We start from the raw sequence: 72089 nt of genomic DNA on the forward strand, positions 1-72089 counted from the left end.
ATTATGATGGTATTCATTTGGGAAAGCCCATAAATGGTCTTTACCTAAAGAAATATCATGCATAAAATTTTGGTGAAGATCTGCACATTATTTACCATTTTTTCTAGGAATGTGTGATAGTTAATGTTTTTCACATTTTCTACTAATTCTCGTTCTTATCTCATTTTTACACTTTATTTGCAGATATCGATGTTCTCTCAGACTTACATTGGCTTTACTGATGGTGCTAGTCATATTACATGGAATTTATCTTCCGCAACCTGGGCTATCTCTTCACCCAGTGATGAGCTAGTCTCTATTCATGGAATATGTCTTGGTCAAACAACAAACAACATAGAAGGATATAGTGCAATCATTGAGCTATTATCTGATGCCATCGCATTTGGTATCTGGGTTTTGATTTTTACGTTAGATTTGTAGCTCGTGGTATTACATTTAAATGGTGTCTATACATTAAGGCGTCCAACCATGTTAAGAGTATTTTTACTAGTCCATCTTTTGGAAAGGAAAATTGATTATATCGAATATCAACACATTCTGAGATATTTAAATACATTGACATATGCATTAGCGAGTCATGTGTTAAATAGACATTTTCAACATTTATAAATTAAAAGAAATACTCATTCATACATTAATCATGATAAACAATAGGAAAAAGTAGTATATTTTTCATTAAAATAGAGTTTGTATAAAAGTGTGTCTCTAAAAAATATTTCGTCCAAGGCCATAAGGTCCCATGGCATTGATTTTCCGAATATGCTGACACTAAAAGTCAAAATTTAGTCCTAGAAACTACAACAACTAAGCATGATGATGCTCATGATAACAAAATATAGCACGAGAAACTAGATGCAACAAACGTTTGAGGGGCCCTGGAATCCCAACTACATGTATCTGATAGGCACGAGGAATTTCATCAGTCCCAGTCTCTGGGATATTCAAAGTCAACCTCTCAAGGTTGTGTTCTATCTCTTCCAAGATATCCTCTGCCTCTGGGTTTGCTACCGCAATCGCTATAGGCTTCTCACCTCATTTATCCAATCATCTCAGCTCGGCTAATCGGGTTGGGCCTACATCTGCACATGCATTTCGGATAATAGCCTTTGAAGATTAAAAAAAACATAAAAATTTATAAATTTATAAATATGTCAAAATGTAAAAAATTCTCACCTAGATCACTCCACTGAGTTCTGGCAGGAAGTGGGATATCAGGATCACCTCTATAATCCATCACAGCATACAGAAAGGCCTCAATTGGAATAATATGTTGGCCTAACCAGTCAAAGAACTTTGTAGTATACCTCACTATTGTTCCATCACCTCGATGGCATGCAATTAGTGAAACCCACCTCATCATGCATTGATCCTTGGGACCCTCCTCATCTGCTAGAATTTGTTGTGGTTGGAGGATAGGAATCCTCTATAGGGAAAAAGAAACAAGAATGGCACCATAACCAAAATTCTTCAGTTTTTCATTCTGCCACCTAGTCAACTGGCCCTTGATGTTCACCACCACTACCTCGCACCAGTTGTACACCATGGATTCCTAGCATTCCATGGTCATCTGCATCTATGCCTATGTGGCTAAATGAAGGGAAGCATTGCCACACAATTTGCAAATAGTGAAAGTAATGGTCCTTAGGGGTAAGAGCTCGATGGTCTGGATATCAATTCTCCCATCCCTATGTGGTGCACCCTTGCAAAAGCATCATAGATACCCATCAATAGTATCTTCTCTCATCCTCTATTCGAATAGTGAAATATCAACTCCCTGATGAGACAAATCAGTGAAGAAATAGATGTCATTTGCCTCAATGGTAACTCGATGATTGGAAATCACAAAACACTATTCCTGGATATTCCTAGTCATTACTATCCACGTCATTAGATCTACTTGAGCATTCATCCCAAGAATAAACCAGTATTTTAAGAGGCCACATGTCTTGAGAGTTTGTATGGTGGTCAAATCTACCAAAGCTAGAAAATCATTTGCCTCATTCTCTCTTTCCCTCCACTTCATTTTGAGCAATGAAATGACCTGAAATGACCATTTTAGAAGGATTAAAATCATTTTAGAAAGTCATCTCATGTATTTTTTGGCCCGAAACGTATGTAAAAATAAACCCCCAGAGCCTACGTGGCCATTGCTTTACGGACAGGGCGCAACTGCACATATTTTTGTAGTAAAATTTTCTATAGGCCATGATGTTCTATATGGAAAATTTTATCGGCGTGCACGGGCCTGACTCAAAATAACCAGTGCAGTTTGAGGCTGCATTTTTTAACATAGTTTTGCCCCAAAAAAATAATTGAAAGCTTAAAATGAAATTTTAAATGGATGAAAAGCTAAGTGAAGGAGAGATCTTCTACCTGGAAGAAATGATGCACAATTTCATCCACTAGTTAGCTTGAAATCAGTCATGGAAGTCTGTGGTAAAAACTCCTTTCTCTACTGACAAATGGTAAAAATAATTTACCTTTCCCACTTTTATAAGTCTTTTGGAGCAAACAAATATTATTCTTTATTTGTAAAACCTTTTGGGAGGGAAAATGACATTTTTTAGCAATTATGACGAGTTATTGAGTTTAAATGTGTAGGATAGGTTATGAAGTGAAGATGAATCATTTTGAATTTTTTAGCAGACTTTTATCACTTCTCATGCTATTAAAAAATTACAAAAAGCAAAAATCATGGAGTCCTCTTTTAAAGCCCTTTTTAGACTTTTAAAACAGAAATATTGTCGAGTACTTTCTTTTTAGAACTCATAAAAGTAAATGATCAATCGTCCACTCAGGATAAGTTTACCCCTTCTACAGACTGAGTTAGGACTATATACGAAAAAGGTATACGTTGACTGAACATGATCAATAGAGTTATCTCATGTACTATTTTATCCTTTTTTCGACGTGAGTGACTAAAACTGACGAAAAAGAACCTGATGGAGTTCACTTATGTTTTTCTTCTAACTCTCTAAAATCTAAAAAAAACGAGATTTACATTCTTTAGGCTCATTAAAATTTTACGGTAAAATAACTGAATGACTTTCCTTTTTGTGTCCTTTCCAAACTCTTTAAAATAAAAGGACATTGATTTACTCCTTTACTGGACTCGTAAAAAATAAACAGTAGAGGACCTGCTAAGCATAACGGGATCTAATCATTCCTTCTTAGGGTTCATTAAAAATAGTTCGATGGACTCATCTGAAGGGTGAACTTATAGTCCAAGCATATGTTATCCTCCTCAAGCTTGTAAAAAATAAAGAGGTACTTCCCAGTAATGGTGGGGAAAAAATTGGGAAAAGTTGTCAATTTTACATTATCATTTTTAAAAGGTAGTGAGTCGCTCTTAAACATGGCACACTATCACACTCATGTCCGTGTTGGGAAATCAATTTGTCTTACAGTTAATAAAACCTCGTTGAAGGTCTTCATGGTTTTTGGTATTATCGTTAAGTCAAATGTTTCCAAGTCATTGTCGTGCCATTATGTGTTCAAGAGAATTTCAACCTCCATTCAAAACCCCTTTGCAAATTATATGCCTTGAATCATGTCAGCCATCCTTGAGTCATTCCTTGCAAACTATTTTCAAAACTTGACATTATGTTTCATGTCTAAATGGCCTCTAAATTAGACATAAATTAAGGCCCACTCCTCTAAATTAAACATAAATTAAGGCCCATCTGACCATCCTTGAGCACATTACACCTCTCTTTTTGCATTAGATAATGTGTTTTTAACTTTAATATGTTCATTAGGAAGGTTTATGGATACTTTCATATTTGTGCCTAATATTATTTATTTTTGTGGAATATTGTGAGAATATTAGACAAATTATGAAGATTTGGAGGAGAAGATAATTTAGGGACCTACTCCCTACTATAGTAGGATTAATATTAAATAATAAATCAATGTGATATTATGGAATTATGGCACAGATTTTGGAGCTCAAATCATTGAAAAAATCTAGGAATGTGTTCCCTGCCATTTAATGCAGATTCCTAGTATTGGGAACTAAATCCACTAATCAAGGGATTTTGGTTGGAAAAGATTTCTTATTTCAACGGGAATGATTCCTAATCACTTTTTATAAGTACCAAGTCGAATTTTCCTCTAGGGGTTGATTTTTTTTAGTCTTCTAGTGGAGAGAACTCGTATATTTGCAGCTCCATTGTCATTTCTTGCAGGGATTTAATTGTATTGATGGAAATAATGAAGGTTGGTGACATGTTAAAATTTTAAATGCTGGTATCCTTCATAAGACTCTGATTTTCCTTGTGCTTGGACATCCCAAGAACCTTAGAGACCTTTTGTATCATTTACTTTCCTACCTTTCACTTCTTATTCACATGCATCTCTTGTTCTTGTTTTTTTCTATTTTTGCATTTAGTGTTAATGATTTTTTGTTGTAGGTTTGGGTTAAATGGTTGATGTAAGTTATTTTGTAGGATCATAAGCATCATTTCATCTTTGGAACTTATTTTTAAGTTCATACTAATCATTGAACTACTTTGATTAGCTTTCTTATACCCAAATCTAGATTTCTAGAAGTCTTTTGTGGCAAATAACAGTAAACTTATTCTATTTTTTAGAGCATGATAACGAGATTCAATTGAGTTGATTCCACTTGAATTAGATCAAAACAAAAATATAGTTAATAATGAAAATAAACCCAATTCATTTTCACTTGATTAGGTTAGGCATTTGATAGATTTACTAGCTCACTAGTTCTCGAATTTCTAGATTTTAGACTAGTAATTTTCTCCCATTTTTTAGCATGGGTTAATGGAAGTATTTTTTAGTGATTCCACTTGGAATGGAGACCCAACACATCCTAGTTAATAAAAATAAATAAATCCATCGAATTTGGATTTTATCTGGTTTGTCATTCAATGAATTATAACTCCCTATAGCAAATTTGTTGTTTCATGTAGTAGCACTATGGTAAACCCTGTGGTAGCCTTCCAACATACATATACTTGCCCAGATTCTCTCAATAATATTGGTTACTATCCCTTAGGGTTGAATTAAGACCTTTAGGCTCTAAATCAATTATTATGGAATACCAAAGACCATTTAGGAATTGCCTCTTTACCCATGCAAAACATTTCAGCGATTTGGGTTAATAGACAAATTTATCAAATGGGTAATACAATGATGACTTTATTGATTACCACATCCAATGAACTTTGTTAATGGATATAAAGTCTTTGAAATGTAATGGTTGACATTTATTTCATGATATTTACTTTATGAAATTAGAATAGGTTTCTTTCCATGTACTTTCTTTCTTGCAATAGGATGAGGTTTTCATTTCAAGCATTTCATTTTCTACAATTAGTTTAGGATTTGACTTCAGTACATGCCCTCCATTACATCATGATATCAAGGGAAGGACACATTTTATGTTGCACATATAGTTTTGATACCTCTTAAGTTTGTACGAACCTTGGGTTGATAATTAAAGTTGGTAGCCTTAGGAGTTGCAACATTCTTGTTGCAATACTAAGGCTCGTCACATTTTGGCACTGTTGTTGGGGAGGTGTCAAAGTATGCATTTTTTTATTCCCTAGTTGATTCATTTCTTTTAATTTTTGAAAAAACAAAAAAATGCATTAGGCATTTTTCATTTCAAAAACATAAATTTTCATTGCATTAGTCTTTTCATTCAATCATAGAAACAAAACGAAAATTATCCAATGCCAAACCCCCCCATTTAATCACGTGGTGCCGTAAGAGCCACATCACCATTTACTTTTTCAGGTAGAAGAGGAAGAGAAGACAGAGAAGGTAGAAGAAATGGATGGAGATGATGACAATGAAGAATATCTTCTTAGATTCCCCATTCAACATACTAATGTTAGTGTGGATATGAAGAACATCCCTCCATCCTTTCTTCCCAACTTCCATGGTATGAGGTCAGAGGATCCAGAAACCTTTCTCTTTGAGTTTGAAATTGTTTATAGATCTTATGGTTACTTATTAGACATTCAAAAATTGAGATTGTTTCCAACAACATTGAAGGATAGGTCTCTTAAATGGTTCATGATTTTAGGGACTAATTCAATAAGATCATGGAGTGAGATGCAAAAGATATTTCTAGAAAAATATAAAGATCATGATCCTAAAGAAGAAATATTTAGAATGAATCAACAAGAAGATGAGAGTCTAGAGGATCTAATAGATAGGTTCATGTATAATGTTAAGAGGGAAAATTTACATCATTTAAGATTAGACACACTAAAAACCCTCTTACTTATAACAATTAGGGATGAGTGGATTGATATCCTTGATCTCATGAGTAGAGGTGATGTATACCAATTATTGTTTGAAGAAATTTATGAAACATGCAAAAAAACATCAAGATGAAGGGCAAGAGTAAGTAAATCAACATCAAGATTGGTAAATCAAGCTAAAGTTGGAAGTTTGTTTGATGACTTTAAAACATAAATTCTTAACAATCTAACAAAACATGTAGAAATGTTAAGAATGCAAGATGAAGAAAAAAAAGATGTTGATATTTGTGTTGTCCATGTAGAATCACATGATGTTAAATATTTTCCATCATTACCGAGGTTCAAGGAAGTTTACCAAGAGGAAGATGGAGCAAGTCAATTGTCAATGCAGCTATGTTATGTAGCTCCAAGAGGGCCATGGTATCCTATTCAACCTCATATGATGCAAAATCCTAATTCATAATTTCAAGGTTATGCATATCCACCTCAAAGTAATTGGAACACACCCCTTCCTTGGCAACATTGGCCATCTCAACCCCAAAACCAATATTGGAAACAAGGTGGCAAGGAACTTATGGGTGCCATCCATAATATCCTCAATACTTTCCTCAATATCCTCCATACCCAACTCCATGTTATCCATACCATTCACCTCCACCACAACCACAACCCCAACCACATCCATCTCAAATATCTACTCCCACTCAACTACCTGTACCACCATTTTTGAACCCAAATAATGTAGCTCAGCCCACTTACAATTCTAAGGTACACCACTTCCAAACATCTCCTCTTGATCTAAATCATATTCATATTAGCTCAGGAAGAGTATTACAACAAAAAAAGTTCTCTTGATATCATTGAAGGACCACATCCAGAAGAAGAAGATTCAAATGAGAATACCAAAGGATCATGGGTTGCATTTGATGAAGAGTAGACATCAAAATGAGAGATTAAGAAAGATCCCTCATGGTTATCATCAAATCCTCCATGCATTCAAGATAAAAATCAATTAAAAGATGAAGATTTGAATTTCATATAATAAGACGTCCAAGATGATCCAAATCAACAAGTGGACTAGGGGCATCACAACTATATTGAAATATGGTTCCAAACAGTCATTAAGTTTCATCAACACTCTCTTCTTCAATTGTTCCTGATATCATCAAAGTCAAAGTATTTGATCTCTCAAATTCACGTACATGTCAAAGCATACATTTCAAGCCTACACATCAGTTTTTCTATCATCTTGATGTGCACATGGCTCCATTGGAAGTATTCTTATACTTGAAAGTGATTTTGTTTTCCATGTAAGGTAGGGTAGAAAAAATAAAAAATAAAATGAAAAATAAGAGGAAACAATAAAAATCTCAGGTGAAAACCTCCTTTGAGGTGCCTGAGATTGGCTCATTGAATGAAAACCTCCATGAGGTGGTCAATGGGTTGGAAAAAAAAAAGATGCTAGGTGAAAACCTCCTTTGAGGGGCCTAGGCAGACCTACTAGTTGAAAACCTCATTGAGACGACTAGTAGGCCTAGATGAGAAAAAAAAAAAAAAAATATATATATATATATATATATATATATATATATATATATATATATATATATATATATATATATATTTGCTCCATATATCTCTTTGATGAATGTAGGTGCTCTCCAACATCTCCAAGCAACAAAAACAAGTTGGCACCAAAGAAAAGAAAAATTGGTCAAAATTCTAGTCAATGGAAGTCAAACTTGGATTTTCTCCTGCTTTTCTCAGATTCTCAAGAAGGACCAAGGCCATGAAAATCCATCACCCTCATCTATTTCCACCATCCACTCATCATTCCCAAGATTTTACCACTCATTTTCCTTGTTGTCCTAAAATACTACAAGAATGCTCTGTTTTACTACATGAAACAGAAATACATAAAGCACAAATTTATTTGTCATATCTTAAAAACCATGCATCCATTTTCCAAGTTGTTTCAGGTGGATATTCATATGGATGATGGTAACATTCCCAAGCGATTTCAACAAATTCTAGTGCAGAGTTTTCGAAAAATCAGCCTTCATCACCTACAACCATTTTTGCATTCTCTCAGTATTCATGCATCCATTTAAAAATCTATTTCATGGGGAGATGCATATGGATGAAGGTAACCTGTCCAAGCAATTTCAGGAAATTCCAGTGCATGGTTTCCAAGAAATGGGCCTCCATAAACTTTAGCCATATTTTATTTTTCTCGAGATTCATGCATCCATTGGCCAAAATGTTTTTATGGGCAGGTGCACAAGGATGATGGAAACATTCTCAGAAAATTTCAGGTCAATCCATTATACTGTTTGGGAGATATGGACAAAACAAGACACATTTGATGTTTCTTGTAGTACTACTACAAGATGTCCTAGTTCTACTACAGGATGCCTTGTTTTACTATAGGAAATAGGCTAAAATATTAGGAGATGGTAGGAAAGGTAGAATGAAGTGTGGGAAAGGTGTGTAATGGTGGAATAAGGTATAGGGAAGGTGAACATCACCCATGGTCAAGCTCAACACTCCAAGAAGGTCGAATTTGACTAAGATAGCTTGCTCATGGTAACTGAAAGACAAAGGTTTAGAATCACCAAGCTATGAAGATCTGTGCAGAAGAAAACAAAGGAAATTATCACCTCTAGAGGACCATGGATCAATCATCAACTCAATAGCATCATGCATGTCTCTCCAACAACCATTAGGTAGGTACATGTATGAAATATTCTTGACCTCTTCTCTTGAGCATATTATAGTTAGAAATTTGTTGTTAGTGCATGAGATATGAGGTTTTATAAGCTAAGTATGGGTCAGTAGTATTAGCCACCTTCAACTAGTTAATTGCAACTCACTCCTTCACTCATGCAATGTGGAAAAGTCAAATTAGGAAGGGTGGTGATTTCGAGGAATGGGGACAACAATTACAAGAAGAAATTTATGCAAAGGCCAAGCCACCACAACACTCCAAGCCCTTCATCCACTTCATATCCACTATCTATCCATCATTCATCCATTCCATTTCATAAGAAAAAAATTAATATTTTTGAAGAATAAAACCTACACTCTGTCTCACCCTAAAAATTTCTTAAAAAAACAAACAGAACATCCTCTCCATTTTCACAAACCTACACTACTCACTCGAAGCTCTAACATCATCCTCCAACCCCTCTACATAATTTCTCATCACTCCCATACAGTTAGAAGGCCTTGAAGGAAGAAGGAATGACTGCTATAGGAAGGCATAATGGTGCTAAAACCCAAAAATGGCAGTGCCTAAGAGAGACCTAATCAAAACATAGAACTCTAAGGCCATTAGGCAATCATCTAGGCCACAAAAGAGAAGAAGAAGGTATCAAAAGGAAATAAAGCATTCACCATCAAAACAAAACTCAAACTGCAGTGATGAAAAGAGGCTTTCCAAGAGGTCTCTAATCTCTTTCTATCTTTTGTCCAAGGCCTTAAAGATGTTATAGAAATGGGAGAAATGCATGGAAGTCAAGTTGAGGGCCTACCCTAGGCTTAGACTATCATTTTTGCTCAAAACAAGTTTAAACAGGGTTTCTTGTAGTACTATAGGAACTACTACAGGCTTTCTTGTAGTACTATAGGAACTACTATAGGTTTTCCTCTTGTTTTTACATGAATTACTACAGGATGTCCTAGTTCTCATCTAAAGGCATTTTGAAGGTTTCAAAGGTGTCCAAATGGTGGAACAAGGTAGAAGAAGGTTGGAAAAGGATGTGGAATACCTTGATAAACTAAAAAATATTCAAGAACCCATCTTGAATAAGGGGAAGAAGGTAGGCTAATGGTCTCAAGAAACAAAATCATTTTTTCTATGCACAAGCAGTTTTGGAAAAATGAGTGAAAATGGAATGAAGGTTTCAACGAAGAGGATATGAATGAAATGGATCTACAAGCCAACAGAGTTCACTTGCAAAGAGGAAAGTTGTGTTTTTTTCTTGAAAGACTGTTAAACAATCATGGAAAGAACAACTACATTTTTGTGCTTGTCCTTGCAGAACTTACAACCAAGATTCTTAAGAGAAAGGATTAAGGAATTCAGAAGAGAGGCCAGCAAGGCCATGAATGAGGCATAATGAGGTCACTAAGTTTCTTTAAGGATGAGCAACACTTTCTCTAGGGGATATGACGAGCATCTAAATTAGAGATAAACTAAGGCCCATGCCTCTAAATTAAATATAAATTAAGACCCATATAACCATCCTTGAGCACATTAAACCTATATTTTTGCATTAGATAATGTCTTTTTAACTTTAATATGTTCATTAGGAAGGTCTATGGATAATTGCATATTTGTGCCTAATATTATTTTTTTTTGGAGTATTGTGATAATATTGGGCAGATTATCCAGGTTTGGAGGAGGAGATAACTTAGGGACCTTCTTCCTACCAAGGATAATTTTAGGGGCGAATGTTCGCCCTTTGGCGAAATTAAGGGGTTTTAAATTTTTAGTGGGCGAATATTTTGTATCATAGTACACTTTTACAAATCACCTCAAATAGCCCACCTTATTTTAAGGGAGAGGGTAAAAAAGGTAAATTTAGCCCTTGAAATTAGGACTTACAACCTTCCATTCACCCATTTTCAAGAATAGGTTTTATTTAAGTGAATCCATTCGCCCATTTTCAAGAATAGGTTTTATTTAAGTGAATCCTATGGGCCAAATACCATATTTATAAAAGAGGTATGGTAAATTAATAAAAATATAAATAAATGAGAGGTATGGTAAATAAATAAAAGATTTTTTATATTTACTCCATAAGTCACCTTATATACATGTAAGGGTGTAAACAAATAAAAATATAAGTAAAGTGGAGGTATGGTAAATAAATAAAACGTCTTTTTATACTTACTCAAAAGGTATGGTAAATAAATAAAAATATAAATAAATTAGACGTATCGTAAATAAATAAAACATCTTTTTATATTTAGTCCATAACCCTCATTCTATTTATGAAGGCTCAAGAAAGAGGTTTTATTTAAGTGAATCCTATGGGCCAAATACCATATTTGTAAAAGAGGTATGGTAAATTAACAAAAATATAAATAAACGAGAGGCATGGTAAACAAATAAAACATTTTTTTTATATTTACTCCATAAGTCACCTTATATTTACGAACGCTCAAAAAATGGGTTATATTTAGGTGAAACCTATGGCCAAAATACTATGGGACAAATACCATGGACTAGATTGTTATTAATACCATGCAAAAAACCATTATTAACCCTAATATTAGAGTTAATAAAAATAAAAATGGCACATGGTATTGACCCATGGTATTCACCTAGAATGTAGCCTATTTAAATGGGGGAATTAAACCAGCATGTAGCCAATGCTAAGATTCACTAGGACTTTACAAAGTTTTATTATTTAGTGAAAGAATCGCCAAGATTTTACAAGATTTTATAATTGAGTAAAATATTCGCCATGCCTGGTGAGAGATTCGCCAAAAAATTATATATACATATTATATTATTGATAAAATCGCCTTCAATTTTTCTTATATACCATGGAGATTCGCCCATTTATTATATTTATAAATTTAGGGGGGGTTCTTAAAATTTTCCCTGCAGTTCCTACTACGGGAATATTAATATTAAATAATAAATCAACAAGATATTATGGAATTATGACACATATTGTGGAGCTCCAATGATTGAAAAAATCTAGGAATGTGTTCCTTGCCATTTAATGCAGATTCCTAGTATTAGCAACTAAATCCACTAATCAAGGAATTTTGGTGGGGAAATATTCTTTCTTTCATGGGGAATGATTCATAATAATTTTTTATAAGTACCAACTCAAATTTTCCTCTAGGTGTTGATTTTTTTTAGTTTTATTGTGGAGAGGACTCATATTTTTGCAACTTCATTGTCATCTCTTACAGAGATGTAATTGTATTGATGGAAATAATGAAGATTGCTGACATGTTTAGCTTATAAATCTTGGTATCCTTCATAGGGCTCTAACTTTCCTTGGGCTTGGCTATCCCAAGAGCCTAAGAGCCCTTTTGTATCATTTACTTTTCTTCGTTTCACTTCTTATTCACATGCATTTCTTGTTCTTGTTCTTTTCTACTTTTGCATTTAGTGTTAATGATTTATTGGTGTAGGAATGGGTTATATAGTTGAAGTAAGTTCTTTTGTAGGATCAAAAGCATCATTTGGTCCTAGGAACAACTTTGTAATGATCCAGGTGGATATTGGTGGCCACCTGCCAAGTTCGCCTGGACCCCCACCATTGTTTCTCTCAGCATTTTCAGTTTCCTTAATTGTAGCACAACTTACTATTTTTAGCATTTTTCCATGTCCTGAACTTCCGGAGCTGTTTTCCAGCCCTAAATGACGTTTTTTTGGGAAATCTGGGGCAACACGGACCCATATTGCCTCCCAAAGTGGTAGTGCTCGGATAGATATTTCTAACGAGCTATTGTACGCGTCAAACGGAGATCGTATGCCAAAGTTACAACCCTGGGAAGTTGGTGTACCAATTTACCCAAATGGGGCCCACAGTTTGGCGTTTCATCTTCTAGGGTTAGGTTTTGGAATGTTAAGGGTTTTCGATTATTTCTCAACAATAAATAGGCCTTTGAGCCTCATTGTAACACAGTTCAGAGGCATGTAGCCACCACATCTCTTCTCAGAGATAAGCTACCATCACCCTAGCTAGTTTATTTCCATTAATGTTTGTAAGCATATTTTAGTATTCTACATTAATGAAATGAAGTATTATTTCCGTTGCATATCTTTGTTTATGGTTATCTCTATAATTTGTTGCGTTCCTGTTTAAGTCCGGATCAGTGGTATCAGAGCGGTCTACTTTTTCTCTGTTTTTCTTTGCATGTCCCCAACAAGGTCGGGATATAAGGAGTTAGGGCTTGAACTGGTCGAACCTTTGCAAGACCAGCCTCGCAAATCCTGACGGCCTCCCATGGTGGATGAGAAGAAAGACGAGGGGGCAGGAGATCCTATCAAAATCTTGCTCAAAGAAGCCCTCGAGCGACAACCGAACGTGATGATGGACAGCTTTGCCTAGATCCTTCAGCCGCTACCCAGAAGCGACGCATCATCTTCAAACAGCTACTTTGGAAATGCAACACCCTTTAAGGTACAAGTTAAGTTTGAAATCCCCATATTCGAGTGTTAGATAGATGCAGATGCCGTAGATAAATGGTTAAATTTGCTAGAGGGTTATTTTTCTGTTCATGAATTTTTGAGTTAGGAAAAGATTGTTTTCGCTCTTCTCAAAGCAGCCCCGACGTCAAGGACTGGTGGGAAACCTATTGCGAGCAGAGGGATGAAAGTACTGGCTCACTATTTTCAGCCGCGCCCACCTGGAATTCATTCCGGGATGCCATCAAGGAGCAGTACTACCCTATCGGAAGCTATGAGGATGAATACATAAAGTGGACCACGCTGCGGCAGGGAAGGGACCAAGACGTGCCGAAGTTCACCAATCTTTTCCATACCCTTTGCACAAAGTTGGGTATCAAGGATTCGGAGCAGCATTTGATACTCAAATACCGCGACTGTCTGCACAAGTATATCCAGGAAGAAATACAATTCCTGAACATCTCCTCACTTGGCACAGCATACCAATAGGCTTTCAAGGTCGAGCATAAGTTTAAACAAAAGAAGCGAGACTTTGGATCTGCAAATCCAAAGCAGGGGAAAGGTGTCCCTAAACCACAAAACAAAGGACAAAGCCAAGGCGGGGTAGCCGAAGACAACCCGTCGAAGCTGCAAGCAAAGAACAGCATCGCGAAGCCGAAAAAGGACACGAGAAAATGGTGTGAGTTCCATAAGAGCTCCACCCACAACAAAAGTGAGTGTCGGGCCAAGCAATCACAGGTGGCTAAGCTAAAGGTTTCAGAATCAGATGCATGTTCCAACTCTAAGTCAGAACCCGACAAGGGGGATGACAAAGGGAAGAAAATCATTGATGTGGATCCCAACACCACTGTTGCTATCGCCAAGATCCAAAAAAATGAACCCGAAGATCCAGAGGAGGAGGAACATCTCTTCCACTCCCAGATGTGGGTAAAGGGCTCTGCCTTGCAGTTCATTGTTGATAGCGAGAGTCAAAAGAACCTCATTTCGGTAGAGGTCGTGAAGTAGTTGGGCTTTTTGACCACAGCACATCCACAACCGTACACTATCAGCTGGCTTCACCAAGGATGAGATCTTCGTCTGAGCCAACAGTGTCACCTTCCATACAACATCAAGCCCTTCACAGATGAGGTATTGTGTGACATTGCTCCCCATGAAGTTTGTGATGTATTATTAGAGAGCCATACTTGTGGAAGCGACATGCTTTGTATGAATCAAGGCGTCGTGCTGTTATTATTACATTCAGAAATAAGTTGTATAGGATACCAGAGGTAGCACCACCTATCGCCATCTCCAAAACGATGCAGTAAGATCATTTCCAAAATAGGGAAATTTGTTTTCCTGATGATATGCCCTCAAGGAAAGAAGAAGACGGTGGCCGCGGCCTCCAGATAGGGCCCCTCCGCACGGCAACTACAGATGGACAAGGTCATGGAGGAGTACGAGCACATCTTCACCTCCCCCACAGGGGTTCCACTGCACTGTCAGGTCAATCACTCCATCGATCTGACCCCAGGTGCGCCGCTACCCAATGGACCAATTTATCGCCGCTTCGTTTTAGAAAACGATGAAATCAAGAGGTAAATTTAGGAGCTCCTGTAGAAAGGTAACATCCATCCGAGTTCATCGCCTTGTGGGAGCCGAATCGTGTTGGTACATAAGAAGGATGGGACGTGGAGACTCTGTATTGACTATCGGGCGCTGAACAAGATCATTGTTCATAATAGGTACCCGATCCCATGGATTGATGACCTCCTGGACTAACTAAAGGGGAAGAAATATTTCAGCAAGATCGATCTGAAGTTAGGATATCACCAGGTACCAATCGAACCCTCTGATGTGTGGAAGACTGCCTTCAAATCCAAGGAGGGCCTTTTCAAATGGTTGGTTATGCCTTTCGAATTGACGAATGCTCCTGCAACGTTCATGAGGCTAATGGATGACATCTTGCGGCCATTCACCAACTCATTTGTAGTAGTATACTTGGTGTTGGGTTGTATTATATTCTTTCCACATAGTTAATAGGGGGTTTGAAGGGCACCCGTAACCCCACTTTATGGGGTCTGGGGCAGCGGCCCGGAAAATTTTGGCTTTGGACCATATGTTAGGTTGGGCAGACCCACCTATAGTTTTGTGCATGATTTTCGCACATGTTTTTTGGACGCGATGGTTTTCAGTCCATGGTATTGGATGCTTCGGCATGTATAAATATGTATTGTAACATTGAAAGGAACATAATGAAAAATCAAGCTGGTAGTCCCGGTTTTGGGATCCAGGGAAAAATCTTTGTGCATATGTGTTTTATGGGTTATGCTCTCGCATTGTTTATTTTCTTTGTTTAAGAATTCGTATGCAGGTAATTTCTGTACAAGTTTGAAACCTACATTTGGTATCAGAGCTGTTTTGGCTTCAAGGGGACGTCTTTGTTGCTGAGGGGTTTCGCTCGGGCCTGTGGTAGACCCTGTTCAGTGGGAGATCTGCGAGATCGATTCTGGTGGTGAAAGAAGATGCCGAGCAGTGGAAAGATAGAGATTGAGAAGTTCAATGGTCAGAATTTTGAGTTGTGGAAACTCAAGATGGAGGATCTGTTGGTGGATAAAGATCAGTGGATCGCGGTAGATCCGGGTACTAAACCATCGGGAGTGACCGATGAAGAATGGAAGAAGTTGGATCGGAAGGCAAAGAGCACAATACGATTGTGTGTCTCGAATTTAGTATTGCTGAATGTATCAGGGGAAGCTACGACAAAGGCTTTGTGGGTCAAGTTAGGGACTTTGTACCAATCTAAGTCTCTGGTGAATAAACTGTTCCTGCAGAAAAAGCTGTATAACCTAAGGATGAAAGATGGAGACTTAGTGACAGAGCATCTGAATGCGTTTAATACTGTGGTAAGTCAGTTATTATCTGCTGATATTAAAATTTCAAATGAAGATAAGCGCATCAGTCTGTTGTGTTCTCTACCAGATTCGTGGGATAGTCTGGTTGTTGCAATAGGTAGCAATGCAACTGCTTTGCGGTTTGATGAAATAGTCTCAGCCTTGCTGACGGAGGAGATGAGACGAAAAAATATGGACAACCAGAATGGTGATGCCTTGTCTGTATGAGGACGGTCCCAGAACAGAAACAAAATAAATCGTCGAGTGGGAGATCTAAATCTAGAGGGAGATCTAAATCTCCAGGAAAACCTACAAAGGTGGTGTGCTAGAAATGCAGAAAGGAAGGGCACTTTAGAAGGGATTGTAAATCTAAAGCTCCTGGTAAAGGAAAGGGATCTGATGATGCTCCTTCTGAAGGGATTGTAAATCTAAAGCTCCTGGTAAAGGAAAGGGATCTGATGATGCTCCTTCTGCAGAGGCGAAAACCACCTCAGATGAAGGTGGGGATGTGTACCTGGCTTCTTCAAGTACACATGTAGATCACGAGGCATGGTTGATTGACTCAGGTGAATCCTTTCACTTCACTCCCCCTAGAGAGTGGTTCTGTGAATATGAGAAATACGATGGTGGTGATGTCTTCTTAGGAGATGATAGGAAGGCTAGAATCATTGGTCGGGGAAAAGTAAAGTTGAAGTTGCAAGGTGGAAGGGTTAGAACACTTCAGGGTGTTCTACATATCCCTGCATTGGCCAGAAATCTGATTTCTATAAGCAAGTTGGATGATGCAGGTGTAAAGACGGTTTTCGAGAAAGATACCTGCAAGATGGTTCGAGGAGCACTGATATTAATGCAGGGAGTTCGGATTGGAACTCTGTACAAGCTACAAGGTAGCACTATTGTTGATGGGTGCAATAGTTCTATGGTTCCTGAAAATGGAGTAGAGAATCTAGTGGTCTCTGGAGAGAAGACCATGTTGTGGCATCAAAGGCTTGGACATATTGGAGAGAAGGGCCTTGGAATACTTCATGGTAAAGGTATGGTAGAAGGTATGAATAATAGCCCTCTGGATTTTGATTTCTATGAAAATTGTGTATATGGGAAGCAGAATCGGGTGAGTTTCCCCTCTGGTGGTAAGAGGACGAAACAGATATTAGAGCTTGTGCACAGTGATGTGTTTGGACCTGTGAAGGTTCCATCACTGGGTAAGTCTGTGTACTATGTATCATTCATAGATGACTTCTCAAGGAATACATGGATATATTTTCTTAAGAAGAAATCTGAAGTCTTTGATAGGTTTAAAGAATTTAAGGATCTGGTGGAAAATCAGACAGAGAAGAAGATAAAGGTGATGAGGATAGATAATGGTGGAGAATTTTGCAGCAAGGAATTTGAAGAGTTTTGTAAGAAGTGCAGTATAGCATGGTAGAAGACTACTCCATATACACCTCAGCAAAATGGAGTCGCAGAAAGAATGAACAAGACATTGATGGAAAGGGCAAGAACCGTGCTCTGTGGTGCCCGGTTAGGACAGGAATTCTGGGTAGAGGCGGTGGATACTGCATGTTACCTGATCAACAGATCACCTTCATCAGTGTTGGAGGATAAGACTCCACAAGAAGTATGGACTGGTAAGAAACCCTCTCTTTCACATCTAAGGGTATTTGGATGTGATGCATATGTACATGTTCCAAAGGAGAAACGAACCAAGTTGGATAGTAAATCTGAAAAGTGCATCTTTATTGGGTATAAGGATGGTTTAAAGGGTATTAAGCTTTGGAACCCAGTCACACAGAAGGTTGTGTACAACCGAGATGTGTTGTTCAGAGAGGTAAAAGATGTTATTCAACATGAAGTCCAACCAAAGGAACCTGAGAAGATAGAGTTTGAGCCAAAGGAGGAAGAATCAGACTCTGCAGCAGAGGAGGAATCAGAAGATGAAGAGCCACAAACTCCGGTTGTGAGAAGATCATTTCGAGAAAGAAGGCAGCTAGAAAGGTATAGTCCATCTGCTTTCAGTTCAAATTTTTCTTTGTCTGTTACTGATAATGATCCCAAAACTGTGAAGGAAGTAGTGGATTCAGAGGATGGAAAACTCTGGAAAGAGGCCATGGTCGATGAAATGGAATCTTTGCACAAAAATGAGGCTTGGGATCTGGTGGAGTTGTCGGCTGGAAGGAAACCCATTGGCAGCAAATGGGTGTTCAAGAAGAAGACAAATGCAGAAGGAAAGGTGGAGAAATACAAAGCTCGGTTGGTAGCAAAAGGTTATTCCCAGGTGTCGGGAATTGATTTTGGTGATATTTTTTCTCCTGTTGCCAAGGTAACTTCTATTAGATTACTTTTATCTGTTGCTGCTGCTTTTGATTTTGAGGTAGAACAGAAGGATGTGAAGACAACATTTCTTCACGGGGATTTGGAAGAGGAAATCTACATGAAGCAACCTGAAGGCTTTGCGGTGAAGGGTAAGAAAGAACTGGTATGCAAGTTAAAGAAGTCTCTGTATGGGTTAAAACAGTCACCAAGGATGTGGTATCAGAAATTTGATACATTTATATGGGGACTTGGCTTCACCAGAAGCAAAGCAGATCATTGTGTGTATTTTAAATTAATTGGTGACCGTATTATTTATCTGGTCTTGTATGTGGATGATATGTTGCTGGTTGGAAATGACAAAGAAATTATCCAGGATTTGAAGACCCAATTTTCCTCCAAATTCGACATGAATGATCTTGGTGCTACAAACTATATTTTGGGCATGGAAATTAAAAGAGATTGGTCAAAGAGGAAGCTCTGGTTAAACCAGAGGAAGTATGTCGAGACAATACTCCAGAGGTTTAATATGCAGGATAGTAAACTGGTGAAGGTTCCTATTCCTGTAGGTGTGAGGTTATCTGCTGAACAGTGTTCCAAGACACAAGAAGAGGAAGAGGACATGTCCCGTGTTCCATATGCAAGTGCAGTGGGTAGCCTGATGTATGCAATGGTCTATACTAGACCGGACATTGCACATGTAGTGGGAGTATTGAGCAGGTTTATGTCAAAACCTTGGAAGGAGCACTGGACAGTAGTGAAGCGGGTTTTCAGGTATTTGCGTGGCACTAGTGATTATGGTTTGTGCTACCAAGGAAGACCAGGATTAGACAAAGTGTTGGATATTCATGGCTTTGTTGATGCAGACTGGGCTGGAGATCTAGATCAGAGAAGATCTACAAGTGGGTATGTGTTTAACCTATTTGGAGGTGCAGTCAGTTGGATGAGTAAGAAACAATCTGTAGTGGCACTATCAACTACAGAGGCAGAATACATGGCAGCCACTCATGCAAGCAAGGAAGAAATTTTGTTGCAGAGATTGTGTTCAAGTATGGGGTTAGTACAGGGAGCTATAAGAATAGACTGTGAGAGCCAAAGTGCAATTTTCTTGGCAAAGCACCCTGCTTATCATTCAAAGACAAAGCACATTTATGTTCAATATCACTTTGTGAGGGATATGATAGAAGACAGAAAGGTGTTGCTGGTAAAGGTGGACACTTTGAAGAATACTGCAGATGCATTGACAAAATTTGTGAGCTCTGAGAAGTTCTCTTGGTGTAGAGAAGCAATGGGAATCTCAGGGTTGAAAAATGACTAATCTCTCCTGTGGCCCCCTGTGGAAAGAAAACAACAAGTGGGAGATTGTTGGGTTGTGTTATATTCTTTCCACGTAGTTAATAGGGGGTTTTAAGGGCACCCGTAACCCCACTTTATGGGGTTCGGGGTAGCGCCCCGGAAATTTTTTGTTTTGGACCATATGTTAGGTTGGGCGGACCCACCTATGGTTTTGTGCATGATTTTCGCACATGTTTTTTGGATGCGATGGTTTTCGGTCCATGGTATTGGATGCTTCGGCATGTATAAATATGTATTGTAACATTGAAAAGAACATAATGAAAAATCAAGCTGGTAGTCCCAGTTTTGGGATCCAAGGAAAAATCTCTATGCATATGTGTTTTATGGGTTATGCTCTCGCATTGTTTATTTTCTTTGTTTAAGAATTCGTATGCAGGTAATTTCTGTACAGGGTTAAAACCTACACTTGGATGACATTCTGATCTTCAACCAGAGTCAGGAAGAGCACCTCCACCACATCCGACAGGTTCTCCAAACACTGTGGCAACACAAGCTATGTGCTAATTTGGAGAAATGCACTTTTGGCATGACCAAGGTTCAGTATCTGGGATGCATCATTGATGAGCAGGGGGTGCATGTGGATCCAGCCAAGATCCAAGTCATTTGGGATTGGCCATCTCCAACCACTCTAACAGAGCTCCACAGCTTTCTAGGTCTTGCCAACTTCTACCACAGGTTCATGTTGGGGTTTTCTCATATTACTTGGCCCTTGAGTCAAGTCACCAAGGCAGGAGCGAAAGCAAAATTCTTTTGGTCTGAATCTCAACAAAAGGCATTCATAGAGTTGAAGGATCGTCTCTGCACGGCACCAGTGCTCGCGTTACCAGATTTACAACAACCATTTGAGGTCGAGACAGATGCCTCTAACTATGCGAGTGGGGCAGTCCTTACTCAACATGGACATCCAGTGGCATATCATAGTGAAACACTTTCAGACACAGTCCAGAAGTACCCCACTTATGATAAAGAGATGTATTCCATTGTGTAGGCCTGCTGACAATGGAAGCATTACATTTTGGGGAAGGAAACAGTCATCCACACTGACCACCGACCCCTACAGTTCATACAGACCCAAGGGAAATTGCAGAATGATCACCATCAAAAGTGGTCTACATACCTACAACAGTTCCACTTGAATATCAAGTATAAGAAGGGTAGCACCAATAATGTTGCAGATTGCCTCAGTTGACCGCCGATCATGGCATTAACCACTGTGCTCAACTCTTGTTGGCACGAGACTTCTGATTGGCCACTTCTCTACAAAAGTGACCCAGAATTCGGCCACACATAACAGACACTCTTGGAGGGTCGGCATGTTCCAGATTTTCACCTCCAGGATGCCCTGTTATGCCACTTGGGTCACCTTTGTGTTCCTTCAAGTGAGCGTGCAAAGATGATTTAGGAAGCGCACTACAGCCGGGCTGCTGGGCATTTCGGGGTTGAGAAAACAGTGGCAGTACTGCAAAATTATTTATATTGGTCGAATCTTTGATAGGATGTTGGGAAGTACATCAGATCATGTACTACCTGTGCCATAGCCAAACTGACCATCAAGAAGCACTGCCTCTATACCCCGTTTCCTACCCCAGTCGACCTTGGGAATCCATCTCCATGGATTACATGTCAGGCCTTCCTTCCACTAAGCACGGAAATGACTGTGTTTTTGTGGTCGTCCACAGGTTCTCGAAGATGGCCATTATGGCGGCCTGGAAGAAGAGTATCACAGTAGAAGCCACCGCTAAACTCTTCTTTGAACGAGTGTGGGTGCACTTTGGGATCCCACAGTCTCTCATCTCAGATTGGGATAGTCCGTTCCTTAGCACATTTTGGTCCTGTCTCTCGTCAATGCTGGACACCAAACTCACGAGTTCCACAGCCTTCCATCCTCAAACTGATGTCCAAACAGAGGTTGTCAATAGGATGATTGTGCACATTCTACGCATGTATAACTAAAAGCATCCACGCACATGGGATGAGAGCCTCCCCTATGTTCAACATATCTACAACCGAGCTCTTCACAACTCCACTGGCCATAGCCCTTTTCAGATGGGTTTAGGATTCTAGCCACTATGCCCCATTGATGTGGCCATGCCACTTGCAGCTACTCACATAAATTCAGCTCATGCCCAGTCCGAAACAGATAAGGCCACTAGCTTCATTGAGCGAATCCAACATATTCGCCAGTAGGTCCATGACATTTTGGAGAAATCAAATGTCAAGTACAAGCAGCGACATGATCAACATCGAGTGCCACACACGTTTCAGGTGGGTGACAAAGTCTGGTTGCATTTGCAAAAGGAACGCCTTACTGGAGCCTATCGGAAACTGAGACCACTCTGATATGGTCCTTACATGATTACTAAGGCCGTCGGAGACAATTCATTTGAGCTCAGTATTCCCCCATTCCTTGGCCTGCACCGAGTGTTCAATGTGGACTGCCTTCGGCCATACTTTCCACCATTGCTAGACACATCCGACATTGCAGAACAACTCACACCCACATAATTAAATACAGATTGCATGGAACAAGCTGCAACTGATCGGATCATGGACACACAGATCAAGAACACTCGCCAACAGAATATCCAACTATATCGAGTTGTCAAAGCAGGCCAACTCCTTCACCAGGGCAAGTGGCTCACCAGGGAACAAGTTCAGCAAAAGTTTCCTCATCTCATGGAGGAACTCAACGCAATGGGGACCATTGCTTCTTAAGGGGGGAGGAATGATCCAGGTGGATATTGGTGGCCACCTGCCAAGTCCACCTGGACCCCCACCATTGTTTCTCTCAGTGCTTTCAGTTTCCTTAATTGTAGCACAACTTACTATTTTTAGCAGTTTTTCAGGTCCTGAACTTCCGGAGCCGTTTTCAGGCCCTAAACGACATTTTTTGGGAAATCTGGGGAAACATGGGTACATGGACTGATGTTGCCTCCCAAAGTGGTAGTTCTCGGATAGATCTTTCTAACGAGCTATTGTATGCGTCAAACAAAGATCGTATGCGAAAGTTACAACCCCGGGAAGTTGGTGTACCAATTTACCCAAACAAGGCCCACAGTTTGGCGTTTCATCTTCTAGGGTTAGGTTTTGGAATGTTAAGGGTTTTCCATTGTTTCTCAGCAATAAACAGGCCTTCGAGCCTCATTGTAACACAGTTCAGATGGATGTAGCCACCACATCTCTTCTGAGAGATAAGCTACCATCGCCCTAGCTAGTTTATTTCCATTACTGTTTGTAAGCATATTTCAGTATTTTACATTAATGAAATGAAGTATTATTTCCACTGCATATCTATGTTTATGGTTATCTCTATAATTTGTTGCGTTCCTATTTAAGTCCGGATCATGTAAGGTCATAGCAATCATTTAGCTACTTGAATTAGTTTTCTTATTCCCATATCTAGATTTCTGGAAGTCTTTTATGGAAAATAACATTAAATGTCTTCTACTTCTTATAGAATGATAATGAGCTTCAATCGATTTGATTACACTTGCATTATATAAAAAAACCATTGTAGTTAATAACAAAAATTACCCCATTTAATTTTCACTTGATTAGGTTAGGCATTTGATAGATTTACTAGCTCACTAGTTATTGAATTTCTAGATTTTAAACTAGTAATTTTATGACATTTTTTAGAATGGGTTAACATAGGTCTTTTTGAGTGATTCCCCTTGGAATGGAGACCTAGGAAATCCTAGTCAATAAAAAAAAATTTCCCATCCAATTTCAATTTGATTTGGTTGGCAATTCGATGAACTATAACTCCCTATAGAAAATTTGTTGGTTCATGTAGTAGTACTACAGGAAACCCTCTAATAGCCTTCCAACATGCATATACTTGCTAAAATTCACTCAAGAAGATTGGTTACTCTCCCTTAGGGTTGAATAAAGACCCCTAGGCTCTAAATCAATTATTATGGAAGACCAAAGACCACTTAGGACTTGCCTCTTAACCCATGCAAAACATTTCAGTGATTTGGGTTAATAGATAGATTTATGAAATGGGTCATATAATGATGATTTTATTGATTGCCACATCCAATGAACTTTGTTAATGGATATAAAGTCTTTGAAATGTAATGGTTGACACTTACTTCATGATATTTACTTTATTCAACTAGAATAGGTTTCTTTCCTTGTACTCTCTTTCTTGCAATAGGTTGAGGTTTCCATTTCGAGCATTTCATTTTCTATAATTAGTTTAGGATTTGAGTTCAGTACATGCATTCCATTACATCATGAAAACAAATGAAGGACACATTATATGTTACACATATAGTACCAACACCGTTTAAGTTTTTATAAACCCCGAGTTTATACTTAAAGTCGGTAGCCTCAGGACTTGCAGCATTCTTGTTGCAATACCAAGGCTCACCAGTGTCGTACGCTTTCTTATGACGGGTCACTTCCTATTGACTTCATCTCGTTATCTAGGAAGTTGATCTACAAACCTTCAATACCTTGAAGCATGCATGCCTTAATGGTAGGTTTATTGCTTTCGATGATGGGTTCTCATCATTGGCCTTCAATTGAATGATTCTATGAGTGCTCGACTTCAGATCACCTATTCACACTTCATAGATTGTACTAGAAGTACCTTGAGAAGCATTTTCATTATTGGTGGTTTCTCTCATGCTTGTTAATGGTTCACATCATTGACCAGTAATCAAGCAGTTTCTACCATGTTCAACTTCGAAACATTCACTCACATGGTTAAATTCGTACTGTGAATCAAGAAATGGAGATCAAGACCGTGGATCTAGTTTCAACAATCCAGGTTGTGAGGAGATTTTACATTCATGATTATGTAGATAGATGGATGCAACCATGTTGTGTCTACCATCTATCTGATTTTAGTTTTTCCATGCTTGTTCATTGAGTTCTCTTTACTCTGTGTATGGGAATGCCTACCTTAAAGATGATTTTTGATATATATTTCCATTGTAATCCTTGAATGTTCCTTGTAGGTTTTCGACCATTGCCTCTGATCCAATCCTTGGAATGATAAAGCGCTTCAACATTTTAAGCTTATTTTATAGACTTCACACTTCATGGGAAAAATTGTTACATGTTAATTTTTTGCCATGACACTTGATCAGTTTATGGGTATTTTTACCATCTGTGAACATGTTTGAACCATCTCCCTCATAAGTCAAACAACCCAAAATATTTTGAAGTAGATGAGAAATTTGTGGAAAATAGTTGTCACACCTTGTTAAGTTCCACATGTGCTGATTTTTCTAGAGCTTCTCACGCATTCCCTACGATTAACTATGAGAACAATGCACAGTTGTGCTCTATCTGCCACTATAAACCCATGCAGGTGAATTCAAGAAAGTAAAAATAAAAAGTACATTCTAGAAACATAATTGGTCGAATATTTTCCAACTGAAAGCTTCCAGGTGATTACTATTCAAGATATAACCCTCGGATGATGCATCTTCATCCCTTTTCTCATGGTAACGTAATCCGTCAGTGAAGGAATCTCATCCTCCTCTTTTAGATTTGAAACGTCTTCCTCTTGGCCTATAAAATGACTAGAGGGTAGAGGGATTAAGGAGGTTAGAACTCACAGAAGACAAACTTATGTTGGTGGTTTGAGATTGGAAAGTTTGTCATCTAAGGAGGAGTTTGAAGGCATTTAGGAGGGACCTCATGGAATCAAGGCAAAGGTTGTAAGGCTCCTCTTAATCTTTCATTAATACAAATGAACACTTTTTCCATTGATTTTCCTTATTGGAATAATGAATGGTTTACAATTGTTTATAATGTTTATTAAGGAAAATTCAATTCCTAATTTCTTTGATAATTAGGTTAAGTTGTTTGGATTATTATATCACATGTGCTTTTGATCCTTTTATGGTCGATGTTTGCAGGTATTATCAAGCATTGAAGAGCTGCATAAAATCACAACAACAGATCTTCATTGAGAATTTAGTGAAATAGGTAAGAGGCTCATCCATTAGCTTTAATTCTTATAATTCAAACAAGTTTAACTTAGGGAAAGAGTCAATTTAATTATATTTCTTGTTTCTAGTTTCCACTGAGGATCTAGGGAGATCACTCTTGTCCGCAAGAGGGATTTGGCTAGTGTAACACATGGCACATGTATGAAGGATGAAGGGGAAAGATTTGGGCTTCCCAAGGACATTATGCACTCAAGGGGGAGAATGGGAACAAGGCGCACTCTTGAAGGCTAAAGGATGATGCTTCGTGCCTTCATAGTGTGCTGATGTGCTCAAGAAACCAAGAAGGGTGCATGACATAGGTCTGAATGTTAAAGGAGGAAGCTTCGTGCCTTCAAAGTGTGCTCATCTACTCAAGAGACTAAGGCGAGAACATGAGACAAGTCAAAAGGCTGAAGGAGGAAGCTTCGTCCCTTCATTATGTGCTCATGCACTCAAGGAGGGTGCATTCCTTTGGGTCAAAGGATTTATCTCAAGGAGGGTGCATTCCCTTAGGTCAAAGGAATGCGCTCAAGGAGGGTACATTCCTTCTAGTCGAGGGAGTACTCTCAAGAAGGGTGTCACATACCCCAGTAACCTCGCAGGTAAAAGTAGGAAGTTAGAATTTTTATACGAACTACCCACTAGTAATTTGTCAAATTCATAACTCCACAATCATCTTTAACCATTAGACATAGTGTTCATTAATGCATCAATTTATCTGCAATAACAGTCAGTAAGTGGCATAACCATTAACCCCGACCATGGTAGTGTAACAACATAACCTGTGTAATGACATAAACTGTCTCATGAATCCCTGCATCCATTTCTTGATATCCTTATCCATATTAAATAATCATGTAATAGGACATTATGGTTGTCACAACAAATAAATAACCATCAACATCAAGGACTCATCATTATCGAACAGACACAAAAGGCAATCACACCATTTGAACACCAATTTACCCTGGAAACCCCGTAGGGTGAAAACCAGCAAACGTTTAATATTATTATTAAACGCTCGTGAGGGATTTCACCCCTCACTCAATGGCTTATAAGGGATTCCATCCCTTAACCATTGTTATAAAATCATTACAATAAGTTATCATTATGTTATCACATAACTAGCTAAAGCTAATATAATTTCCATGTAATCTTTCACTTACATACCACCACATGCAACATTCCTTGTGGCATAGTTGTTCTAGCAACGGACAATACTGCAGCTTGAACTCATCTGCATGGACGAATAATCCTTTCCCTGCCATAATGTTAAACATCATTTTCCTTGGCACCATCTGCCATCGTTCCCTGTCAATGCAGTCATCAACAATCTTGGCAACAAGATTAGTTACAATATTATTCAAACAATGATCAACCTCTAAAGAGATCTTTTAATATCTACTCAGCATGTCATAATAACAATCTTGGCAACAAACTATTGTTCTGTGCCCTTGCACATGCATTCCTTTCACATAGCTATTTTTCAAGAATTTAACATAGCTGTTGCTAACATGCAAAGGACACATACTTGAAGTATGCACTCTGTAACGAGATTTTCCGAACGTAAAATGCTGCCTGCCAGACCCTCTGCAGTTATGCATCCGCTGTCTCGACATTATTAGAGCCAAATAGAAAATAAACCAAACAATACACCGAAATGACCACAAGCCGCTCACGGAAGAGAACTCCCGCACCCAGAAGCCAGACAGCTCGGAACACGTACACCAGGTCAAACTATCAGAATTAATACAACCACAACAGACTTACAGCACCATGTAGAGAACCCCCTCGCCCCCTGTCTGGGCCGAGGGTGAGTAATACAGCTATATAAAAAAACGGATTAACAGCAGCAAAAGAGTAAACCCATCGAAAATTAGAGATGGTGAAACCAGCCAAAACTCATACCTCTTTGACCAGGAATAACAGGACCTATCCCAAAGCCCTTGAAGGAGGTTGACTCCGAATAACGATGCAGCAACATGAAAATTTCTCGCCGGTTCCTTTCGCATTGCTCTGCATAACATCGGGACCAGGAACAAAGCTCCTGCCCACAATCACAGCATCTCGAACACAAGACTTGATGTTGTCCCGGCTTCCAGAGCTTTTGACGCGATGCTGCATCCAGGTGGAGAAATCATGGAGCTTGTACTCCTCGAAGGCCGCCCCGGACACAGAGTGGCTGTGGCCCTTCCCATCCACTGCGAAGGCGAATATGATGAATGCCAGGTAAGCTACCAACAGTAGAAACATGAAGAATAGATAAAGCCACATGAGGGATGTCACTCTGAAACAAGCCCCCACAAAGCCTGCCAGAGATATTACCATGATGGCCGCCCCAATAATTATGACGGGCCATTGAAGAAACCTCAGGCAATCACCGCTATTTCTAGTGGCCAGCCATATCCCGGCGCCCACGATTGGGATCGACAGTAAGAACGTCAAGAAATTTATCAGCCCCACTATGCTGTTCGTAGCGTGAGAAATGCTCTGCTCCCACTAAGATTCAAACTACGGCCACTCTGGAACTCTGCAAAAGCGCTTTGCGCAGGCTGCGGTTCAAACTCTAGACCCCCACTTCACTCGCTGGCGTGCTTCCCCTTTTCTTGTTTTCCCCAAATCAGTTATCAAGAATTAGTTACCAACTAATTCGTAACTTATTTTACGTTGAGTTAAATTCGTGAGGGATATGACATACTCCCCCCCTTAACAAGAACACCGTCCTCGGTGTTCATCTTTCATCGAAACTTGATATTTTACTCGTGATATACCATCTAAACCCCACAAAATTTGATCCTTTCTCTTTGAAATCAATGATTTCATTCCAAGGAAGGACGACAAACAAAATAGTAATGATATAGTCATAAGAAATATCATTAGTTATAAGCATCAATAGTCATAAGCATTCGTAATTGCAAAAATATGCAACTTCTAATCGCCACCACTTGGCCCTTATTCATTCATAATAAACAATTCTCTATGTCAACTTACCATTACTTACCATCTATTCTTGGAAATCATGAATACTTTCATGTAAGCCTTTTAATAGTGGTTGGACAATTCTTCAACCCTCCATGGTAAGTAATTCCTGTAATATATGACTAACAAATTCAATTGCATTAGTCACTATATTTGAGTCAAATGAAATACTTTTGACTATCAATTCAACTGTGCAATGCTAGATGATTTCGAAATCACAGTACTTTTACAAGTACTTAAAGAGCATTAACACTAATCATCAAATGATAAATCACTGCTCACGTGCACACTGAGCGAATTCTCACTAAAGACATCCGCAAAGTGCTTCTAGATGTACCAAAAGAGCACCTAGCTCTCTAATCATCAAAGCTGTCAATCACTGCATCATTTGGAAATGGTCTTAGCCCCTACTAAGACTTTCACAAGATTAATGAAATGATACAGGAATTAAAATTTCCAATAACTCCTTATTGAACATTAAACTCATTTCATGTTAAATGTGCATAACACATTTCACACAACTATATATAGAATTTATTTTTAACATCACATACAACTGATTAGTTAATTTCTTTAGCCATGAAAATCATAATAGACTAAAGAATCTTCACCCATAGGAACTAGTTTCCACAACCAGATCGAGTCATTTTCACATCCAGACAGTTTCTTTTATAGAGACCTTACCAGGTCTAACATGGGATTCCACTGGCCAACCAGCTCAAGAATTCCAGGAAGAGTAAATCTGGGCAGACAAGTACCATCAACCCCTCCGGGCAGGTAACTGCCATCAACCCAAGGCATTCCAGCCTTTCACAATCCGGGCAGACAAGTACCATCAACCCCTCCGGGCAGGTAACTGTCATCAACCCAAGGCATTCAAGCCTTTCACAATCCGGGCAGACAAGTACCATCAACCCCTCCGGGCAGGTAACTGTCATCAACCCAACTATCCGCAACTGTCTGGCGTGTTAAATTTCTCTTTTATTACTCTTTGTCAAAGTAATTTACACAATGAACCATATGAACATTATCATTAGCACAACAAACATGCATGTATACCATGCATTTACACTTAACCCCCAACATGGGTCCACAACATCAAGATTGATGGGAAACATATCCATCATACATGTTGTATGCATGCAAATTTTCCAAATAACATAATTCATGCATATCATATGACATGATTCTTTCTCATTTATAATTGCATTTCACATTGCAGCACTTTATGTGATGAGTTTTCTTGTTGCCATTAAGCTACCACTACTTAATCCCATCAGCAACGTTAGTTATAAATATGCATCAGTTAACACGTATTCCATTTCCAAGAATGTTCATGCATACAATATTGTCATGTATAAAAGCATATGCAAATACTCATTAATGTATAAATGTCAACAACAGTTGAGTTAATACTCTCAGCATTCCCAATTTTGCCATAGTCTGTTGTTCCAATTCAAATCATCATTAATGGAGTATTATCTTACGTTTACTATGGCTAACATTGGCCATGCGTCATTAATATAATATACCACTTGTCACAATGACTAATCTTTGTGCATACCATTGCTTATCATGTAAGCCCTTCTTTAATGTATGCAACACCCATTCCCTTCACTAGAAGGCTACCATCATGTCATACAACAAACCACATACCTCTTTCTTAAAGAAAGTCATTTTAATCCTCATTTCTCTATCTTTCGATGTGAGGGTTTCTCAAGATTCCTTTTCAAGAAATTATTAAAGATATTTATAAAAATCAAGATACAAAAACAAGGTTTACTTATCCTTTATGTATCAAAATCAAGCAATCAACACAGCTCATCCAACAAGACAATCTCTCCAAGAGATTATTATTTCCAAGAAAGCTAACATGACCACTTTCTCTAAGTACACACAGACTCATACTACCCTTATGTGCATGCAACATGTGTTTTCTCCTACACAATTATTTTTACTTCAATGCACATAGTTCTTTTCATGAAACAAGTAAGGATTTTGTTTCTTGCATGAACACTATTCTAATGTGTCTTTAAGGGAAAGAACCTCTATTTTGTTTCCCATAGAACTCTCACAAAATCCTTCATCTTCATACATGAAGTATGCACACTCTTAGAATGAAACTATATTTATGTATATATATATAATATACTCTTTCTTCAAAAAGTTGGAAATGAATAACTATGTGCCTAGAAGCACATCTTTAGCTATCTTTATCATGCATGTAATGCATAATCATTTCACTAGGACTTAGAAACTAATTAGTATCATAATGCAATTAGCATATATATATATATATTTTCCAAGAAACTTTTATCAGATATAATACATATCTTAATTCAAGAAAACTTGGCCACTCTTCATGCTATGTCCTCAGGACATTTATATGCCTCATCCTCTTTTCTCAAGAAGATACTTTGTCTATATTTAGCAAGGATTTTATAGACAAGAGACAATCATTTCACACACAAGACTCACGCGGAGTCTTTCTAATAGGAACTACCTATTTTCTTTACCAAGAAAACATACAAAATAATCATTCTTTAACTGCATGCCTTAACACATTTCCTTTACCAAGAAAATCTATAAAAGAACCATTCTTTACTGCATGCATTCACATACTTTCTCTACTAAGAGATCATATAAAACATTCATACATGTTCTTCAAGAAAGTGAGCAAGATACTTATCTTATCCTTGGATCAACATGCATAACTAACAAATTAAACCACCCTTACCGGAAGCAATTGCTCTACTTATGCAATTAGAAGCATGACCTCCTAAGTGTCACACATGCACCAGAGTTACCACTTGATGCTAGATGCAACAACTATCATAACACTACTGTGTGACTATTTCAGAATAATGACTTCAAGGAGACATTACGAAAATCATTAACATCAACACACTATAGTTATCATTTTCCAACTCCTCAAGCATTGTCAAGGGAATACTCATATGCACATCAAGCGCTATCTAGCCATCCCCAGACTTAGAGTCTTCTGCAAAATTCTGACACCCAAGCTTGCGCTTTCTGGTCATCACCAGACTTAGCGATTCCTTTTCCCATCTCTGTCTGTCCCTACAGCACGGTCTTCTTCCTTCTCCTTTCTTCCTTTTCCTTTGGAAGCAGCTATAGTTGGGGAAGGTAGTCAGATTTTACTGACAACTGTATTAACACAGGTAGTCTATTTATGAATAATTATCGCATGTAATTATACCATGAATGGGTCCTAGAAATGTTACCCACTGAACATGCCTCTACAATTAACTTCACCCTGGAATGCAACATGCGTAAGAAATCCATCATTCCCATGGTAGAGATAAATTCAACCATCGTTAAATCAATGCTCCAATGGTTTTTATCTCCCAACAAGTAATGATTAACATAAACACATACCATGCTAATGGATTTCACTTAATTAGAGGGTAATCATCATTAAATCTATTAAGACATAAGCATATACTATTCATCATGCATTCTCATGGTGAATAAAATTAAGAACTCTTCTCATGAACAACTGGACTATAGCACAGAGAGAGTAAAAATCTTCATACACACATTCCATGCATGTGACATCAATCAACCTTCACTTATTTTCGAATTGTAATAATCTTAAGTCCAATTGAATTAATGCATATAAGTTCTATGGGTTAGTCATACAACACTAACCAATCTCAACTACCAATCGTCTTCATGCATCCATGACAAGACTGAATCAAAAGTTAGTTATGAAAATCAAGTCTCACTGCTTGACTCATTACATGTTTTCAATATCTAAAGGGGTTCTTCTAATGTCCTTTTTAAAACAATTTTTCATCCTATTCAAGGATGTTCCCCTAATTTATATTCATGCATTGGCTCATTAAGTTTTGTTCATTGTAACTTCAATTTTGTTCATTAAATGCATCATTGTTGTTGCCATATTTGCAAATCAAAACTTGGTAGTTGATTGTCACTTCCCTCAATGAGTATTCAATATTGTTCATGAATGTAATGAGTACTCAATATTGTTCTTAGGTGTGACAAAAGTTTCATTGTCTTTTATCCTCATCAGGAATTTAACGTTATGAACGTAGTTATGCAACAACTTGTTACTTACTACTTAAAGCAGTTATAAACATGAATCACACCTATCATGCCAAAAGTAGTGTACTACATAAATGAATATGTGAATGATTAAACTCGTACCTGAGTTAATGCCTACTGATGGCGTACCTCCATATCCTTTCTGCTTACCAATTCCCAAAGGCGCCAGTACTGCAACCTTTAGCTCTGATACCACTTGTCACATACCCCAGTAACCTCGCAGGTAAAAGTAGGAAGTTAGAATTTTTATACGAACTACCCACTAGTAATTTGTCAAATTCATAACTCCACAATCATCTTTAACCATTAGACATAGTGTTCATTAATGCATCAAGTTATTTGCAATAACAGTCAGTAAGTTGCATAACCATTAACCCCGACCATGGTAGTGTAACAACATAACCTGTGTAATGACATAAACTGTCTCATGAATCCCTGCATCCATTTCTTGATATCCTTAACCATATTAAATAATCATGTAATAGGACATTATGGTTGTCACAACAAATAAATAACCATCAACATCAAGGACTCATCATTATCGAACGGACACAAAAGGCAATCACACCATTTGAACACCAATTTACCCTGGAAACCCCGTAGGGTGAAAACCAGCAAACGTTTAATCTTATTATTAAACGCTCGTGAGGGATTTCACCCCTCACTCAATGGCTTATAAGGGATTCCATCCCTTAACCATTGTTATAAAATCATTACAATAAGTTATCATTATGTTATCACATAACTAGCTAAAGCTAATACAATTTCCATGTAATCTTTCACTTACATACCGCCACATGCAACATTCCTTGTGGCATAATTGTTCTAGCAATGGACAATACTGCAGCTTGAACTCATCTGCATGGACGAATAATCCTTTTCCTGCCATAATGTTAAACATCACTTTCCTTGGCACCATCTGCCATCGTTTCCTGTCAATGCAGTCATCAACAATCTTGGCAACAAGATTAGTTACAATATTATTCAAACAATGATCAACCTCTAAAGAGATCTTTTAATATCTACTCAGCATGTCATAATAACAATCTTGGCAACAAACTATTGTTCTGCGCCCTTGCACATGCATTCCTTTCACATAGCTATTTTTCAAGAATTTAACATAGTTGTTGCTAACATGCAAAGGACACATACTTGAAGTATGCACTCTGTAACGAGATTCCCCGAACATAAAATGCTGCCTGCCAGACCCTCTGCGGTTATGCATCCGCTGTCTCGACATTATTAGAGCCAAATAGAAAATAAACCAAACAATACACCGAAATAACCACAAGCCGCTCACGGAAGAGAACTCCCGCACCCAGAAGCCAGACAGCTCGGAACACGTACACCAGGTCAAACTACCAGAATTAATACAACCACAACAGACTTACAGCACCATGTAGAGAACCCCCTCGCCCCCTGTCTGGGCCGAGGGTGAGTAATACAACTATATAAAAAAACGGATTAACAGCAGCAAAAGAGTAAACCCATCGAAAATTAGAGATGGTGAAACCAGCCAAAACTCATACCTCTTTGACCAGGAATAACAGGACCTATCCCAAAGCCCCTGAAGGAGGTTGACTCCGAATAACGATGCAGCAACATGAAAATTTCTCGCCGGTTCCTTTCGCATTGCTCTGCATAACATCGGGACAATGAACAAAGCTCCTGCCCACAACCACAGCATCTCGAACACAAGACTTGATGTTGTCCCAGCTTCCAGAGCTTTTGACGCGATGTTGCAGCCAGGTGGAGAAATCATGGAGCTTGTACTCCTCGAAGGCCGCCCGGACACAGAGTGGCCGTGGCCCTTCCCAGCCACTGCGAAGGCGAATATGATGAATGCCAGGTAAGCTACCAACAGTAGAAACATGAAGAATAGATAAAGCCACATGAGGGATGTCACTCTGAAACAAGCCCCCACAAAGCCTACCAGAGATATTACCATGATGGCTGCCCCAATAATTATGACGGCCATTGAAGAAACCTCAGGCAATCACCGCTATTTCTAGTGGCCAGCCATATCCCGGCGCCCAGGATTGGGATCGACAGAAAGAACGTCAAGAAATTTATCAGCCCCACTATGTTGTTCGTAGCGTGAGAAATGCTCTGCTTCCACTAGGATTCAAACTACGACCACTCTGGAACTCTGCAAAAGCACTTTGTGCAGGCTGCGGTTCAAACTCTAGACCCCCTCTTCACTCGCTGGCGTGCTTCCCCTTTTCTTGTTTTCCCCAAATCAGTTATCAAGAATTAGTTACCAACTAATTCGTAACTTATTTTACGTTGAGTTAAATTCGTGAGGGATATGACAAAGGGTACCTTCCTTTAGGTCAAAGGAGTGCACTCAAGGAGGTCATATTCCTTAATGTTGAAGGAGTGTGCTCAAAGGAAGGCTTGGTTTTTAAGTGGTGCAATTCAAAACAAGGAAGGAGAAAAATGGATTAAGGAATGTGCCTTGTGCTCTTGGAGGGTGCATGACACACTTCCAAACAAGGAAGTATCCTTGATCAAGGCTTCAAAGTGTGCTCATGTACTCTTGGCCTTAATAGGTTTTCTTAGAGACCAAAGATTTATCTAAGTTTGGGATATAGGAATAGGGATGGACATGATGAGTTTAAACATAAAACCATGTGTGGATCATACCAACTCATCGATAAAACATAGGCAAGCTTGAAAAATTAAAATATCCATCAAAACACCACTTTGTACACATTCCCCAAGTACCACGAGTGAATTGTGTGAAACTCCGACCCAAAAGTGTTGTTTTACAACAATAAATATGTTATGACCATGAAATGCACCTAAAGATGTTCTAACCAATGCGACGACACTTGATGTCATTGAAGGGCATTCAAAACTCATAGAATAACATGAGGCTACACTTGGTGATCAAGGCAACACTAGATATGATGGTGATAGTAGGCTCCAAAATTTGAATGTAGTGAAAATTTGGAGGGTGTTGTAGAAATGACAACAAGTACAGACATCAAGGCATGGGGAATCTCTAAGTAGGAAATATCATACCATACATATAGAGAAGAATTTAAAATTATAAAAAGAAAAAGAAAGATATTTACTAGTATATAGAGTTAAAGATGTTTTTTTAAGGTATTTTACTTTTTCATCAAGGTATTGCATCATTTGATTAGGTTGGTTAAGGTTTTGTCTTGTTTCCCTCTTTTAGGATTTTAACCACACAACACACTAGTGTACTAATAGTTGATCTATTTATATGAGAAGGGTGAGCTTAGTATGTTCAACAAGTTACATCAATATAAGTTTTTCTAAACATGGTATCAAGGTACTTATGAATACCTACGTAAAGATCTTGAAGCTGTGTCATTAGAATTCTAGATTTTAGTATTTCTAAACATTTCTAGCTCTTTGAAACAATTCCAATGCATATAGGGAAATAATTTTAATATTTTCATTTCATACAAAGACTTAATGCTTTCCTAAGGAGTTGTTTATATGTGAGGCTTTTTCGAGTTTTCAGTGGATTTCTCGTCAGAATCCAGTCAAAACATTTGTGGTCAATTCTTCATTTGTGTCATTTAAACTAGTTTTTTGGCTACATATATGGATTGAGTACCCTCAAAAACCCTTGGAGCACTTCTATTGTGAAGAGTTCACACATCAAACTTGTGATTTAAATAAATCTTTATCTGATTCTAGACAAATTAAGTCTAAAAATAAACTGATTTTTCTTTTTTTAAATCTTACATATAGACAATGCCCTTTCATAAAATATAACCGTGTTTAAATCAAACAAAGAGGTATATAATTTTGTTTAATTTTTTTTAAATCAATTTCATTTTCTTCAAATATATCATATGGTCTTTTCTATTTTCATTTCTAACTTTCTCCTTTTTCGTTCTATAGATTATCTTTTACCCTGCTTTATCAAATCCCAACAAATATGGATTATCTTTTACCATGCTTTATCAAATCCCAACAAATTGGAAATAGAGTGAAAATTAGTTTCTTTTCTAACATCTGATCTTTGTCGCATGCGTTTTTTTATCTAACCAAACTTAAAAAAGAAAGCTTCCGCATTCCAAATAAACTAACCAAGTTCTAACCTCAATCTTATAAAGTTGCGATCTTTTTAATTTTTATTTTCCCTTGCCCAACCACTTTCAAATCCATTTGTGTAATAGAAGGATTTTCAATATAAGCATGCATTTGGAGGTAAATTTCTTTAAAAATATATATGAAAAAACAAAATATCCTCCTTGTTCTTTCTAACATCTTTCAGATCTTTTATTCGCTGAATGCGTCCTATTTGGGCCTTCGGTGAATGAAGGGCCGTTAATTTTTATTTTTATTTTTTTTTAATTTTACTTTTTTAATTACATGGTGAATCCGTAATTGTCAGGTTTAATCTATGAGAGACCAAGATCAAGCTTCATAGCTTCCACTATAACACCAAGAGCATAACCAACCACCGGCAAGTCCGGTATACTAAGTTCCTATGATTTTAGCAAGAGCAGACTTACGGCAAGTCCGGTATACTAAGTTCCTATAATTTTAGCAAGAGCAGACTTACCGGAAAGGGCTACCACCACAGCAAGTCATTGTAGTCAATGAGATTTGAACTTCTGTCTGCCGAGGCTTCACAATTAAATATCAAGAGAATACCTCCAAAAAGGCGACCCTTCCCTTCCAACCGCTCTGTGAGCCCACCACTGGTAACGAGAAGGTAGAGATATTCGGGTTGGAGTGCATGCAAATCGATCTGATCACACATGATACCCACCTGCGAGAAAGCTAATTACACAGGTTCGAAGGTACCATCCGCGAGGGAATTACCAATTTGAGTAAAACTCGAGTGCCTTTACTGGTTTCATTCCTGAAGCATTCGACAATTTGACAAAGTTGAAAGAACTGATGGTGAAATAAAGTGATGGAAACTGGACTGCTTTAATAAGGCATGAAGTCTACAGAATATTATTTTCTCAGGAATTTATGTTCTCAGGAATTTATGATCGTTAAGCATTTTATGTTTCTGTCCAACATATTCAGTCGAAGACAAATGGTATATCAAATAAATTTCTCAAAGGATCTTGCGTCTTCGAATTGAGGATCTCAATATGGAGGCCAACAAAATTAGCTACATATTGTAAGGAAGGAAATAAACAACTGCCAAGAACTAGTAGAATATGTGAAGCAACAATAAACGAACATGGTTCCCGTAAGTATGTGTAAGTATTACATTTAGGTGCTTTTTGTATATATATATTTCATGGTCCGAAATTCCACGGATTTCACCTTCACATAGGAATCATTTGTTGTTCTTAACCTAAATGTCATTAAGCAACTGAATGGAACTTCCAAAGTATGTAACCTGTTTGAACTTTCTTCCAAAGAATGTCTGACTGTTTGAATTTTCCTTTTACTTGATGCTCCTAATTTCAAAACATTTTCAATATGAACTTCAAATTGGGGAAGAAACGCTGCAGTAGAAAATATTTTTATTTGGTTTCCAAACATTCCACCATTGTAATCAACATTCTTATTTTACATTTTTATTTGTTGTTGGATCTGCTCAAACAACATCGGCCACTAGCCCTAAGTATTTCGATTAGCGAGATGATTTATCTAACTCCTCTGGACTGCTTCCCACCACCTTGTATAACAATTTTCCTGGGGCATCGCGTGTGGCGACCAACCGTTTGGAGATCGTATTTCTTGATTATGAGGAAAGGCACGTGAAATTAAAAGAAAAAAGCTGATATGCGCTTCAAGATTGGAACGCTCAATTTAATATGACCTTTTCTAATTCATGAATATATTGGTCGCATTCCTCGGATTTCCTGATTGAGATCTTCAACTTTGGCATTTGGGAATTTGCATGCCCCCTAATGTGGCGGACCAGTCCATCATCTCAACGGTATCCTATGTTTCCTTAGCACCCAATACCTTCCTCATTTCTGTTCATTATTTTGATGAATTTGCGACCCTTGGCAACATTTTTTCTAATGTACTTCTCCTCTTTCCTTTTTTATCTCGTTAGATTTTAAGTTATTACATAAATTTCAAGAAATTAAAAAAGAAGCAATTAAAAAAAATTGAAACTTCTAAATAATATTAGAATAAGTGGAAAATGCCCCGTTAGATTTTAAGTTATTACATAAATTTCAAGAAATTAAAAAAGAAGCAATTAAAAAAAAATTGAAACTTCTAAATAACATTAGAATAAGTGGAAAATGCCATCCCTTCTCGTAATTATCCTTTCGCATTATTTTCAACCAATCATATCATTTTTATGAAAATTAGTCTAATATTTAATATTATTATAATAATTATATTTATAAAAGTAACAATACTCACTATATTCATTATATTGAAGCTCTCCTTGGATAGTAAATCTAAAACTATATTTTTTTATAATAAAAATATTAAATAAATAATTATTTTTAAATATGTAAAAAAATTATATATAATAAATGAATTATTATTAAATAAAATAATAATAATAATAAATATTATTAACCATATTAATAAACAATAATATTTGATATAACTATAGTTATAATATGCTAGATTTTTTTTGGAAGAGCGATGGCGGGTTCTCGAGAGATCAGGGTTTCAGAAGGTCTATTCTGTGCAGCCGCTGCCCTCAAAGATCAGCATTACCTTGGAACAGCTTGGGGCCTGGTAGATGGGTTCGCAGTGATTGATCTCTCCCTTTGGGTTTGGTCCGGATCTTCTACCGGAAAGGAGTATTATGGATCGAAACAAAGCAAATAGAGTCTGGAGATTGTCCTTCCCTTCTCGACATAGGATGTTTCTCTTAGGTTGGATCTGGGTACCATTTTTCACTGCTTTCGGCGTTTTGCCTCAAATCAGCCGGACCCCAACCAGTATTGGGTAGCTGCGTTCTCCCCAGCGAGGGTTACGCCCTGGATAGGAAGTATTGCCTGCGTCCATAAGGAAAAGATCCGGCAGACTGTTCCTCTACCCCCTCTCGGAAAGCTGTGGGCCCGATCTGTCACATTCTGGCAGCCCTCAAATGGATCGCTCGAAGACCAAGCATGGGGCGAGAGCTTGGATCTGGATTCCCTGAGGATTACAGTACTGGATAGGGGAAGAATAGAAGGAACCTCGGACGCGGCAGGGTTGGGGATTGCAGTTTTTCAAAATGATTCGGTAGTTGCATTCAAAGAAGGGGGACTGCATGTTGCAGATCCGCTCCCTCTCACAATGGATTGGCACAAATACTACAGATCCGGGCTGGATCCATTCGATCTGACCAATATTCGAAGACAACCAAAACCCAGGCTGCAGATCGGTGGAAATTTGCATCAATCGAGCAGAGGGGATGCAGATCTTGACATGCAAATGGAAGATCGACCCAATAAGAGGTTAGATCTGGAAGACTGCCTACAGCTAGAGCACATGGCAATCAGCAACGACATCGGCTTAGGCAGATCAGGAACTCAGCTAAAACCCAGATTTCAGGTAACAACAACTCGTTTTCAGATTTTTATTAAAATCCCTGAGGGGAAATCCTATATAGTATGGGTACATGCAGGAAGCACTATCATGCAGCTGAAACAACAAATTTGGGCAATGATCAGATATCCTGTTCAGATCCAACACTTGGTCAGTGGTAGGTGGTCTCTCCAGGACAGTAGAACTTTGGAAAGCTACGAGATTAGTTCAGAAAAAGCCATTGTTTTAAACCTCAGACTGAGAGGAGGGGCTCTGCTTCAGGGACAGCCAAGCTTCTCAGGAGGAGATAAGGGGAAAAAGACAGCACCTCAGCATCAACCCAAAGGAGGGTTCTCCTACAAAAACATTCTACAAGGTAACAGAGATTCAGGGTCCTCTCCAGATCAAGGCAGATATATATCCAGGCCATACATAGTAGATCAGCTAGGGCAAACTCCAGCCCTTAACTTTGATTCTACATGGCTTGATGATTTCGTTAAGTCTTATGAAATACAGGCCCTAATCTGTCGTTTCAACAGTTTTTGGCCAAAACCATCGGATCTATTTCACTGGATTTTCACCAGTTGGACCATGGAATGTAATATACATTTGTGCTCTAAGGGGTTCTTCATAGTTAGATTTGCATCCAGGGAAGTCAGAGGCAAAATCATCAGTGATGGACCCTGGTTCTAGGGAACGTCGGGGTTGTTCATGACTCCATGGTTTCCAGATTTCGATCCAAACAAAATGATTGTATCCAAAGTGCCGGTCTTAGTCCGTCTATACAACCTTCCCCTTCATTTTTGGAGTGAACGAGTTTTGGAAGGAATTGGGAACAACATAGGGAAATACATCAAAACAGATCTGGAGAGGATTGATGAAAGGGTCTACACTTTTGCATGCATTTGTGTGGAAGTGGATCTAGGTAAAGGGCTGCCAGACAACATAAGGCTGATCTACCCACAACAAAATTGGCTGCAAGCACTAGACTACGAAAATACAGCTTTCAGATGCAGGCTATGCAGGCAAACAGGACACCTGCAAAGCACATGTCCAGAAGCCAAGAAAGCAAACAGTAAAAGAAAGCAGAAAGGGAAGCAGAGGAAAGGATGGCAATTTTCTCCCCCCAACTATCAAGACGAAGAATCAGAAGCAGAAGAGGAAGATACACCTGCAGAGAATGCTGAGGTATCCCAAGAAATGGAGACACAGAAGGAAACTACACCAGACAACAAGGCTTTATAGCTTCATCCAAATCAGGCAGAGAAGACAAACGAGGATCAGAGCATGGGAGGGATCAAACGGCATCACCACTCAGATACTTCGGATTCAGATAAGGAAGCAGGATCCCAGAAAGCAGAAACACAGTTAGTCATAGCTTCGATCGAGCCCACCCAAGGAGAGTGGCGCAAGGTTGAAAAGAAAAAGGGAAGAAAAACTTGAAGTGTGAGTTTTTACTCACTACCGAACTCAAGTTTTCTTGCCTCCTTTTTTTTTTTTTTTTTTTTTTTCTCTTTTTTCCCTTTCTTCTTCTTCATCTGCACGTTAGCTTTGTAATGTTGCGTGGGGTGCGAAAGCACTCGAGCCCAATGGGCGTCTTATGGAAATGCTTCAAGCATCTGCTAGTGTAACTTTTCATTTTCTAAATAAAAAGTTACCGATTTTTCCACTGGAAAAAATAAACAATAATATTAAACAATTAAGTATTATTAATCGATGCATTATTAAATATTAATGAGTAATAATATTATTAAATATTAATAATAGTAAGAATAAATAATAATTAATAACAAAATTATAAATAAATAAAACTATTTTATTAGTGATAATATTATTAATGTTAAAGAACATTAGTAATATTAAATTTTATATATTTAGTTATAAATTATTTATAATTCAAAGTATTAAATAATATTAAACATTAATTTAATTAGATTAAGATTAATATATCAATATTAATAATAGTATGAGTAATAGTAATTATAAATAAATGAATTTAAATCAATTATTTATATAATAGATTATTTTATAATTATCATATTTGAAATATATAATTAGTACAATAACATTAATAAATGTGGTTGATATAAGTCGAAGGCATATATCAATCACATCAACCATATTACTAAATGCAATTGATTTACCCTAAAAGCATATAATTATAAGATTATTATTATTAATTAATGTTACTACTATTACTAATAAATATTTTTATTTCCATTGTTAATTAAATCTAATAGTAGTATTAGTTAATAAATATTAATATTAATAATTATTAATTAAATTGTTAAAGAATTAATTAACATGATTAATTAAATAAATAAAATAAATATTGAATTATCTAACCTATGGTAAATTCTATATTCTTTCTAATTGAATTACCATATTAATTTTATTAAGTTAAAATCAAATTATGTTGATAGTTATTATGGGGTAATTATTTAACTAATTTATTAGGTTATCTATTTTTTCTTATTTCGTATAAATGATATAACAGTATTAATTGGATCTAGTAATAAGATTTTGGTTCTTGTTAATTAAATCAAACTTTTATTTTTTAGGATAATAAATATAACATACTAACCCCTAGGAAGAAATTAATGAACTATTTACCTACCTAGTTTTAACTAAAAAGCCTATTAATATATTATTGCTCTACCTTAAGGTAACAATTATAACAAACCAACCTAACATTTTAATTATTTTCTACCCATTGAGTAATTTTTTACCTTATTATTTATTTTCTCACACACACACACATGTATAATATATTTATTATTAAATAGTTATAAATTCTTAATGGTCCAATATTGTGAGATTCCCTTTAGTTAGTTTGGGGTCTTTATTTAACAAAATTAAAAGGTTATCTAATTAAAGATATTTCTTATTATTTTATATTCAATTAAATATTATATACTATCCCTTATATTAACTTACTAACTATTGATCGATTTGATGAAAAGGCCTATTAATAGATTATTATTTCATACTCTAGCATTTGGTAATAAATATAACTAAACAAAAATAAAAATTAAATAAATAATTATTTTTCCTCTCCCTATTTCTTGATCTTGGTGCCTAGTCAAACTTAACCTTTCATAGTTGCCATTGGTACAACCTAGTTGTCTACCGAGTCAAATTTAACCATTTGAGGACTTGCTCTCTCTATTTAACATGGAGCTATGATCTTGTTCTTCAACTCATCTTGACAATGAACCATGCTCGTGGGTTCGAAACGCGTCGACAAATGAAATATGATGTGATTTTCACCAAAGACTCCTCTCATAAACTTGATATGGATCACAGAAGCCTCAATGCAATAATTAAATAATAATTGATTTTTTTTTTGTGTAAGCTTGGTGATACTTCCTTTTCTATTACTTTTTTATAAATATATAGTCAAATATGGTTTTCAAAATATTGTTGGTGGCCTCAACCTGCCCGCAGGAAACCAGGTTTGTTGACCACCTATCCACATCAAAAGTTGTCCAAAATTTAAATAGTTTAATTCTTATCATCTAGACTATGTTTGCTACTTTATCTATAATATGCTTCATACTTAAAAAGTAAATGCTAATCGAGATAATAACAAAATTTTACTAGTTGAACTTCTTCTTCATTCATCTGAGGAAACTACTCAAGCCAGGTCTTTCGCACTCGACCCAGGTGCTTCACTCTGTAGCAGTGTTTGGAGCTGTTATTCCATTCTCTTCAGGGAGAGATTGTTATGATATTGTTGTTGAACTCACTAAATTTCCTTCTGGAGACCATTCAGGGTAGAGTCTGCTTGTCTGTCCACTTCTGGATCTTCTCTATCCTTGTAAGTTGTCATTGCTTTAGCCACAAGTTTTTTCATAACCCAATATTATTAGATGGTCTTCCTAAACAATTTCTGGTGTCCTTGGCTATGGCCTAGATCCTGAAGTATAGGCTTCCATTCTGCTACATGAATTTCTTTGTTTTCAATGTTGGAATTTAACTCCCTTTCACATTCAGCTATGACTGCTTTTACTTTAGTGGGGGTTCCTACATAATTGGCATTGATTAGATTCTGCATACTTTCCTGTCCTTTTTTTCTACCCCTTTTCCTTGGTGGATTACTTGTTGATGTCAAAGGGCCTTTCATTCTCTGGTCAATATTTTTCCCTGTTCTTCTGCTCCCTCATCCTTGTTTTCTACCTCCCTTAACCATCTTTGTCTACTCTCTATTCTTACAGTCCTTGTACTGCTTTGCCCTTGCTTGATTCAAGTTCCGGTGCACCACGACTTGATGAAATCTGGATTTTATGCTGCCTGTAGTGTGAACCACCTGCAAGACATTAAAATCAGAAATAATTTTGTCTTTAGTATTCTTACTTTGTTTTATGGTCTGAGGTTTGGCCTTTTTTCTTCCTATTTTTTCTGCATTATTCCCATCACTGTCAGTTTCATCCCACTCTATTTCATTCTCAATCCTTGGCTCTATGCCCCCTCTATTCCTCATTCCCCATAAGGATCCCAGGTAACCCACTCCTCACTCATAGTCTGGCAGGCAAGAGTTTATACTGTCTTCATGGTAGCAGAACTTTGTCGACCATTCCACCACCGGGATAGACTTCCCTTGGCTTTTTTGTCAGTTCCAATGTCTATCCTTCTCCCCTCTCTAGTCCTAGAAGAAGAAACACCCTCGACATATCTGAGAGACCTCCCAACCTTTCGTCTTTTGAATTTTGTGGCGGTTGCTATAGGCAGGAAATCTAGAGTTTTCTCCAGTTTTAGTTTTCCTCCTGGGCCTCTTACAATGCCCTTTCTCCCCACCCATCCAAACAAGATAGCCATCCTTTTATTCCATGAGATTATCCTCAGGTAATTACAGAGGGAGATGCTTAAAGTATCTCTACTTTCACCATCTATATGGCTCGATAGTATTGTTCTTCCCTAGGACCAGTCAGCTGTTTTACAGGGTTCAATTTTTCCCTCCCACCTTTCCGAAAGAGCTATCAAGACGAACCCATTCTGGGTTAATAGACAATTAGCCTTGAAAACTCAGAATTTTCCATTCCTTCTCTCGAGTGGGTGATGAGAAACACAGAGCCAATATTTTTCTAGAATTTTCGTTATTGTTCTCCTTAAATTCCAAATTCTTCTTCAATTCCATGGCATTATTACCCTATCGACATAGGGAGAGGCTGTAAGAACATACCAGATGTTGCTTACGATGGTAGTTTTCTAGTCATCATGCCCTGACACTCATCGTTCACCAGCTTAGCCCTCCGCACTAAGGCAATTCATTCCTCAGGTGGTCTAGGGCTAAATAAAGAAATGAAGGTCTAGTTCTTGGTCTCGCCATTCTTTTGTCTGGTGCCTGCATGAAATGACCCTTCACCATTGCCATCTTTTTCCTTAACTTGCTCTCCCACCTAACTATCCTTAATACCAAGGTACCCTCCACTTGCCTTGCTTTGTTGTTTGCCTCCCTTTCCTTTATGTGTAAGTCTCGGTCTAGGTGCCCACTTACCTGCCATTTATTATCCTTCATCTTCACCTTTCCATTTTTGGCTCCTCTTTCCATCTTATATTTTTTGTTTCCCTTCGATAGCTTGCCTACCCTCCTCCCATCTATCCTATCCTTCTTACCTCTGCCCTCCACTTCCATCGACGCCCTGATCGCGGAATAATTAATTAAATTATTAAATTATTAAATAATTAATAATTAACCACTATTAATCAATTAATAATTAATCAATTAATAATTAATAATCAATAAATAATTAATGATTTAATTATTAATTAACCCTAGATATTAATACTAAAAACCCAAGGGATTATAATGCTAAGGGAATAATATTAAACTCTTGGGATATGAACCCTTATATTAATAAACACAAGGAATCGATATTATAATCCCAAGGGAATAATAAACCCAAGGGACTATTATTAAAGCTAAAAGGTATATAAATGCTAAGATAAATATTATAAACATAATAATAATAATAATAATATTAGCGTGTATCAATAATAATATTACTACTACTATTATTATTAAATAATACTAATATTAATATTAATGTAGGGGTTTATGCAATCAAAATGCTTTGGATGATGTGAAGTCAATCCCTTGGGTTTTCACATTTTCACAATGATTGTGTTGATATGAAAAGAAATAGTAGTTAAGTATGGTCAACCATAGTCCAACATCGCATTGTGACAAGGATTGTCTCAATACAAAAATCAACCATGCCCAACCATGGTCAACGATGGGCGAATGTCGCATTGTGACAATGATTGTCTCAATATGAAAATCAACAATGGTCAACCATGGTTCAATGTCACATTGTGAAAAAGATTGCCTCGATATGAAAATCAATCATATTCAACCATACTCCAACGTCGCATTATGAAAATGATTGTCTCTGTTAAATGTGAATTTGTCACCATGACACTTGATCAGTTTATGGGTATTTTAACCCACTATGAACATGTTTGAATCATCTCCCTCAGAAGTCAAAAAACTCAAAATATTTTGAATTAGATGAGAAATTTGAGAAAAATAGCTCTCACTTAGTTAAGTTCAACATATTCCGTTTTCTCTAGAGTTTCCCATGCATGCGCTGAATTAACTCTGAGCGTAGAGTAGAGATGCACTATCTCTGCCACTATAAACCTGCTTAGGTGAATTCTAGAAAGTAAAAATAAAAATTACATTCTAGAAACATAGTTGGTCGAATATTTCCCAACTGAAAGCTTCCAAGTGATGACTATTCGAACTATAACCCTCAGATGATGCATCTCCATCCATTTTTTCATGGTAACCTAATCCCTCAAGAACGAAGTCTCATCCTCCTGTGGATCTGAAATTTACTCCTCTTAGCCTATAAAATGATTAGAGGGTAGAGGTATTGAATAGGTAAGAACTTGGAGAAGACAAACTTATGTTGTTGGTTTGAGGTTGGAAAGCTTGTCATCTAAGGAGGAGATTGAAGGAATTTTGGAGGAATCTCACAGCATCAAGGTGAAGGTTCTAAGGGCCCTCTTAATCTTTTATTAATACAAATGAATACTTTCTCCCACTGATTTGTCTTATTGAAATGATGAATGGTTTACAATTGTTTATAATGTTTATCAAGGAAAATTCAATCCCTAATTTCCTTGATCATTAGTTTAAGTCGTTTGGATTATTATATCACATGTGATTTTTATCCTTTTATGGTCAAATTTTGCAGGTATTATCAAGCATTGAAGAGCTCTATCGAATTACAACAAGGGATCTTCATCGAGCATTTCGTGAAAGCCATAAGAGGCTCATCTGTTAGCTTTAATTCTTATAATTTAAAAGGAGTTTGACTTAGGTAAAGAGTCAATTCAATTTTCTTACTTGTTTCTAGATTTCATCAAGGATCTAGGGATATGTCTCTTGTCTGCAAGAGGGATTGCCTAGTGTAACAAATTGGCCACCATACTAGGGAGAGTCTCTATTCTCATCTTTTTCCTTATTTTTTCTTTCTGATTTTTCTGATTTATCTAGACCTGAGTCTTTATAAATTAATGACCTTTTAGATTTGAGTGGTTGAATTTTTGAATTTTTTTATTTTTCTTGAGTTTTCTTCTCGTGCACCATTTCTCTTTGCTAATAGAGCACAACTCTACACCCTTTTTCCCATAACCGCATAGGCCTTGAAATTTTTTGAAAATATTGTATTTTCTTTGACCGAGACCTGAAATTGTTTTTTCTGGAAGTGTCATTATCTTTTGTTGGACTGTGTTATGTCTCTTCTCAACTCAGTTGACTACTTTGTTAATAATTTTTTAGAATTAGGTTTTTTTGAAAGAATTACTTAGGGTTTGACCTGGTTGATTTGCTGCTTGATCAAAACAAGATAGAGTCTCTTTTGATGATATTTAGTTTTGTTTTATCAAATACACTAGTTAAGGCTTAGTTGTTTCTTATTTGTGTCAAATTCACTTTGAATTGCAAATTAGGATTTCTTAAGACCTTGTAATTTTGTGAAAAAATTGTAGTTATTTTTTCTTGATAAAAGAACTTGTTGCCTTCATCTTGGAAATTTCTTTGTAATTGCACTATTATTATCATTAAATCAAAGAACTCATGAGGGGGAAATGTATTTTCTCTAGCTCTCTTGATTGATTTTTGTGTGCTTGAAAGTTTTGAGTGATTAGAGAAAAACAGTATTTTGGATTATTTGATAATTAGGAAAATCTGGAAATGAGTGTGTTGACTACATTTTCATCACATAATAGTGAATTTGGTTGTTTAAGAAAATTGGAAAAATTGTGAGTTTTTGTATTTCATTCCTAAAAAAATAAAAGAAACTTTTTCTTTTCTTTAAATAGGATTTCATCGGATTTGAAAGTTGCTATCACATTTTAGAGTGCATTAATATTTTGATTTATGTCATAACATCATAAGTTTCACCTTCATTACCCATTGAGTAAAGAACAACTTAATAATACAATGTTAATTAAAATTCATCCAGAATTTTACATTTTTTTAGGGCTCTTGTCACTTACAGTAGCTTAAGTGTGGGGCTTTGGAATAGGGAAGGAAGTAAACTTCCAAAGCTACAAATGAACAATAGAATCTTGAGTGAGGGAGAGAAAATTTTATTATTTCCATTTTTCTCTGGGAAGCTCTTCTTATACATGAGTTAAGCACAAGATCATTTTGAAACTGGTGAGGTGATCGTACCCACTTCATTAGCCTAGATATAGTGATTTGCACATATTAGAATGGTAACGAAAGGTAATTGGGGTCACTTGGAATTAAACCTCCAATAGATCATGTGGAGCAGCCTTTAAGGGGATTGAGATTTTTACTCTTCCCTTGCATGTACATCTGGTCTACGACTGTCCCCCAGGTAAAATTGTTGTATTTGTTAAACTTAGTGATTACAATCCTAGGGCTCTACCTAAGGTGATGGGAGAGTGAAGGTCCTGCTATACCTGGAATAGATGTTAGCTAGAATCAATTAGACTTTTTGGGGGTTAATCTTTGCTCGAGATGGTTTATGACAGAGTTACTTGCACCAAACTGTTTCATTAAACATGTTGTCAGTGTAACTAGTTCGAAATGCTCATTTCTTCAAATCTTTTCACTTTTATCACTACGATGTTGGATTTCATCATCAACTAGTGATTATTGATCTCTATGAAGAGTCAATTTGTATGCTTTGAACTCCTAGATTTTTATAGCGTGTTACTTTATGTGTTATTTTTTACTTTTTAGAGACTTTAGGTGTCATTTAGATATTATGTAATTGATTAATTGAAATTTTTTCATTGTGGCAGAATTACCAAGACAATAAAATAGGATACTCGGGGATCCCCCTAAGTATACACATAATCAGTTAGAAAATATTAAAGAAGAAAAATATAAATAATCTAGATCGAGAACTGTAATAGAAACTGAAACTTCTACTATAATAGATTATGATGTAAGAGGAATTGAATTTAATCAACTAATAACATATACTATTTTAGGCCTTCAACTAACAAAAACTCAATTTTATCAAACTCAGAGATTAAAATCACACTCATAAGCAATTGGTTTACAAATTACTGAACTTGTTCAAACTGAATCAGATATTGGAAACTTTTCAGATCCAAACCCCATTTCTGAACCAGATATTGATGAACTTCAGACTAATATTTCTAAGCCTGAGATTCATACATATGATATAGAGCATATTCCAAATCCTCCACTTTCACTGCATGTGAAACTCATTATTACTGATAGTCTCCCTCCTCGTCTCATTTCCATTGAAGAACTTGTTTTAGACAAAGAGGAAGAACCCATAGTTTCTAGCAATGAACCTGTAGATATCTCAAATCTTTTCTTTAGATCTCTTCACCCTGATCCTTCATATTTCACACCCTTGAACTTTTTAGGACAAGGGATTTGACGATACATGACTCCTTATTCTACCAATCTAGGTTTTGAGTTGTCTATGATGGCTTCTAGAAGTACCTCATCAGATACATCCATGTGTTCTGCTTCTCTGGAGTCAACAGTGTATTCTTGCAGGATATTATTCAGGAGCTTCTTCCTCGAAATCATCTTCAAACATGTCAACTAGTGTAATTAACCCTACCAATCAAGGTTTGACATCTAAACAATTTATTAATATGATTTCTGGTAATGTTGGTAATCCACAAACCAACCCAATGGGTGGTTATTACCCACCTGGGGGGAAACCATCATATCCTCCATCTGGAGGACAAACTTTTGGTGGATCTTACCTCGCAGCTGGGCAGAAACCCCCTACAATGAATTACCTTAATTATTCTCAAATGCCTCAAACCAGTTTTGTTAAGCCTCTTATGCCTCAACCCATCGTTGGAATGCCTTACCATAGAATGAATACAATCTGGAACCCTTCATTAAATCAAAAATCAAATCCAGTTGCTTCTCAAGTTCCTTGTATCATGTTGTTCAACCTCTCAGACAATGTATACAAAAAATACATTTTCAAGGTATGCCTTTTCATGTCCAACCAACTATCCAAGTTAGTTCATTAACACCTACACAAAAACCACTTCAGCATCCTATCCCGAGTACTCCTAAAACGTTGGTACAATCTACTATCCCAATGAATGTTGAGAATCCAAGCTAAGGTTCACCTCAAACTCCCATTCTAGGAGTATCACATGTTACTGTCTCGCTTACATGATAGGTTACTATGCAACCCCTTGTTCAGTATTTACCTGAGGTATCTAGTGTTCCATCTATTCCTACCATTTCATCAACACCCAAATACATGTTTTACAACCTAACGTTCTATACATGCAAGTACCATTTGAAGGGCCACCTTTCCAAGGTTTACCCTAGAGTGAGTTTGTTGAAGGACCATCCTTTCAAACTCAATTTCTCAAAGGTTGACATTTATAAAATAAACCCTCTCAAGGATAGCTCGTCTAACGTAAAATGGGTCAGAGTATCCCTTTTCAGAATCAACCATACCCTGGTCATATGTTTCAACAACCTATACAACAGCAATATGGTATGGCTCATCCTGGATATCCATGAGGTATGCAGATTCCAACTGCTCAGGCTATCCCTGGATACCTTCGATATCCTCCTCCTGGCACAAGGCTCGTCCCTCATGGTTATTAGAATCCATCTCACGATCCTAACCGCCAGTTTCCCTTAATTGCAACTTTGGATTTTTGTGACCATCCATGGTTAACTAATGATCCACTTTTTTATTGACCATTTTGGCTAGCCATTACTATAAGTTTCCAGTGATATTCCTAGGTTTGAAGGTAATTTGGGTGAAGATCAATCTAACCATGTTATGAGCTATCATATTTGGTGCGATTCCAACTCATTAATTGACGATTCTATTACATTACAATTTTTTCAATGAACCTTAACCGGTTCGATAGCCAAATGGTATGTAGAATTGTCACGTGCTTCCTTTGGTACATTCAACACCCTTGCTATGAATTTTTTAACCCATTTTTAGTTGCCAATTTCATATGATAATGGAACTGAACTTTTAACTTATTTGAAATAGTGAACGTAAACCCATATCTCATATCACATTCACGAATGGAGACGAACACATCACCTAGTTAAAGTTTACATTCCAGACCAGATTTTGGCCGAATGGTTCATAAAATCTCTTTTAGAAGTAATAACTGAAGATGTGGCCAAAGGGGGTTTTGTAACTGAAGAGTAGGTAATTTCTCATGCACAAAACCTTAATCTTACTTATACTCAGTTTGGTACATTGAATGAAAAGATCCCAGATTTACCTCGATCTAGTCCAACTAAACCAACTCTTAGAGGATCACATGCCGCAGATGCCATGATTGGTTCTGTGGGCTAAAAATCTAACAAAAAAAGAAAATTTCCAAGGAAACTTAGATTTTAACTCTACCTCAATCACTTGAAGAAGATCCTTCTCTTGAAATTACTTCGGAAATTAACGTCATAGAGTCATCCACTAGCAAGCGTAAGAAATCTAGAGATAACAAAAAGGGAAAAGGAAAAACTAAAAAAGATGCTCCTTCAAAGGAGAAATCAAGCAAGATCAAAAAGTAAAATGAAAAGAGGAAGATCATTACAACAGGTGCCCACATCATGCTGATGTTTCCAAATTCATCAAAATTTCACCCACACCCATTGTTTTGAACGATCCTATTCCTCCCAAAGACAATAAAATGGTTTCTCATGAATAATACTGCTCATCCCCATCGATAGATATCATGATGATGTCTTCCAGAGTTATGGTAGCAACAAGATCCAAAGATTACACGTCAAAGAGTTCTGTTGAAGATGGAGATGACTCCAGTTCACCTGGTCAAGCTTCCACATTTGCTCCTCCTTCTTCTGAACTGTTACATATTGAAAAACCAAACCCTAATATGATAATTCATCTCCCTCCTAAGGATATGCTTCGAAAGTCATCCTTTAATCCTCATGTGAGGGTTTCTCAAAACTATAAAATTGTTGAAGATTTGGCTATGTCACCTTCAACAATGTCTACCCTTGAAGTGCTACAAAGTTTTCCACCACAAAGAAAATTATTATTATAATCCATAGGAGCAGTAGATCCTCAAGGCTCCAATTTGATTGTTTTCAATCTTGAAAATCATGTCCCGCGTCTCCTACACCAAGTGGCTTTTCAGATACCAGTTCATGTCAAAACTCGATGAGTTTTTCAAACAATTATTGACGAAGGAGCATCGACACGTATTTTGTCCATTGCCTATTGGAAAGCCTTAGGTTCTCCAACAATCAATCAATCTCCCACGACTTTGAAAGCCTTCGATGGAAGACATTTTCATCTGTATGGACTTTTAAATGATTTGTCAATCGAATTAGAGGGAAAAACAATTGTTATAGACATTGAGGTAGTTGACTCTCAACTTGACTATAACCTTTTTCTTGGTTGGAGCTCGATTTATGTCATGGTGGCAGTAGTCTCATCATATTTTAGGATGATTGTGCTTCTTCACAAAGGAAGAATTGTGAATGTAAACCAATTTTCCTACTATAACTCAAACCCTAATTCCGATGGTAGTATCCCATTTGTTGGAATATCAACTACTCCATATGAAGAAGTTAGTGTTGGTCTCCTTAAAGACTCATCTTGATGGGAACTTTCACGTTCACTCCACCCATTTTCCTTCATAATGAAGTAGAGATTAACATGATTACATCATGTACTTTTGAATCAGGAGATATATGCAAAGTGCCTTCAGAATAAAAAATGATCTTGTATAGCGATGAAATGCCTCGTAGCCATTTTGAGTTAGCCTATGAGAAAATTTAGTCTTTTTCCAGCTCGTCAACATCTGAAAACAATCAAATGAATATGATTATTGATGAATATTCTCATCTGCCACGTTTGGAACCAATCTCTATACATGATCCCTTTAACAAAAAAAATTTAATTGATGAAGGAATTGTGGAAGTTATGACCTTGGATGAAATGCCATGTAATGATACTCATAATCATTCAAATTTCTTGGCATCTTTGGAAAAAATTGAGAATAATTTCTCGTCTATGTTTTCATCTGAGACCCTTAGTGATCCTCAATGTATGATATGTACCGTTTCTTCCAATTCTGAACAAAATTTAGGGAACATATCAGCCACGATACCTATAGAAATCTTAGTGAATCCTGGGGTAACTGAAAATATTCATATAGGAGTTTCTTGTTCATTAGACGAGGTTCAAACTTACAAAGCCCTATTTAAGGAATTCTGTGTCATCTTTTCTTGGCCCTATGAGGAAATGCCAAGAATCGACCCTAGCACAGTTGTACATGAAATAAAAACTTATTTAGATGATAAGATAGTTAGACAACGATTACATCATATACATCCACGAAAATCTACTGCTATCAAAGATGAGGTTGAAAAATTGATGAAAGTAGGATTCATTTACCCTGTTCCTTTAACCGATTAGGTATCAAATATTGTTCCCATTAATAAAAAAGGGAACTATTCGAGTATGTGTTTATTACCGAGATATTAATAAAGCTTGTCCCAAGGAAGATTATCAAACTCCGTATATCGACCAAATTGTCGATGACTGTGCTGGAAATGAAATTTTTTCCTTCTTGGATGGATTTTCTGGCTACAATTAGATAAACATACTCCCTACCAAACAATATAAAACTGCATTTATATGCACATGGGGAACTTTTTCTTATCGCAGACTACCATTTGGCTTAAAAAATGTTGCCATGACTTTTTAGCAAGCCATGTCTTATGCATTCCATGACATAAAGTATATTGTTCAGCCTTATTTAGATGACCTACCAGCTCATTGAATGAAAAGGAAATATCACCCATTACAATTGAAAGAAATTTTCATTAGACACTACAATATTCACTTGAATCCACACAAATGTGTGTTTTGTGTGTAATGAGGTCTTGTTCTAGGTTTTATCATTCCGAAAGAAGGCATTCATGTCGACCTCCTCAAGGTAGAGGTAATTATGAATTCCTGCTGCTAACCTTACTCAACTCCAAAGTTTGCAAGGAAAAGAAAACATTTTGTGTAGATTCATCCACAATTATGCTAAACTAATCCAAGGTTTAACTCAACTATTGAAAAACAACCTTCCATTTATTTTGGATACGCTTGCTGATAAATCTTTTGATGCATTAAAAAATGCATTGACTAGTTGTTACTGCATCCACCCGATTATCATTGAGATTACTTTTTGTACTTAGCTGCATCTGATGCAACCATTGGCATGGTGTTAGTCCAAAAGGATGATTCTAGCAGCCAACATGTGATGTACTATTTGAGTAGGAGCCTCACTAAGACGAAGATTAAATACACACATGTGGAGACACTAGCCTTGGCAACTGTGCATTTTGTTCAATGATTCCGTCACTATATACTTCTCTGAAAAAAGATTGTCATTTCATATTGCAACCCTATGATGTACATTCTCACTAAACAATTTATAGGGGGCAAGTACTCCAAGTGGATAGTTATCTTACAAGAGTTTTATTAGGAATTTGAAAAATCCAAATCAAAGAAATCTTTGATTTTCGCGAAACTATTGTCTGACTTTCATCATACTAATATAGAAGTTGTAGCAGAAGATTCATTTGCTGATGAATCTCTCTTTCTTATTAGTATGCCAGATCCATGGTATTGAGACATCGTCATATATCTCCAAACACAAAAATTTAGGCCCGAGTTATCTGAAACTAATCGTCGTCGACTTCGATACCAATCCCAACAATACAATATTATTGGCGATACTCTTTATCTTTGTGGTGTCGATTCTATATTCCGACGTTGTTTAACTTTGCAAGACGCTGAAAAAACATTAAATTGATTCCACTTTGGAGCATGTGGCATTCATATTTTTGGGTATGCTACTGCCCAATAGATATTACGTGCTAGCTAGTTTTTTCTATCAATGCTTAAATATTGCATTACTACAGTCCGCAAATTCCATAATTACCAAATCTATGATCACAAAATGCGATACCTATAGCTCCTCTTCACCATATCATAGTTGTTGGTAGTTTTGCAAAATTGGGCATCGATTTCGTCACATGTAACACTAACTCGACTGGGGGCACAGATAAATTATCCTTGTAGTCGATTACTTTACAAAATGGGCTGAGGTGATGCCTACATATAGAGATGATGATAAAAATGCACGAATTTTCATTTTCAATCATGTGATTGCTCGGTTTGGTGTCCCATAACCTATTATTATAGACCATGGTAGTCATTTTCATAACTTTACAATGGTCAAACTATGCACACAACTTAGCCTTTGCTATGATAGATCTATAGTTTATTATCCATAAGCTAATGGTCAGGTCAAAGCTGTCAATAAAATTTTAACCAATATTATTAAACAGATAGTTGGCATCCATAAAGGAAACTTGCATTCCATGCTCTTTTCAGCACTATGGGCTTACCATACTACTATATAAATAGAGAACAATTTTACTCCTTTCCAAGTTGTTTATGGTATGGAGGCAATATTACATATTGAATGTGAAATCCCATCCCTTAAACTAGCAATCGAACTATTACCTTCTACCTCTGCGGACAAAGAACACTTTATACATTTAGCTCATTTGGATGAAAATCAACATAATTTCATACTGGCTAGCGAGGCTCACTAGAAACGTGTCAAATCCAAATATGATCAAAACATTAATCCTAGTTCATGTTCAAAAGGTGACCTAGTCTTGGTTTATGATCAAGCTCATGACAAGTTAGGTGCAGGGAAATTCAAACCCATGTGGCATGGCCCTTATATCATAAAAATTGTATTAGGTAAAGGAGCCTATGAGCTCATTTATTATGATGATATTCCTTTGGGAAAGCCTAGAAATGGTCTTTACCTAAAGAAATATTTTTCATAATTTTCTGGTGAAGATTTGTAAATTATTTACCATTTTTTCAAGTATGTGTGACAGTTAATATGTTTTACCTTTGCTACTACTTCTCCTATTTATCTCCTTTTACACTTGATTTGTAGATGTCGACGTTCCCTGATACTTACATTGGCTTTGCTGATGGTGCTAGTCATAGTACCCAAAATTTATCTTCCTCGGCGTAGGTTATCTATTCAGCCAGTGATGAGCTAGTCTCTATTCATGGAATATGTCTCAGTCAAACAACGAACAATATAGTAGAATATAGCACGTTCATTGAGCTATTAGTTGATGCCATCGCATTTGGTATCCGACGTTTGATCGTTAGGTTAGATTCACAGCTCGTGGTATTACATTTAAATGATGTCTATATAGTAAGGAGTCCAACCATGTTAAGTGTATTTTTACGAGTCCATCTCTTGGAAAGGTAATTTGATTACATACAATATCAACACATTCCAAAATATTTAAACATTTTGACATTAGTGAATCATTTGTTAAATAGAAATTTGCAACATTTGTAAATTAAAAAAAATATTCATTCATACATTGATTGAGATAAACATAGCTAAACAATAGTAGATATTTCATTAAAATAGAGTTTGTATAAAAGTGTTTATCTACAAAATATGTCATCTGAGGACATAAGGCCTCGTGGACTTTTATTTTCCAAATATGTTGACACCAAAAAAGTCAAAATGAGGTCCTAGAAACTAGAACAGCTAAGCATGATGATGCTAATGATAATAAACGATAGCACAAGAAGCTCAACACAACAAATGTATAAGTGTCCCTAGAACTGCAACTACATGTATCTGATAGGCGCATGGAATTTTGTCGGTCCCAGTGTTTGGGATGTTGATGGTCAAACTCTAAAGGTTATGCTCCAACTCTGTTAGGATATCATCTTCCTTTTGGTTTGCTCCCACAGCTGCTATAGTCTACTCACCTTGTCTATCATATCGTCTTAGCCAGGATAGTTGAGTTGGACCCACATTTGCACATGCATTTTAGATAATTAGCCTTTGAAGACTAAAAGCACATAAAAATTAAAAATCTGAAAATATGTAAAAATGAGAAATTCTCACCTAGATCACCCCACTGAGTTACGAGTGGAAGTGGGATACCAAGATCACCTCTATAATCCATCCCGACATACCAAAATTACTCAATCAGAACAATCTACTGGCCTAACCAGTCAAAAATCTTTGTCGTATACCTCACTACTAGTCCATCACCTCCATGGCATGCCATTAGTGCAACCGACGTCATCATGTGTTGATCCATGGAACCCCCTCACCTACTAAAATCTTTTGTTGTAAGAGGATATGAACCCTCTCTAAGGCAAGCGAAACAAGAATGGCACCATAAACAAAATTCTTCAGTTTTCCATTCTTGCACATAGTCAATTAACCCTTCATATTTACCACCACTGGCTCACACCAGTTCTATACCATGGATTCCCAACATTCCATGACCATTTGTATCTATGCTCGTGTGGCTAGATGAAGGGAAATGTTGCCACACAGTTTGCAAACAGTGAAAGCAATGGCCCTCAAGGGTAAAAGCTCGATGGTATGAATATCAATTCTTCCATGCTTGGGTGGTGCACCACTATAAAATCATTGTAGATACCCATCAGTAGTATCTACCCCTGTCCTCTATCCGAATAGTGAAAGATCCACTCCCTGATTAGACAACCCAGTTAAGAAGTAGATGTCCTCACCATCAATGGTAAGGCGATGATCAACAATCACTAAGCACTTTTGCTGGACATTGCAGGTCCTTACCAGCCACATCATCAGATCTACATAAGCTTTCATCCCAAGAATGAGCCAGTATTTTAGGAGGCCATAAGTCTTGAGAGCCTACACGGTGGTCAGATCTACCAAAGCTACCACATTAATGGTTTTATGCTCTCTTTCCCTCCTCTCCATTTTGAGAAATCAAATGACCTAAAATGGCCATTTTAAAGCAATTAGAATCATATTAAAAACTCATATCATTTTTTTTCTAGCTCAAAACTTGTTAAAAAATAAACCCCCAACGCATGCGCAACCGCAATTTTACAGATAGGGTGTAGCTATGCAGTTTTTTCCCATAGACTTCTACGCAAGATGTTATTTTGCAAGTGGAAATTTTATCAGCCTATATGGGCCCGATTGGAAGAAACCCACGTAGGGCCAAGGGCGCATTTTTAAACAAAGTTTTGTTTTTTTATAAAAAATCAAATGAAAGCTCAAAATAAAATTCTAAATGAATAAAAAGCTAATTTAATGAGAGATCTTCTATCTAGAAGAAACGATTTGTGATTTCATCCACTAGTTGGCCCAGAATCAGTCCTGGAAGTCTCGTGGTAAAAACTCCTCTCTTTGCTCTCAAATGGTAAAAATGAAAATGGTGAAAATATTTTACTTTTTCCCACTTTTATATGTTTTTTGGAGCTAACAATATTATTTTTTATGTTTAAAAGCTTTTTTGGAGGGAAAATAACATTTTTGAGCAGTTATGACGAGTTATTAAATTTAAATGTGCAGAATCGGTTACGGAGTGGAAATGAATCATTTTAGCATTTTAGCAGACTTTTATCACTTTTCATGCTCTTAAAAATTACGAGAAGTGAAAATCATGGAGTCTTCTTTTAAGCCCTTTTCAAACTCTTTCAAAGCAAAAAGATTCTCAAGTAATTACTTGTTCAAACTCATAAAAGTAAATGAACAACCATCCACTCAGTATAAGTTTAGCCCTTTTACGGACTGAGTTAGGATTGTTTATGAAAAAGGTATACCTTTACCAAACATGGTCAATAGAGTTCTATCTTGTATTATTTTGTTCTATTTCAGACCTGAGGGACTAAATTGATGAAAAATAACTTGATGGAGTCTACTTATGTTTTTCTTCCGACTCTCTAAAAATGAAAAATGTTGAGCTTTACTTTCTCCGGACTCGTTAAAATTTTACGGTTAAAGAACTGAGTGAGTTTTCTTTTTGTGCCTTTTTCAAACTCTTAAACTAAAACAATGTTGAGTTAGTCCTTTTCTGGACTCATAAAAACTAAACAGTATAGGACTCGTCAAGCATGATCAAACCAAGCCATTCCTTCTTAAGGTTCGTTAAAAATATTTCGATGGACTCATCCGATGGATGAGCTTACAGTCCAAGCATATGTTATCCTCCTCAAGCTTGTAAACAATAAAGAGGTATTTTCTAGTAATGGTGGGGAAAATTTGGGTAAAGGTGTCTATTTTACATTATCATTTTTTTTAAAAGGTAGCATGTCACTCTTGAACACGACACTCTGCCACACTCATGTCTGGGTTGGGAAATCCATTTCCCTTACAATTGATCGAACCTCATTGAAAGTCTTCATGGTTTTGGGTATTATCGTTAAGTTTAATGTTTCCAAGCCATGGTCATGTCATTATGTGTTCAAGAGAGGTTCAACCTCACTTCAAAACCCCTTTGCAAATTCTATGCCTTCAATCGCATAGGCCATCCTTGAGTCTATCCTTGCAAACTATTTTCAAAACTTGACACCACGTTTCGTGTAATAGGCTTTCCTACGACGAATCACTTCCTATTGACTTCAACTCATTATCTAGGAAGTTGATTTAGAAACCTTCAGTACCTTGAAGCTTGCATACCTTAATGGTAGGTTTCTCACTTTCGATGAAAGGCTCTCATCATTGGCCTTTGATTGAACCATTCCATGAGTGTTCGACTTCAGATCACCTATTCACACTTCATAGATTGTAGTGAATGTACCTTGAGAACCATTGTCATTACTAGTGGAGTATCTCATGCTTGTTAGCAGTTCACATGATTGATGAGTAATCAAGTGGTTTCTTCCATGTTCAACTTCAAGACATTCACTATCATGGTTAGATTCGTACTGTGTTTCGAGAGATGGAGATCAAGACCCTGGATCTAGTTTCATCAATCCAGGCTACGAGGAAATTTTATATTCATTATTACGTAGACAGATGGCTGCATCCATGCTATGTCTACCATATATATAACTTTAGTTCTTTCCATGCTTTTTCATTGAGTTCGCTTTACTCTGAGTATGGGAATGCCTACCTCAAAGATGATTTTTGATATATATTTGCATTGTGTTCCTTGAATGTTCCTTGCAGGTTTCCAACCATTGCCTCTAGTTAAATCTTTCGAATGAGAAACCACTTCAATCTTTTAAACTTGTTTTACTAACTTTACACTTTAGGGGCAATCTGTTACATGTTAATTTGTCACCATGACACTTGATCAGTTTATGGGTCTTTTTACCATCCATGAACATGTTTGAATCAACTCCCTCTAAATTCAAACAACTCAAATATTTTGAAGTAGATGAGAAATTTGAGAAAAATAGTTACCGCACCTTGTTAAGTTCCACTTGTGCCATATTCTATAGAGTTTCCTGCGCATGCGCTGAAATTGACTCTGAGAACAATGCAAATTTGCGCTTTGTCTTCCACTTAAACTCGCATAGGTGAATTCTAGAAAGTAAAAATAAAAATTGCATTCTAGAAACATAGTTGGTTGAATATTTCCCAACTAAAAGCTTCCAGGTGATGATTATTCGAACTATAAACCTGAGTTGATGCATCTCGATCGCTTTTCTCATGGTAACCTAATCCCTCAATAAAGTAATCTCATCCTCCTCTTGTGGATCTGAAACTTCCTCCTCTTAGCCTATAAAATGACTAGAGGGTAGAGGGATTGAAGAGGTAAAAACTCAGAGAAGAAAAACTTATGTTGTTGGTTTGAGATTGAAAGCTTTTCATCTAAGGAGGATATTAAAGGAATTTGGTAGGGACTTCATGACATGAAGGAAAATATTATAAGGTTCCTCTTAATTTTTTATTAATACAAATGAACACTTTCTCCCATTTATTTGTCTTATTGGAATGATGAATCATTTACAATTGTTTATAATGTTTATTAAGGAAAATTCAATTCCTAATTTCCTTGATCATTAGGTTAAGTCATTTGGATTGTTATATCGCATGTGCTTTTGATCCTTTTATGGTTGATGTTTAAAGGTATTATCAAGCATTGAAGAGCTACATCAAATCACAACAAGGGATCTTAATCGAGCATTTCATGAAAGAGCTAAGAGGCTCATCCATTAGATTTAATTCCTATAATTCAAATGAGTTTAACCTAGGTAAAGAGTGAGTTCAATTGTCCTTCTTGTTTCTAGTTTCTATCAAGGATCTATGGAGATCACTCTTGTCCACAAGATGGATTTTCCAGTGTAATAGTCTCAATATGGAAATCGACCATGGTCAAGCATGGTCAACCATGTTTATTTTAGGGTTTATAATATTTATATTAGGGTTTATATACCTTGGGATAAATATTATTCCCTTAGGTTTATAATCCCTTGTGTTTTAGTATTAATCCCTAGGGTTTATTATTCTCTTGGGTTTATAATATCAATCATCATCAAACATGTTTTATAAATTCAATAATTCTCAACCATGGTCCAATGTCACATTGTGATGAATATTGTCTCAATATGAGAAACAAGCATGGTAAACCATGGTCAAATGTCACATTTTGACGAAGATTCTATCGATTTGAAAATCAATCATGGTCAAGCATGCTCAACCATGGTCCAAAATCACATTGTGACAAGGATTGTGTCATTATGAAAATCAACCTGGGCCAACCATGGTTAACCATGTTTATTTTAGTGTTTTTATAATTTATCTTAGGTTTTATATACCCTGTGTTTATAATATTAGTCGTTTGGGATTAATATTATTAAATCATGGTCACCTGTGTTTTATAAAGTCAATCGTGGTCATCCATAGTTAATCATGGTCAACCATGGTTTAATGTCATGTTGTCACAAATATTGTCTCAATATGAAAGTCAATCATCATCTCAAGCATGTTCCAACATTGCATTATGCAAATATTATTGCAATATGATAATCATCGTCAACCATGCTCAACCATGGTCAATCATGGTCATCCATGGTCAGCCATGTTCAACCATATTTTATAAAATCAAACATGGTCATCCATGATCAATCATGGGCAATGATGGTCGAACATTGCATTGTCACAAAGATTGTGTTGATATGAAAATCAACCATGGTTAAGCATGGTCAACCATGCTACAATGTCGCATTGTGATAAGGATGATCTCAAAATGATAATTGACCATGTTCAACCATGCTAAACCATGTTTATTTTAGTATTTATAATATTTATCTTGGATCTTATATATTGGGTTTATAATATTATTTCCCTTGGCTTAATATTATTCCCTTCGGTTTATAATACTAATCCTTTGTATTTATTATTCCCTTGGGTTTATAATATCAGTCATGTTCAACCATGGTCGAACGTTGCATTGTGACAAAGATTGTCTTGATATGAAAATCAATCACGGTCAACCATGGTCAACCATGATCCAACGTCGCATTGTGACAAGGATTATCTCAATATGGAAACTAACCATGGCCAAGCACAGTCATCCATGTTTATTTTAGCGTTTATACTATTTCTCTTATGATTTTATATAACCTTGGTTTATAATTTTTATCCCTTGGGTTTATAATATCAATCACTTTGGGTTATTAATCTAAGGGTTCATATTCCTAGGTTTTAATATTATTCCCTTAGGTTTATAATGCCTTTCGTTTATAGTGTTAATCACTAGGGTTTAATATTCCCTTGGGTTTATAATATCAATCATGGTCAACCATGTTTTATAAAATCAATTTTGGTCAATCATGGTTAAACGTGGTCAACCATGGTCCAACATCGCATTATGATGAATATTGACTCAATATGATAATAATAGTCCACTATTCTCAACCAATTTCAATCATGGTCATCCTTGGTCACCCATGGTTAACCATGTTTTATAAAATAAAACATGGTCAATCATGGTCAACGATTGACAAACATCACATTGTAAAAAGGATTGTGTTGATATGAAAATCAACAATGGTTATGCATGGTCAATCATGGTCCAACGCTGCATTATGACAAGGATCATCTCCATATCAAAATCTTCTATGGTCAACCATGGTCAACCATGTTTATATTAGTATTTATAATATTTATAGTATTCACTTAGGTGCATAATCCCTTGGGTTTATGGTATTATTCCCTAGGGTTTATTATTTCCTTGGGTTTATAGTATTATACCCTAGGGTTTATTATTCCCTTGTGTTTATAATATCAATCATGGTCAACCATGTTTTATAAATTCAATCATGGAGAACCATGGTCCAGCATCACATTGTGACAAGGATTGTCACAATATGAAAGTCAACCATGGTAAACCATGGTCGACCATGTCTATCTTAATGTTTATAATATTTATCTTAAGGTTTATATACGTTGGGTTTATAATATTAGTTCCTTTGGTTTAATATTATTCAAGCATGGTCAAGCATGTTTTATAAAAGCAATCGTCGTCAACCATGGTTACCCATGACCAACCATGTTTTATCAAATAAATCATCATCAGCCATGGTTAATCATGGTGAGCCATGGTCCAACATCACATTGTAACAAAGATTGTCTCAATATGAAAATAAATCATTGTCACAACCATGGTCCAACTTCACAATAAATCATGGTCAACCATGGTCCAACATCGCTTTATGACTAGGACTGTCTCAATATGGAAATTAAGAATAGTGAAGCATGGTCAACCATGTTTACTTTAACGTTTATAATATTTATATCAGGGTTTTATATACCTTGGGTTTATAATTGTTATCCCCTGGGTATATTGTTTCCTTAGGTTTATAATATCAATCCCTTGGGTTTATTAATCTAAGGGTTCATATTCCTAGCACTTAATATTATTCCTTTAGGTTTATAATACCTAGGGTTTTTAGTATTAATCCTTAGGGTTTCTTATTCCCTTGGGGTTATAATATCAATCATGGTCAACCATGTTTTATAAATTCGATCATGGAGAACCATGTTCCAACATCGCATTATGACAAATATTGTCTCAGTATGAGAATCAACCATGATCTAGTGTTCCATTGTGACAAAGGTTCTCCTAATTTGAAAATAAATGATGGTCAATCATGCTCAATGATGGTCAACTGTCACATTGTAACAAGGATTGTCTCAATATGAAAATCAATCATAGTGAACCATGGTCAACCATGATTATTTTATTGTTTATAATATTTATATTAGGGTTTATCTACTTTGGTTTTTTAATGTTATTCCCTCTGGTTAAATATTATTCAACCATTGTTTGCCATGGTTAACTATGTTTTATAAAATCAATCGTGGTCAACCATGTTTTATAAAATTAATGGTGGTCAACCATGGTAAATCATGGTCGAAAATTGCATTGTGACGAAGATTATCTCAATATGAAAATAAATCATTATCTGAATATGGAAAATATGACCAACGTTGCATTATGAAAAATACTTTCTCAATATCATAATAATCGTCAACCATGCTAAACCATGGTCAATCATGCTCATCCTTGGTCACTCATAGTCAACCATGTTTTATAAAATCAAACATGGTCGTCCATTGTCAATCATGGTCAACATTGTTTGATCACATTTTCACAAAGATTGTGTTGCTATGAAAATAAATCATGGTTAAGCATGCCCAACCATGGTCCAATGTCGCATTGTGACAAGGATTGTCTCGATATGAAAATTAACCATGGTCGACCATGGTCAGCCATTTTCATTTTAGTGTTTATAATATTGTAACAACCCTCGTCAAAAATCAATGCAATAAAGTTAATAAAGGTAAAGTAATAACCAAGGTCATGGGACACATATTCCAAGATGAATATTGGGAAAAGGCATAGTGATGCGGATAAGTTGTGATTAATTAATGGCCATGGAAATTGGCAAAGGCTATGGTAAAGACTGTGGAAAGGCATGAGGCATTAATTGGCATTTTATTTAATAAAATAATGGAAATTAGAAGAAAAGGAAGGTGAAAGGTCACATGTTTCATTTAAGGAGGAAAAGAAAGTAAAATAATGGAAACTTGAAGAAATTAGAGGCCTCATTAGTAAAAAGGCTTCTAAGGATCAATTTGTAGCTTTTTTTCAGTTCAGTTTTGGAGCTCTCATTTTCTACTCTCTCTCTCGTACTCTTGGACACATAGAGTTTTCTTGGAGAATTCTTGGAGGAGTGTGGCATACTTGGGATTTGGAGCAAGAAGGAAAAGGAAGAGAAGGAAAATGTAAGGGAACATTGGGATCAACAACTACAACGGGTTTTGGTTACAGGTACCCAGTTTTGTGTATGATTTCCTTGCTAGTTTTTACTGCATGGCACATGCATGTGGTCTCTTGGTTACGATATATCATTACCATGAAGGATTGCCTGGATTGATAGTGGTATTTCCTATCCTTTCCATTTCCTTGATAGCCATGGTGTTGTGGATTTCTTTCATCTTGTTTTCTAGTTGGTTCTCATGTTCCTTATGGCTTTGGGTTGAGTTACTAATTCCTGGGGCCATGGTTGGAAAAAAAATCTTCGAAGCCTTGTAACAACTTGGGTTGAGTTACTAGTCTTGGAAGCCTTGATTGGAGAAACACTCTAGATCCCTTTGTTGGTAGAGTTACTATTCCTGCAAGCTCTAGTTTAAAAAACACTTTGGAGACTGACAATAGTTGTGGGTTGAGTTACTAGTCCTAGAAGTCTTAGTTGGAACATACAATCTAGAGCCCTAAACAGCTTGGGTAGAGATGATAGTTAGTGATGTCCGAACATGAGGTATAATAACTAGTTGAGGGTTGAGGTCATTTGGCTTCTACAACCTTTGGTTTAGTTTTGGTTTATTTGTTTCATAAGATCACAAATTCATGCTTGGAATATGGCACAAGGGTGATTAGTTGAAAGGGAGATTTGGTTTAGCCGAATCCATGGTTAGGTGGTACATGGAAGTCCTTGACTTGGTTTGATTTTCATGAATAAATGTGCTTGATATTATGTGGCTTTAATAGTTGTTTCCTCATTGATATATCTTTGGTTATTTGTTGGTGATAAGTATGTTTTATGGCATTTATGATGTATGGATTTCATCACATTTTGGTTAATATATGAAATGTTAGTGAATGAATGACCTAATAGATAACAATGAAATTATGGTGTGGAGATATTAGTCCTCTTGGACCATTCTCAGATAAGTATGAGATCCCTATGTTTAGATGACGTGTAGATTACATGTTCATGGTCTATTTGACGAAATTGTTGTCATGGTTCGTAGGGGTCTAGTCAAGTCCTTGTTCAAGTTTTTGAATTAGTACTTGTGTTTTGATGTTATTTGTCATTTTTCGAAGTTTCATGAAGTTCGTGGCACAACCACATTAACAAATGTGGTTGATATATGTTGAAGGCATATAATTATAATAATTATGATTATTATTATTAATTAATATTACTATTTTTATCAATATATATTTTATTTTTTATTGGTAACTAAATTTAATAGTAGTATTAATTAATAAAATTAATATTAATACTATTAGTTATTAAATACGTTATTAAATAATTAGTTAACTCAATTAATTAAATAATAATTCATAAAAAAATTAATTAACCCTAGGGATTAATACTAAAAACCCAAGGGATTATAAACCTAAGGGAATAATATTAAACTCTAGGAATATGAACCCTTAGATTAAGAAATTCAAGGGATTGATATTATAATACCAAGGGAATAATAAACCCAAGATATAAAATTTCTAAGCCCAAGTTATATAAACCCTAAGACAAACATTATAAACCATAAAATAAACATGGTTGACCATGTTTGACCATGGTTGACTAATATTAAACCCAAGGGACCAATATTATAAACACTATAATAATAATAATATTATTATTATTATTATTATTATTATTATTATTATTATTATTATTATTATTATCAGTAGCACTTATCGATATTAATATTACTACTATTATTATTTGAATTGAGGCTTCTCTGATCCATAATAGTTGAAAGAATAACTTCGGCGTAGATCACAAGTAGACAAACATTTGTCGACGCATTTCGAACCAACTAGTGTGGTTCATCGTCAGGACAAGTTGAAGAAATAGATCCAGCTTAGCATGTTAAATAGTGTGAGCAGAGTCTCCAATGGCTAAATTGACTAACGGCTAATTTTGACCTTAGGACTCAGGTCAAATTATTATTTATTAATTTAATATTAATATTATTATTATTTATGGAAATAAGTTAAATTAGGTAAAAATACATAAATTAATTAATTAATTTTAATTGTTGGTTTAAAAAAGGAATTTATTTATTTATTTAAATTAGTTATTAATATATATATATATATATATATATATATATATATATATATATATATATATATATATATAATTAAAGTTATAATATTAGGTTATTAAGATAGAAGTTAGGATTAATAAATAAAATAATTTCAATAGTTAGTTTAAAAAGATAACTTATTTATTTATTTAAATTATTTAATAATTATTATTAATATTATACACACATATATATATATATATATATCTCGAGAATTTTCATAATTTATTTATTAATAATCAAATATATATATATATATATATATATATATATATATATATATATATAATAATTAAAATTATAAAGTTAGGATAAAACACTATATAAATAAATAAAATAATTTAATGGTTAGTTTAAAGAGGTAATTTATTTATTTAATTAAATTATTTATTAAATATTGTTAATATTATACATATACATATATATTCTAACTAAAATTATAATATTAGGTTGTTAAGTTGAAAAAATAAATAAATAAATAAACCAATAATAATAATAATAATAATAATAATAATAATAATAATATATAAAAAGAGCTCAAAAACGAGGAGGGGCCAGAAAAACCGCCTAAGAAGAGAGTGCTGGAATCCAGCACCTACTGATTTTCCAACCATCATCTCTATTGAGATTGCTCGGCCTCTTTTCAATCTCAATAGCTTCCCTCAATTTACGATGATGGAACTAAGCAACTTTGGCAACAACCTTGGCCTCCTCAATACACACCCGGTGCTTGGTCTTTTCGACATGCTCAACTAATGTTGAAGATGTGGATCTCCCATGTCTTAGGTCGGCTGCATATTCGCAGATCCTTTGATGGATGGAGAGCCTGTTTCCCCAATATAGGGGGTCCCATAAGAACAAGGGAATATTAATATTAATGTAGGGATTCATGCAATCAAAATTCTTTGGGAGATTTGAATTCAATCCCCAGGGTTTTCATATTATCAAAAATATTGTGTTGATATAAAAATCAAACATGGTTAAGTGTGGTGAACCATGCTCCAATCTCACATTGTGACAAGGATTTTCTCAATACAAAATTCAACCATGGCCAACCATGGTCAACCATATTTATTTTATTTCTTATAATATTTTTCTTTGCGTTTATATATCTTGGCTTCATAGTACTACTCCCTTGGGTTCAATATTATTCCCTTGGCTTTGTAATCCCTTGGAGCTTTAGTATTAATCCTTTGGTTTTATTATTACCTTGGTTTTATAATATCAATCCATTGGGTTTATTATTCCCTTTGGTTTATAATATCAATCATGGCCAACCATCGTCAACGATGGTCGAATGTTGCATTGTGACAATGATTCTCTCAATATGAAAATCAATCATGGTCAACCATGGTCCAATGTCACATTGTGACAAAGATTTTCTCGATATGAAAATTAATCGTGGTCACCCATGCTCTAGAATCACATTGTGACAATGATTGTCTCAATATGGAAATCAAACATAGTCAAGCATGGTCAACTATGTCTTTTTTATGGTTTATAATATTTATCTTATGGTTTATATACCTTGGGTTTAATATTATTCCCTTTGGTTTATAATCCCTTCGGTTTTTAGTATTAATCCCTAGGGTATATGAATCCCTTGGGTTTATAATATCAATCATGGTCAACCATGTTTTAAAAATTCAATAATGCTCAACCATAGTCCAACATCATTGTAACTAATATTGTCGGTAGGATAAATTCCTTCATATTTAACCCCCTTTCCCTTCAAAACCATAACCTTAGACCTTTGTTTTAACCTTGTAAACCTCCCTATTCCTGCACTAGTCCAAGAATCAAGATTTTTTCTGCACTACCTTTTTATTTCATGTTTAAGGGTTATGAATGTGCTTAAGTAATGATTTTCATAGATTTTTTACCTTTAATAATCTTTGCAAGTAATATTTATTTTCCTAAAGTATTTGATAGGAAATGTATTAATCATCTCCTTAGCATGGTTGGGTGTAGGTAGGATTCCTGCACTGCCGGTGAATCCTGAACTACTGTGACAACTCACCACCTCATGCAGATACCTTGTTCTACAATGATCAACTCGAGTTGGGCTTAGAGCAGAGAGAAAAGTCAGGGATATGGTGGAGATTGGGTTGCCGAAAGAATACTTAGATTAGCATTTTGTTATCGCTGAAAGGCTTCGTATGTACTATTATTGATATGTTGTTATAGTCAAAAGGCTCATATTGGAATAGTTGATGTGATTTGGTTATGGCCATAGGTCGAAACGAATGTATAAAATATAGGATTCAGACAGAAAATGGTTGCAAGTGATAGCCATGGAAAGGATATTGTAATTTTGTTCTTCTGTAATTTTGCTGGTATCACCCTTATTCTGGGCTGGATTCGAACTCATGATGCACATTTTCCAATTATTAATAGAAAGGGAATGCACCATCATTTCTCAATATTGTATTGTAATTATGTGTGGATGTGTTGATTAAAGAGCTGAATCTTTATGTTTCCTAAATAGGGAAATGAGCTGGTTGGCTAGGGCCCAGGCAACCCAACTATTTTCCATCATGCTCTTATTTTTTAGTTAAGGTGTCTTAATTTCATTTAATGCAAAGTGTGAAGTAAATAGATTATTTTATTCTTATGCAAATTTTAGATCTGATTTCATCGCTGTGTGACGGATCCGTGGTGTGCATGCTTGACTAAGTTGAATTTCATGATTTCTTTTCTTCGAATTTTAATATCGTTTTTGTCGGGATCATGCAAGAACACATTCCTACACTAGTGCATTTACAGTTTTGTAGATTTTTTCCTTTGGTTCATTATGGTAATAGTATTTTATATTTTATATGATTGATGAACCTTAATGTGTTTCTGCAGTGCGTGATTTTCATTCTGAAGTGTTCTTGATATCTCAAACTAAATATGCTTTTTTTGTAATTTTAAACTGAAGGCCATTGTGACACACTAATATGTACCTTTACTTCATATTATTGAGGAAAGATCAGACTTAATGTGTAATTATTTTCAAAGAGAATCTTTCTAAGTTAATAAGGTTATGAATGCAGATCAATTCGTGTGAATAACTATTACAGGATTGAAGCCTGCTATCACAATTAGATGATCTCTTTGGATTGCATGAAGAAGTTCCTTGATTAAAGAAGAGTGCACTTTGACTCTGGAAATTAATTCTTATCTTAGATATTAATATCGGTTGAAGCATCTTTTGGTTTGAGGAATTTATTTTGAAAGCACTGTTCACCTTTGCAAGTTCTTTTCTTAAGTTAACACATTATTTATTTTCTTATAAGAAGGATTGGAAAACTTGGTGCAAGAATCTCTGTTCCGATACAGGAATTGATATCCTGATACAGGAACAAAGTTCTCTAGTCTTGAGGCTTAGAGCTCCTGCATGAAGACATAAATCTTCAGTACATGTGTAAAATATACTTCCAACACCTAAAATTTGTTTTGGTACTAGTGCAAGCACATTGCAAAAGTACAACAATAATATCTTAATGCAAGGAGAAAGATCTGTAAGAAGTCAGATATCTTCAATGGTCCAATTATTAACCTGACACACAACTATACTGAAGATAAACATATATTTACATTTTAATTACTCAAGATTATTTGCAAGAAGATTTGAGAGTTCCTTTCATTTATTTTCCTGCAAGAGTACTTTCTTTCACATTCTAGCACTAGAATATCATTGGTGTAAATTGTCGGGTGATATTTTCTTTTTGGTTAGGCAAGATTACAATTAAGGAACTAGGAATAGAGTTTGGAAAAGTTCATATCATTTCTGCCATTTCCAGTGCTTCGTCTCTAAGTTTATGAAACCCTTGGGTTGGAAATTAAGTGTTGGAGTCTGCCTAACCGTAATTCCTGTACCCAACAAATATTCTCTCAATATGAGAATCAACCATGGTCCAATGTCGCATTGTTGTAAATATTTTGTCGATTTGAAAATCAATAATGGTCAAGTATTCTCAACCATGTTCCAACGTCACATTGTGAGAAATATTGTGTCATTATGAAAATCAAC

General features: G+C 36.2%; 1 protein-coding gene and 1 pseudogene across 1 annotated transcript; both read right to left on the bottom strand.

Annotated features, from left to right (window-relative positions):
• Positions 1 to 27481: 27481 nt before the first annotated feature.
• LOC149207016 (tetraspanin-3-like) lies at positions 27482 to 34352 on the bottom strand. The gene is made up of 5 exons (XM_089397892.1): positions 34345 to 34352; positions 34106 to 34181; positions 27847 to 28384; positions 27656 to 27711; positions 27482 to 27622 (listed from the first exon to the last, which is right to left on the bottom strand). Exons 1-5 carry the CDS (start codon positions 34350 to 34352, stop codon positions 27482 to 27484), a joined length of 819 nt encoding a protein of 272 aa, XP_089254018.1.
• A 154-nt stretch (positions 34353 to 34506) lies between these two features.
• LOC149207017 (tetraspanin-3 pseudogene) lies at positions 34507 to 38887 on the bottom strand (annotated as a pseudogene).
• Between the last annotated feature and the right edge of the window lie 33202 nt (positions 38888 to 72089).

This window comes from Pinus tabuliformis, chromosome 1_2 (assembly GCF_031772625.1).
Source record: "Pinus tabuliformis cultivar Carrire ecotype Pingquan chromosome 1_2, CPIR1, whole genome shotgun sequence".
NCBI lineage: Eukaryota > Viridiplantae > Streptophyta > Pinopsida > Pinales > Pinaceae > Pinus > Pinus tabuliformis.

Coding starts and splice junctions, on each gene's coding strand:
- LOC149207016 (XM_089397892.1), bottom strand. Junction 27,712..27,846: donor TTGCTGCATCGTTATTCGGA/GTCAACCTCCTT, acceptor TTTTTTATATAG/CTGTATTACTCACCCTCGGC. Junction 27,623..27,655: donor GGGGTTCTCTACATGGTGCT/GTAAGTCTGTTG, acceptor TAATTCTGATAG/TTTGACCTGGTGTACGTGTT.